Below are 72,089 nucleotides of genomic sequence, written 5' to 3'. Positions count from 1 at the left end.
CGCCATATGTTTGCTTAAATTTAATACCATTGTATTACTTTTACTATCATTTTGTTTGACAAAACATTTTGCAGGAACTTCGCATGTACATTTGGTAAAAGGTCAAATATTAGAACATGTTAATAAGGCGCGTAAGAATACGTTCTTACGGTTAGATCGTGGTCACGCGAAGTACTGCTGTTTATTCGACCCTGCTTTATTATGTCAATGTTTGCAACAGATGCAGGATAATTTATTTTTTTCGTTTCATAAGATGTGCGCATGCTTGTGTACTCCTCGTGCCTAAACGACACGAACTACACGCCTCCCCGCTGTAAAGACCACCCAACCGGATATGGGTGTGACTGCGGGGCGGGCTTCCATTGGAACACGGAAGTGTGCATGTGTAAGTAGTTATAGTTTATGCAATAAGGCCACAACAAATTGATGGTTTGTTCTACGGATTTTTGCTTCCCAAAAATGGAGCGAGCGAGCGAAATAAAGATAAATTGATTTGTATTCTATTTTTTGTTAAATCACAGGCGAGCGAAAAGCGAAGAATAAAAATACATATATTGTCTATGTAAATTGATATATTTTGCAATATAAATGCATGATATCTGCGAAAAATCAGTACAAAATCATTTAGTAGTAATAATTGAGTTTAAACCCATATCAAATGTTTGTAAACCTAAATAACAAATCTCCAAGAGCTGTTCTGCTTACTCACACCAGGTAGTGATTACTTACATGTACATTTAACAGGGTACACTGTAGTTTTCATTATCAAAGTTATATAGGAAGCTCAGTTTCTGTCAATGATGGTTTAATAACATGAAACAATAAATAATACAATAAATATCAAGAAAAGCAATGATTTTTCTTCGCGTCATAATTTACAGCCTGTGCCTTTTTTATACAGCATTACACTGCTGTATGATAAAATCAATAAAGATATTGAGTTTATGAAAAAAAGTTACTTATTGCTAGTGGGAGACAGCTTTGTTTCCATTTTGCAATTTTGACACAGACTGTAAGAGGCTGTAATTTTGGGCATAAAAACTGATATGAAATATCTCGAATGTGTATTACCGGTAGTTCTAAATATCATAAGTTATGGTATTATACAATACTCGATGTATTGCTTTTGTTAGTCTAGCAGTGTTAAAATTAAAAATTAAAAGTTTAAGTTTTGTAAAGTAAAGAAATCATAACTTCCCAATGAAAGAAAAATAAGAAATGCCAAATGGGTATTACAAGTTTTGTATTTTCATAAAGAAGTCAATCAAATCCCACTTAAGTTGTTAATGTCCAGCAGGCCCGTACCCAGGCCATGGGCCCAGGGGCCCGGGCCCCCCCCAGCTGGCTGTCGAACTATGATTTTTTTTAATGATCGGCCCACTGCAATTTTTTCTCTCGTGCAAGGGCCCACACTACACTTTTCCATCAAAACAAAAGAGCAGCTATGTTTTATTGTCCCTGATAAACAATGGGATTAGCGCTCGCCAATCGAGATAAGCCCCTAGACAATGTTTTCTTATCGCCTTGTACACACATTTCCGATCAGTCCCCCATTGTGATCATGAATGCTTCATCTATCGATGGTTGATGTAACATGTATTTTGATTAGTGCAGCAAATGGAAGCAACTGCTACAGGAGGTTGTAGAATATGGTCTGATAATTGCTGACGCAGGTTTTTTCCTTCTTTGAGAAGGCCCTTTCCCTTAGACGTATTTTTTATCTCTATAAAAGTTAACTCTTTTTTTGGAAACCTTTTATTTGGGAATTTTTAGGTCCCAATATATACTTTATACATTGAGATAGGGCCCTGAATTTGAACCGGAACAAAACACTGACAAAGGTATTTAAACTTAGTATTTATCATTTTTGCAAGGAAATCACTGAAAAAGACTACGATGAGATAGTTAACATGTCTGTTGAAAAGAAAAACAGATTCATAAATTTGCCGAGCAACAGATAAGAATTTGGCAGAATTCAGTATTTAAAATAATTCAATGCGGGGAAACACGTGGTCAGATTTGATAAAAAAAAATGGCCGCCGATGCCTCGGTTCGATGGAGAAATTGAGTCTTTAAAAGTTTTCCGTCATGAAATCGCGAAATATTCCATGAGTTCCCTCCACACTCAGACCAACCAGCGGAAAACGGTTCCGGCTGGCCCTATGATAGGCGTTATCCGATTAAAAACAAGTAAGTAATAAGCTAGATGTACCTGTTTGAAGACTCAATTTCCCATTGAATCGAGGCATCGGCGGCCATTTTTTATCAAATCTGACCACGTGATTCCCCGCATTGATAATTGAGTACCGAGAATTGAGTAATGTCAACCTATTAATGGCTCATTGGTAAAAAAAAGAAAATTGAAACAACAAATCGATCTCATTATATAAGTTAACCTGATCCAGTGTAGAAAAATATTGTATAATTAAATTATCTGTTGCATTGAATTCGTTTGGAAACAGTAAAATATGTAAAATTGATTATTTAAGACTTTCATTATTTCCCTTAAAAATTAGGCGTTTCGCGCATTTTTTTTTCTTAAAAAAAGGCAAGGTCTTTCCCAAAAAATCAGAGAAAAAAACCTGTGACGTTATTGATTTTTGAAAAAAAATGGTGGAAGCAATACGAGAGTTGATGTGGATAATCGTCAGTTTAAACCTGTAAGTTTCGGAAATCTAAAGCTTTTAATATTGTTGTGAATTCACACCAATGTTTAAAGCTTAAGACTTCCGAAATGTGCTGATTTACTTGTTATATTCCATTAATTCATATCACAAAACACCATTTTTATAAGCATTAAAATTCACCTTACAAAGTGCCAAATTAAAAAAAGTATATATATAGGGAGGCCGGGGAGACCCTCCCAAACCCTTCCCGGTTGGGCCCCCCCAGTCAAAAAATCCTGGGTACGGCCCTGGTCCAGAATGAGAAAGTTTCTTCACTTTCTTACTTATGTTAAATTCATGTTTTGGGGCATAATGTACACCTTAGTTTGAACTATTAGATAGGTGGCTCGTACAATTTATATTATACTCGACATTTTTTCGTCCAATTCAACGGCGACACTCATTTGCAAGTTAATTGTTTATATTTTAACTCATAATCGATACAAACAAGTTTATTGCAGATTTTTACCAATCGTACGCATACCGGCGACATTTCACATCCTGATGTAGATGTTGTTGAAGTATAAAATTAAAAAAAAATCATCTGTGAGGCAATGAATTATTGCCAAAGGGAAAAATAAACATTCCCATTTGTGTCTTTGGCCGACATGACAAGACAGACGAAAGCTTCCATTTTTGTTACCATAAACCAATCTAATAACGCAAAGCGTTATAACAGTCTATGTTGTAAAATACGTAGGCTAAATTAAACTAAATCATGTAATAAATAGGTGCGCAGCAAATTTGTTGCTGCGGACGCAACATAAAAATAAAAATATTTTTATTTCGTTTTAAGACTTTTAGGTGCGGCAAATCCGTCGAACATTTAATCAATTTGTTGTGGCCTAAAGTTCAGACTTTATTTGGATATTCAAATGTTGTGATATTGGACGGACTAATGGTAGTAATGATGTAATTTAACATGCCGATTGCTCGAAATTACGTTTATGTCTCTTATCCAAAGCACTTTTAATTTGAAACATTTTTTCTTCGAATGCAGTATTGCTTTGGAATTTATACAGGTTAAATGCTTAATTCCTATATTTAAACAAGCTTTATGATATAATTGTACTTATGATTTTTTCATAATTTCTTTACAATAAAGCTCTTCATCGTATCAGAGGACTTGTTAGCCAAAACTTATGCGTGGCAATAACGCCTTCAAAGTTTCATGTCAGAGTATCGATGGCGTGTTGTTAAGCAAATTTTACGTTATATATTTCCTCAATTGTTCTTCTAGTATTTGTATTAGCTACTTTACGAGCTACTATAGCGATGATAATCAATTTAAAAAGGTAAATGGTGCTTCACGTGTTAAATACATGCCTATCTATCTCATCGAGAATCGAAAAGACTCTAATGGGAACTCAATTAATCCCACTAATCCACAGGTAAACAAACAACATTTTACTGTTTTTTCATTTGAGTCTCACGAATATCCACCTTTTAGCAACATATATCTAGCAACACTTTATTTTTTGTCATCTTTTTCACTCTAATTTGAATGAACTCACGGATTTAGGTCATTTTTGGACCTGTTGTACAGTAGCGCAAAAAAACAATTTTCAATATGCCTGATCGGCACGCGAGTTTGTTTTTTTTTATATCGCTAACGTAAAGATATCCATACAATTTACAAAATTATATGCTCAATAATTAAAGCTATTTTGACATTAACAGCCTACTACTTATTGCAGTACATGTTTTAATTGACGACCCTACCCATCAGACACATGAAAGTTTCTAACCAATTCATCGAATACCAAAAACAAATACAAAGAACATACATTTAAAAGTTCAATTTCTGCCGCACAAATAGGAGGAAAACTGTTATAACAGAATCTGGTACTTTTAGCCCTAAAAGTAATGTCTTCCCACTATAATTACCAATACATATGGTAGTAACATCGGCTAACTTTTTTCGCTAATTTTTCTTACAATGCCCCACTTTTATACGACCATATAATAATATCCAGGTATCTTCTCAAACTGTTAAACATAACTTTTTTGTTTATTGTAATTATTTTAAAGTTAATTCTTCGTGTATAATCAAATTTAGCAATAATGATTTTAAAATTAAAAGAAATTATAGTAAATTTAAAAAAATGATAGAAAGTCTACTAGGAATATCAAAAAGTTTAGGGTCTGCTGACAGAATTGGGGTCGGTCAGGTTGGCGGGAAAAAGAACCTGTTTTCGCCAAACAAACAAACATTTGGACAAAACGCACGGTACAAGATACAACATATTCCACGCAGTATCAGAAAATATAGCCCATATATATAAAATCGTTATTTCATATTTCCAAATATTTGTCGATTTCCTATGGCGTTATAAACGTTGTTATAAGTGATAAGGCGGAATATTATCGTTCAATACAAAGCATTCGTATGCTTTTATGTTTAATTTCCCCAACTAGATATGATACAAAAACCTACAGAATACTTTGCCCTATAAAAACTGTTAAAATTACTAAACTCGTCATGCCAGTTTCTTACATAAAAATCATTTTGCTTGATTAGGTTCTAATGCTATGAAGCGACCTTGATCTTAATGCGTGTTAAGCGGCTATCTTTAAGCGTTAAAAACTTCGATAAGTTGTATCACTTTCTTTTCCCGCTCTCAGCGACAGCAGTGGATTCGAGGCTAGAGTTCTCCCAACAGAGGCCGTTACGCTACACACTCCTCACCGGGAAGGCGTTCCCAAAGTTGCAAAAGTTCACCATAGCCTTCTGGATCAAGGTGTGTTAAAGAGACATAAATTTGAATGAAATCATACAATTAAGTTTAAAAACTAGCCATACGTTGTGTGACGTACTTGTTGTAGTAAAAAAGCATTCAAACACCCAGTTGTAAATAGTGTTGTTTTCGCGTGTTGCATTTACAGATCCAAAGTACAAGTTCTTCCAAGAAAACAGGTTACTGCTTTTGTGCTCAAATGATTTGAATTAGGTCAGCACACGTCTTTTCCTGATAAAAAGAAAACAGTGAATGAAAATTGTATTATGGCTTAAATCGCTCAACCATATTATATTACCTTGTGTTTAAGGTTCCCCGCCGTATAACCAACGGTACTATCCTCTCGTATAAGCATGATGGGACACGCGACCTTCTGCACATGCGCAGTGGACCTACGTTAGGCGCGCGCATCCGTGACCAGGATATCTCAACTAACGCATATATTCCCGAAAACCAATGGGTGCACATCGCTTGGACTTGGTCCTCCGAAAGTGAGTGAAAGCCAAATATCGACCATAAGCGGACAAATCTCTCTGTAAAAGGAACCTGTTCACAGATTTTTGCATTTTGTAAAAAATGTCCTCAAATATGTTAACTTAAAAATCTATAATATTTTGGATATTATTAACTTATTTCCTTGCAATTCTTTTTGAATGAAACATATTTCCGTTCCCAGGATTTGAACCCGGGTACTCTGGAGGCAAAAGCCTTCGAGCTACCTCTGCGCCACGGCGCTGTCCAACATGACGATACATAACCGCAATAATTATGCTCGACGTATAATCCAAATTATGGAGGAAAAGCATTACAAACGCTTTATGATTTTAAATATCGAATGATATTTTTATTCAATATTCTTAACAATGTAAGCGTTATTTTGCGTGTATGAACATAATGCATACATGTTATTTAGCCCCTGTAAAAGTTAGACATACTTACGCGTTATAATTTTACTTTAAGTCTAAACATTCATTAGAGGAAATTAACAAAAGAAGTGCATGTGTTAGTGCAATGTAAGTTTTATTGATATTGTAATGTACATGTTTGCAGTGTTTTAAATACTTTCGGATATATTACGAAAGCTAATTGCGGATTTTGTGTTACGGTACAAGGTGGCGAGTCGGTGTTATACATGGGCGGTAAACGCAGACAGGTTTTCCCCGGTGGCCCCGCTAGCGAGATTCCCCTGGGTGGTGAATTTGTTCTCGGACAGGCATCGAGAGACGACAGTGACGAATTCGACGAGAGCACGGCGTTCATCGGAGATTTGACTCACCTTCATATCTGGTAAACCAGGCTTTAAACAAAATTCAACATATTTCGCACTGTACTGGTGCAGTTGTTTGTGACTAATTCCGATTAGCATGCATTTACATGCCTTGCTCTTTGTATTATATGGATGTACAATTGTGTCTTGTTCTGAGAAAACTGGGCTTAATGAATGTGCGTAAAGTGTCGTCCCAGATTAGCCTGTGTAGTCCGCACAGGCTAATCAGGGACGACACTTTCCGCCTAAAGTTTATTTTCGGTAAGGGTGGACTTCCTGGAAACTAAATATACCATAAAAGCGGAAAGTGTCGTCCCTGATTAGCCTGTGCGGACTGCACAAGCTAATCAGGGACGACGCTTTACGCACATGAAGTAAGCCCAGTTTTCTGAGAACAAGACACAATTAATTTTGATCGATTCATACATTCTAAAACTCGTCGAAGACAATCTAAATTGATTATTAAAACACACAGAGGAGTTGTGGACCGTTACATTTCATACACAGCCGAAGCAGTTAGATTTCTCGACCTACACTTACTTTAATTGCTTCGTTGTTTCTTCTGAAATTTTTTTCAGGAGCTTCGTCATGACCGACAAAGAGGTGGATTACGTCAAAACGTCTTGTGACGTGATGTACTGTGGTGATGCCGTGCAGTGGACGGAGTTCCGGCGAGGAACCAGGGGCGCAATGCGCATGCGCTGGCCTTCCGGTGCAATACGTAAGTTTACAGAAATGTTGATCTATTAACATTTTATTAAATAACGTTATCGATAAAGTCAATTTTACGCGTGACGACATACTGTCCACTTCATCACATATTCTATGTCCCGTGTTCGTCACGTACCATGTGTATTCGGCAGTTGGTGTACCAAAAACGTATACATATTCTTATGTGTTATCACTCAATGCCGACCCTATTATTGATATTTCAATGTACCATGTGTGCGTCATTCAGGGAGCACGTGCTACAGCGAGGATGAACTCGGGTACACGTGCAACAAGTATTGCAGCAACACAATTGGAGCCCAATGTAACGAGCAGATTGTTGAGAACATCCGGTGGACGCGCACCCCTGCCCTTAATACCATTTCCGTCCCCTGCCCCGCCGACAGGCTTAAGAAGGGAACAGACACGAACACTTCATGTGAGTTTTGAAACATTGATCCATCTTGGGTGGCTTATTGAATTTCCAATTATATTATCTATAAGTCATGTTTTTGTGTAATTCACTTACCCAAAACCATTGTCTATATTGTTAAAACAATAACATTGCTGAATCGTAGTTAACTAACTGAAATATGCCGATTAATTTTTCTCCAAACAGATCTGATTCTTCTACAGCAACAGCTGTTTTCTTGTTTAAACGGAAAAAGTTATAACGGCGCATTCGCTGAATATATCCTTAATACATTTTACTATTTAATATTATTTTAAACCATTCTTTACTTTTAACAATAACAGTTATATAGCGCGGTGTTGATTGTTTCATATATAGCGCGGTGTTGATTGTTTCATATAATCATTTTTCTTCTTAAGTATTCGGTACAAGGCCGTGTAACTTAACAGCCGAGAACGAGGGAGAGTGGGATACCGCCTTCATTGACAACTGCATCTCCGAGTCGCTGAGGAGCCTTAAATACAAGGTACACTATGTGACAACTTCTACAACATGGAGTGTATGTTAATTATCATAAATATGAAAGCCTTTAACGGTTACGTTTCTGTGACGGTATTCACTAACATATTTTAAGAGTTTAGAATACAGAATAGATTTGAAGTCATAAAAAATATGTTTTGCGTTTGCTTGTTGATGTTACATACGTGACCAATGGCACCGATATATTATCATAATTCAAGAATTGTCGTGTAGTTTGAGTTGTTTAACTACATGCATATTGAACTATATAACACTGTTAGATTATTACACTTTAATGAGAACTCTTTATTTTAAACTTCAGTTAAAGCATAAGTTTGTCTATACAAACCCTGATCTAAAATAATAATAGCTTTTGACAAATTTATCCTCAGATTCCCTGATGTTATATTCAGGTGGCTATGTCATTAAGCAATCTTTGATTTTTTTTATGTCGTTTAAATAAGCTGAAAGCGGCTCCGGTGCTTGTATACGTCTTTTGTGATGCCATAACGTCCAGAGGTTGCATTCTATGTGGACTCAGGGTGTGTTTTAGCACCCTTGAAAATTTTTACTGTCAAACTCATCGATTTCTTTTATTAATAGAGCTTCTAGTTATTTCTAAATATTAAACAATAGTGTGCTGGGGCGGCTTGAAACGTTTGCCGAGCGCCAAGTGAAAAAAACGATCCAAGATGGCGTATGTTATTGCCTAGCCGAACAACAACCTTACCCTAACCTAACATCATCCGAACACAAACCGAACATCAAACGAACATAAGCTTATATCCATCCTAACAGCAACCGAAAATTCACATAATAAACCCTGTTAAACTCAGCCCTTTTCCTTTTATATATATATATAACGTTAGCCATACAATCCATACAATTAGAAAAACACAATGTTCAACAGTTCAAGCGCCACCTGCTGGCCGCCTACATAGAGGTACCTACTCTGCTCGCCCTCGGCCGCGAGCTGGTGTTGCACACGAGTAACCACTCCTACGGCAATCCGGTAGATGTCGCCACTGTGATTGACATGCTCGAGATGTTTGTGCACACGCATGCGCAGGTGATCGTCCTTCAGGTGGAACGCTGGTATGAAGGACACGTGACATACGCGAAGGCGCTGCAGCGGTTCCCGACTCTGAACGAGACGCGGGAGTTCATAGAAGTACGCACGTTTGATTCTATGAAATGCAATGGAGCATACAAGTACACTGATATTTAAAAACAACAACAGCGATATTGATATATATCGACAAACACATTATTTTTCTGCTGTTACAAGTTTTATTGATAATTATTTTATGTTGTTTTTGTTCACTTTGTATTACTTAGCTTGTTGATTTTTTAAGAATAAGCATGAATCAATGCAGTTTGTATGTGTAGGAGTTTCGAAGTTACGGAATCATCACGTGTAAAACATCTAGTTATTTAGAGTAAAAACGACTGATGATGATTTAAATCAAAGTACTGGCAGTACTGGTGTGACGATGCTTTTATAGAGGATGGATATAAAACATCAATTTAAGTTTATCTATATCACCACAATTGTGTATGTTGATACGAACATTTGGGTACGATAAAAAATTTGGGTATGAAAATTTTGGGTACGAAAAAAAATTTGGTTCGAAAAAAAAATGCGTACGAAACATTTTTGGTACGAAAAAAAGTGTAGGGGTACGGGGAAGTAGTACCCGTTTGTAACTTGACCCATTGAGCGAAACTGGGAGGCGGGTCACATTATTGTTCATTAAGTATGGTAATACCTTCATGATGATTCTCGAAAGTAGGTATGAGCACATAGCCGGACCATGTGAGCTCAATCGTATGAGCACTTGACTATCCGAGTTTGCCCACGAACATATGGATAAGTTAACTAATAGCGAAATGACCTTATACATGTATATGCTGAAATCTAACAATCGAACGAAATATCAAGCATGGTATGTACACTTAGGTGGTTGTGTAATTTCTGTTAGAATATCGTATTCAATATGTAAATTTTAAATGATTGTGCCCGCACTTGAGTTTGTTGCCTTGTTTCAGTCTATACGCGCCTAGGCTTCACCCAGTGTGTGTATTTGTGTTTTTCCGAGGTAATGAGTTACCTCCGCGCTGAGGCTGCATAATGTTGGGACCCGGAGTGTGTCCAGCACTCCTACCTAATAAGATTAGATTGACGACAGTTGGGACGAATTTTGAATGATAGCTGCAATTTCCAGCTATTTGTTTTGTACTGAAATACTTTTTAATATTTTATACGGTCAAATGCTGCGGGGGGGGGGGGGGATGAGATTATCCGAAAAAAAACACCTGTCCGGAATGGTGACCACAAAACATACAACATATAACATTGCGCCGGGAGCGGTAATCGAACCGGTGTCGTAAAGGTAAGCGAACGTCCTTACCACTGCGCTAGCGGGACGGACAATTACGCAAAGAAATGTTGTTTTATCTATATATATCATAGCAGTGCAGCGTTTACAGTTTGCAGGTTCGAAATCGTTCGCATTCTTTAGTTTTGTGATCACGATAAAAGTTAATTTTACATGTTTTTATTCGCAATTTATTTACTAAATCGAGAACAAATATCAAACAAAGTAGAGAAAATATATAGTTGTTTCATTGGTCCATAAAAATAAAATGGATGTAAAATAACTTATTTGAAATTAACGTTCTGATACACTTATTGAATCTGTTTCCCCAGGATATGCTGTTCTATTAATATTTACCTTTATCAACACGAACGACAACTCTGCTAGGAGAATGTTATCAATGAAATCAACGAGCAATCTCCTACGCAGTGGCGAATGCCAAGGGAAGTAACTGAAAAATCGAGTTATCTCAATCGGACTTGCTCGGTCTTTTACATAGGTCGCCATTGTGAAGATTTTTTTTACTGGTTATCAAACCTTGGACGCTGCTGTTCCAGCATCGTTAAAAAGCATGTTGAAGTAAATGCCACCGTTGTTGCTGCTACTTCTTAATAACTTACGATGATTCAGGTGAGGATTTTGATAATGATTTTGATGATGAGTTCGATAATGACTCTAATGCTAATGATACCGTATTTAAATGTCGAATTCAGATCGTCGCCGACATCGTCAACAACGTGCTGCACGAGCGACACGAGGCGGGATGGAACGCCACCCAGCCGCCAGGCACGGAGGGAGACAGCCTGCTGCAGGTGCTGGAGACGTTCACGCACGTGGCCGCGCAGAGCCTGGAAAACCACGTGACCGACGGTCACATCGGTGGGCGGATCGGCTTCGAGGAGGCGTACCTCAGCACGGCGAGAGCAAAAATTGGTTAGCCTTAGTTCAATGGCATGATCTTTTTTTTAGAATATTATGTTTCTATGTTTTAAATTTATAGTCTGCCGTTGGTATCCAGAACATTGTATTACAAGGGAGATAATTACACCGATCCTATATACATGGGCAATGAGGGATTATTAGCAGTGTTTCCCACGGTAAGTAATTGCCCCTCTTAACCGTTTATAGACTTACGATTTGTACACACGTAATTAAAAATCAAAATCATGCAAAACATATGCAGGGAAAACATGATGTACATGTATCTAAGATAGTTCCACATTAAACTAAACTATTAACCTTCCGCACAAAAATACCGTGGAAATGGCTGGATAGATGGGTTAGCCTTGTTAAACAAATATTAACGTTTACTTGCCAGAGTTCAGCGTTCAGGCGCAGTGGGTACAGATCTTCCGGGGTGCCCGGTTCCCGTCCCGGCAGGATGCAGTCGGCGGCATGCAGATCCGTCACGGGAGTATCGAACTTCCGGCCGCCGTCCTTTCCTCCACTAACGACACAGATTTACCGCGTAAGGGTCTTTATTATTGTAGTATTGTAATTATATTCGGCGAAGTCGCAACTTTTGTCTTCGTATCGCGAATAATAAGATTGCATCTTATCTTATGAAAATACATAGTGGATCGAAAGGGAAGGACAACCTTATTCGTTTTCGCCTTTGCATTTATTAACCCATGTATGCCTAGTGGACTCTCCCATCCTTCTAAATTGGATCAATTTATTTCCAAAATTAGGGATATCTAGTATATTTATTTCAATATTTAGAATATTTCTTACAGAAATTCCTTTCAGCAAACAGCGCAGACCCTGATGAGACGCCGCATTATGCGGCGTCTTATCTGTGTCTACGGTGTCTGCCAAGACCTTTTTTTCTAGACGCTAGGCATATATGGGTTAAGTTTCGCTGTTTCGAGTTTAGAATATAATTTAATACGTCGGTGTCCATGTTCAATAGATTACTAGTCAATAGACGTTGTTATGCATTATGTTGATTTTATGTCTCCATAGACTGAGAGGGATTTCATGATTCTACTTGTTTTGAACTACTTTATTCACTACTCACTAGATCTCGCAAAACAATTCACAGATGAATATCCTTTAACTTAGATGACTGAAAATTAGGAACTAGGTCGGCTACTGTTTTTTCAACATAGAATATGTGGTCAATATTTGTTTGTTTGTTTTTTCTCATATTTTATTACAATGTGGAACTTGATCAAACTCTTGCAGTTTAAGGACCTTTATAAGTAGATTATTGTTTAGAAAGCAATTTGCTGTGGCGATTTTTGGCAGAATCGTTGCCATCTGTCTTTTTTTTCCCTATACACTATATTGTCAACTGAAAGTTGTGTGTCAACTCCCCGTTAACTACTGGGTGGGTTATATTCAAACGTTTGAATTACAGTATTGTTAACGTGATCGTACAAAAGGAATTTCTGCTGCGACGATTATTTGCAGAATGATTGCCCTGTTGTTGTTGTTTTTTTTAACTTTATAAAATATAGACCCAAATGTTGTGCATTCGACCCCTATCGACTACTTACTAGCTCTTGGTTAAACTTCGATAGTTACATGTCCTTTGAGTATAAATAATCGTAAACAATTAGTATGGGCTTCTACAAGTTTTCGCAGGATTTACACATCTTTTTCTGGTTTCCAACAATAGAATATATACTCCCAAAGTGTTGTTTTTATAATCTTACTGGCTGTATGATACTCTTAAACTTTCTAAGTTGAATGACCTATTTCTGTATACAATGGTAAATAATTGTTTTGAATGAAACTGCATTACGGCCTTTTTTCCATTCTATTATAAATGATGTGTGTTGTTAACTCCTCTTTAACTACAGGGTTATACTTGTTCAAACTTTAAAGTTCATATTTAAATTAACTCAATGAGTTAATAATCCTAAATAAACGAGTTTTTGACTGCGGCCAGTTTCGGCTGAATCATGGTTTGCCGTAATTATATCTGGTAAGGAGTAAACGCCACATATTTTGTGTTTAAACTGCTCTTTAACTTCTTGGTGAATCTGTCTTTAACTATAATAATTGAATGCCCTCAAAGTGGATATCGTCGTAGAGAAAAGAAATTTTACTGCGACCGACCAGAATGGGCTTTTATCCTGCCTCAGTTGCAAACATTGACCAAATAAAGCAGGGTCGGATAAACTAGTTGATATCCGGCAGTACATTACGTGACCGTGATCTAACCGTAAGTATGTATTCATACGCGCCGATTAACATGTTCTAATATTTGACCTTTGAAATTTAATGGGACGCATCATGAAAGTTATCGTAATATTATATATCATCATTTTTATCTTCTTAAAAATATATTACCGAACCAGACTTCCGTATTTATCATGTTCATTTACTTGATTAGTGTATTCTCTATTAATATGGCTCTTTGTTTATGTCATATTTAGCATAATCGTAGAGAAAAGAAATTTGACTGCGACCGACCAGCACAGGCTAATCAGGGACGACACTTTCCGCCCAAACTCTAATTTTGCTAAGAAGACACTTTCCTTAAACAGAAAATATCATAAAAGCAGAAAGTCTCATCCCAGATTAGCCTGTGCGGACTGTACAGGCTGATCTGGGACGACACTTTACGTACTTGCATTTAACCCCCTTTTCACAGAGCACGGCCCAATTATATGACCTCAATGTCTATATGACGTAATTTTCATGAACGTTTTCTAAAGGTCATAAAATATCATGACATGCGCACAAATTTAGCTGACGAGTAGACTCCGAAAACGTGTGTATTACATGATATCATAGTTATTGAATGATGCCAACGATTGCATGGATAACAGAACGTTTGTTGTTGTATTTGTTCAAAATACAGTTTAAGTCAGATGCACATTATAAATGTGCATGCATGTACATATAGTTTTATCAATTATAATTGTTTAAATATTCAGTGTGTATCTTATCTGTTTGAATAATTGTACATTATACAAAACCCATGTTTGTTGTATTGTAAGGCAACAGCAGTTTTGAATATGAGTTTAGTTTTTGTATTAGAACACAAACACACACAATCACATATAAACATAATAGTACACACACAAAGAACTTTGAAGTACATTTAATCTGGCTGGTTTTTCGTTCACTTGTCAAAAAAAGCTGTACTGAGATTACCATTGAACAAAGTCTATTGTCTACATACATGTGTGTATATCTATTTTCAGCCTTCATAAAAGTCTCAGGTCTTCGAGTTCATGGGATGACCCACATGTTGCCAAATCATGACCTTAGAGCGTAAGTTAAAAAAGAATGTACAGCGAAACCTGTCTAAATCGAACGGCATCCATGCCAAGTTAATTTATAATATGAACGTTGAAAGTTATACATTTTGTGATGCAAATTTGTTTACTGCATTCTTTGAACTTTCGGTTTATTTTACCTTATTATTTGTATTTAATGAGAAAAAACCATAGACACCATACGATTAAGACATTGAATCGGTATTCATAGTCTTCGATTTGGATTGGTTTCCCTTCATAGATATCATACAATTAATAACTAGACATTCGCATAGTACTTCTAAACGCACTTTTGCATCGAAAACCAGTCAACTATCTTTCTTCAAATGCATTTTTTTATTGATACTCAAAAGACGAATATTTTTCAGGGAAATTTATTTGTGGATATGTGTTTTGCAGCACGGGAAAGAAAGCCAAAGAGAACAATCTTAACACGCCGATAATCGCTTTGTTCGTCTATGCGGGTGGCGTTGATATGGGGACAAACATTACGCCACCCATTACGTTCACGGTGCCCTATTTAGACGTAAGTTATAAAGCAATTATTTTGGTCGTCTTTGAGTTATTAAGAAATCACTTAATTGACGTTGCCTTACTTAACCCATTTATGCCTAGTGGAGTCTCCCATCCTTCTAAATTGGATCAATTTATTTCTAAAATTAGAAATGTCTAGTATATTTATATCTATATTTAGAATATTTCTTAACGAAATTCCTTTAAGCAAACATGCGGCGTCTCATCTAGGTCTACGCTGTTTGCCAAGGCCTTTTTTCTAGACGTTAGGCATAAATGGGTTAAACGTGACTTAAACGCAAATACTTAGTCTTCTTTGCCCTATTTAGACGTGAGTTATAAAGCAATTACATTTTCTTTATAGCCCTAATTAGACGTTAGTTGTAATTCAACTGTTTTGTTTCCGTAGCCCAACCTATACGTAAGTTGTAAATCTATTAACGTATTCCCTTACTTAAAGTCTCTATAACGCTCAAAATTAACGAAAATTTCGTAAAGTATTTTGTAAAATATAGTTAACACCTAAACAATCAGTGTTACTTATACCAATAGCCACAATTTCAACGCTAGATGTGGTATGATTACATAGATTTTTGTAGATACAAAATGCTCGTTTTTATTTATTTGTGACCACAATAAATTCCTTGCTAATTTCCTCGAATGTATCTATTGATACGACACACGAACACTAAAATGGTATCATGTTAAAACCATAATAAAAACGAGCATTTTGTATCCACAAACATCTATTTTACCAGACCCCATCTGGCGTTGAAATTTCGACAATGGCCATAAGGAACAATGATTTTTCATTGTTAAGCTTTTTTTTACGAAATATTGTACGAAATGATCGTTGATTTTGAGTAGTAATGTTACTTTAAGCTAAACACACGCACCAAACTTTGATCTTCGATTTTAATCCGATGTTAGAATAAGTGTTCACGTCGACATTCTTTATCTTGAGTTAAAACTTAATAACGTTATTCACGTTGCCATACTAAGACGTGGGTTATAAAGCAACAATGTATGTTGCCTCTCCGAACAAAAATAGAATGACTGAATTGCATGAAGTTACAGTATTTGTCACCATGCTCTATTTAGACATTAATAGCAAAGCAGCAATTTTGTTAATATGTTCTTATGCAATATTCTTTCTACCGCATGTGTATTGATTAAAGTTGGTAAACATCATGTACCTATTAAAATTTGTCTTTCTTGCAAACAAGCATTGCAAGACCAAGCATAGTGTAACTATTTTAAGTATATCCATTATTTCAGACATTTAATATTTCGAACCCAGAATGCGTGCGACTGGAGCATGGTACAATACTCTCTGGAAGGTAACTTTATTTAGCATAGCACTTTATAGTTCAGCGTAGCACTACATCGTGCATCGTACCACAACACAAAATATTGATAGCATAGCACTTAACAGTGTAGCGTAGCAGTAGAAAGTGAGGTGTATCACTACATAGTTTAACATAACAACATATAGACTATAACTACATAGTGAAGCATAGAACTATATAGTACTGTGTCGCACATCATAATGTAACAAAATTTAAAAAAGTAGCAATGCACTTCATAGTGCTGCATATCATTACAAGATGTAGCATAGCAATGTAGCATAGCACTAAATCTTAAGCAAAGCGCTATCACGTGAAGCTTAGCGTTGCACAACACGGCAATGGACACTGAAGCGTTGAACAACATATCGTAACGTAGCACAAACATAACATTTCAGAGCGTAGCACTGGTAAGTGTGGCGCAGCTAAACGTTAAACATATCCTTGAATAATAACAAAACAACTCATAGTTCACATTAAGGTAACATAACGCAAAATATTTACTTGGAATAATGTAAGAACACATTACCTAGCATGTCATACCAGTTAAGTGTAGGAAAGCGTTGCGTTGTAAAGCCGGACATAGAAGTTAAATAACCACTCAGGAATTTTCAACTAACGTTACATAATTTCATCCTCAAAACATCTGGGAAACCTCATGATGAATAATTGCAAATCTGATAATTGTTACTTAAAGGGGTTGTCCAACGTTTTGGTAAATTGACAAAATTAAAAAAAGTTGTTTCAGATTCGCAAATTTTCGTTTTTGTTATGATATTTTTGAGGAACAAGTAATGACCATTTATCATGCTCTTAAATATCCATTATACGCATCTTTTGACGATTTGAAAACTTGACGTGCGACGCGAAACGATTGAATAACTTGGAAAGTTCTGTTGTTGTAGTTATATTTTGGGAAACTAAGAGGATTGCTTATATAGGTAAAAAATACATCCGCTCTGAGCACGGATGGTCGAGTGGTCTAGGCGGGAGACTTTTTACTCCAGGACTCCAGATGTCAGTGGTTCGAGCCCTGTTGAGGGTAACTTTTTTTCCTTTTTTAAATTGTATTCTTTTGTTTTTTTTACTGGAGATTGTGTAGTTCAAATGTTTAAATTTATCAATATAAAGCATTTAATGACATGCTTCAATATATGCCAAAATCTGTTGGACGGCCCCTTTAATGCAATCAACATAATATCTTTAATTTATAAAATACATACAAGTTTTCGTGAAGAACGCAACTGTTGCTAAGTGACTGGGCATCTAATAATTAAATAATGGAAACAAAAATTGGAAATAGGCCGAAGATGCTGCTGGTTAAATAAGTACATTTTAAAATCGACCTGCGCTTTGTAAACCTGAGCTGGTATTTCATTATCGGCGGTGGTGCAGTTTACCTTTGTTAATCTATATTGATGCAATATACCTCTGATAATCCGTGCCGATGCAACATAGCTTTATAAATTAATGTCAATGCAGTATAATTTTAAAATTCAATGTAAATGCAACATTCGTTTGTAAATCGCTGTTAATACACCATACCTTTGTAAATTATTGCTTTTGCAGCATACCTTTGTAAATCAGTGTACATTGAACACATCTTTTTAATGCACTGTTGATGCAACATACGTGTGTAACTAAGTGTGGTTACGTGATCAGGATCAGCGAATGGAATTGGACACGTGGCGATTGTGAACTCAAAGAGGATCGCGGGAAGGAGGCCGTGTGCGCATGCTCAAAAACCGGCATATTCGCCGTTACAACGGACATGTACAACGATAACGTACGTAATGCATGAAACATAGTCATGAAAACAATGTACATGTAAAAAAATGCGCTCTTTGAGAGCGACAGTTTTGTTCATTCTGTAGAAGTGGTGTTGTTCAACGCTTTATTTCAACGGATTGAAAATACGTCTATCATACTCCAAGAATGCAATATTTATTTGCATAACACCGAAACAAAGTAACTTAATTTATTGAAATTGTTTAAATCCATACATTGCAGTTTGGAATAAATATTGAAAGATGTAAATATTTTTACCACTCAATATGTCTTTATTTATTAGGTTGTCATGATTAAATGATGTCATGATTTTGGTCCGCTTTTTCGTGTACATTTTTTTATTTATCGTTTAAAGAAAATATTTCAATTAAACAAAACACGCCAATCGTTGTCTAAAAAATAAAACATAACAAATGCTATTCTCACCAGTGGAACAAGGGCGAGGTTCGGCCGATACTTATGAACTTCGCTTCCTACATTGGCTGCTGTCTTTCAATTATCCTATGCCTAACCACGTGTCTCACACATATCTACTACAGGTACGTATAGGTCAATTTTATCATAATTCTCGTAAGCATGAGGAATATCGCCATCGTCTTCCTTTTTAAAATTGTCGTCATCATCATTGCTAACTTAACTGTCTAATCCTCCTGATAATCAGCACAAATGACCATCACGCTCGTCACAGACATTTATCATCATAATTTCCATAATAATAATAATAATAATAATGATAGTAATAATAATAATAATAATAATAATACTACTACTACTAATAATAATAATAAATACAATAGTAATTATAAATATAAAATATATAATAATAATAATAATAAAAAATTATAATAATTATAATAATAATAATAATAATAATAATAATAATAAAAAATTATAATAATAATAATTATAATAATAAAAGAACACAAAATACTATTATTATTATTATTATAAAATAATAATTGAAAATTAACTGTATCCGCATGCTGCCTTCAGGACCTCTTCCGGTACTGCGTCCCTTCACAAGAACCTTGGAGTGTCGGTGATGCTGGGCCAGTCTGTGTTCATGATCGGTATAGACCAGTATGACCACGTGGTATGTAACCCGCACACACCCATCGAAGTTGCACTAAAGTAACTCGTTTTTGCTACGAATGTATACATATGTCCACGTATTACGCACCCCACCAACGTGCACTTTTTTTTCACTCATCAGTTTGCTTTAAACAACATTTCTCTCAATATATGTGAACGAATTGCATCCACGTAACCCACTTTTATATACCCAACATGAATCTTTTGACATTGTACTTAATGCCGTTTTCACAAAATATGTATACGACAATTGATAGAAGTTACTAACACGAAACTTCTTACAGTGGCACATGTTTACACGTCGAATATAGCAACCCTGCTACCTTCGAATTACATCGCATACAAACATTACACTGAAACAAACATAAATTGTATTATTATTACATGTAAGATTACCTTTCCTGTACCCATAACACTTTTATATACGTATTTATTTATTTAAGACTGTATTGATTTGTACACGCAAATACGCACTATTTTACTGGGACATTCGTGTAGTAAAAGGAAAGTAGTTCGAAAATACTACACTTTATATAGGACAAAACACATTCCAGAAACATAAATAGGAGAGAAACCATTGTATAATCTGCTTATCCTTTTATTAAAGACAAGTTTGCCAGTGCGTTACGTAAACATATATAAAACAACATTGCAAATAAAACATAATTAAAGAGGGCATATTCATCGTTAAATAATCATAAAGCTTGCACAATCTTATAAAAATTAAATGCGTGAAAATGGCCAATACACTTCTCAATATTACTAATCAAATAATTCTAACTAGAATCACCGCTTGACTTACGCCAGGTGATGTGTCAGGTGTTTGCGGTGTGTCTACACTATTTCTTTCTGGCCGCGTTCGCCTGGCTGATGAACGAGGCTTTCAATCTGTACATCGTCATCACATACTCCTCCCACTCTCACGACGGCAACAGCGAGGCAGGCTCGATGCTCCGTTACTACATACTCGGCTGGGGTAAGTTTCAAACTTTGTTTAAAGAATGTTCAAAGCAAATATTATTTTGCTTTCTAACAAACGTTACTAATTCGCTGTGCGAGTTATATGCAATGGTAAAATATGTAAGAAATGTGAGGTGAAGATCATAGTGCATGAATAAATGTCATAATATACACCCCATGTTGATAATGTTGATTATATATTAAACTTTTTAACATAAATGCATGGAGAAAAGTGGAAGAAGTTTAATTCACAAACCTGTAACATATTATTTGGAATGGCAAACTTTTCGACAGAGTGACTCCAATATACCCTTCTTATAATGCGCTTGTTGTGGGATAATTTAATATAATCTGTTATAAAAGAATATACTCGGGACTTTGGTGAGTTGTTCTAAACAACTGTTGCAGTGTTACCTGCTGTCCTAGTGGGATCGTTTGTGGGATCTCTTGGGAAGACCTACTATGCTCGGGATATGTGAGTATCATTGTCATATATCGACGTGTACCGAAGTAAGTTTGAAATGTTAGTATTTAACTTGGTACTCGCATGAAATAGTGTCAATATGAAATGCATAAGTATTTGCAAATATTTTACAGTACTATACATTGTTTTTTAATAAGGCTTGACATTATCAGATATTCGTCTAATAAAAGAATAACACAGCTGTACAGAGGCCTTAAACATAACCTGCAATATGGTAACGTTTACCTAAAACCAAAGCCGATATTTTGTATAAAAAAAGAGAGTAGATAAACCAATATTAATATATTATATTATATTATGTATTAAATGTTCAGGTGCTGGATTTCGTGGGACAATCTGTGGTTGTTCGTTGGACCAGCACTAGGAATCATTGCGGTAATTTCATCTTTCGAATACAATCCACTGAATATTGACTGCATCTCTCTACAACTCGTTCAACATTTAAATGCCTCATTTACTATTTCTTGGTAACCACACATCTTTGCCCGATCTTTGGTATTGCACATCTGAATTTCTAGTGAATCGCTTTGTATTAATGTACCATCCCTTCACAGAAATGTTGTGTGATTATCTAGAGTATTGTACTCCCCCAACCTCAACTTGCTATTGTAGCAGAATTGAAACATTGTGGCGAGTTAGCCGAAATGAAATATAACACAGAGACACCTTGATTGCATCACTAATACGATGCCTTTTTGTTTGAAGTGTGACCAATTACCAGACAATATGACATCATTTGATACATTAACGTGACGTCATTACGCCAAAATGTCCTCAATTTTTATAGCTTTACGCATTTTTGGCGTCGCCCTGGAGGGCGGCGACTAGTATGAAATGCATTTTTTTTCGCTTATGGGAGGAGAAGTTATTTTACGGATCAATGTATATATTTTTGTTTTAAGAATATCTTGCATAGTGGTGATTTTTTGTGTAAATTAGTGTAAATAAGTACTGCACTTGTGCCTATTACAGTTATTACATCATTTTGCCAATAATGCAAAGCTAATTGTTTTAATTAATAACTTATCCACAACTGATCACAGGGAAAAGATCACAGGGACTGGGCAAATACGCAAAACTTTCTGGTTTTGTATAAAAAACAAATGATGTTTTGTATAAAAAGAAAACATAATCAAAATACATTTATTTTGTGGTTTTTCTAATTTGCTTATTTAGTGGAGCATCAATGTAGTACGATATTTGAGGACCTATCGCGCAAGCAGGTTTATTGGAAGGCGTAGTGGTACGAAAACGTACAATGTATTAGTTTATTAATAGACATATAATAACGATCGCTATACACAACTTCACCAAATAGCAGTACATGAGTGAATGTCAGCCGGAATAGCTCAGTTGGGAGAGCGTTAGACTGAAGTTGTTTACGCAACAGTAATCTAAAGGCACCCCGGTTCAATACCGGGTTCCGGCACGAACGGAACAGTTCGGCGGCTGACAATTTTTTCAGTCAGTTTAGTAAATATAATAAAGCTTTATTTTATGTAGACATTTTAAAATCTATTTTTCTACAATTGGACATTTTTATTAAAATTAATGGATACAACGTGGTGACAACGTTAATTAAAATTTCTTACATAACTAAAATATCTTATAAAAAATACACGTGTTTTTATATTAACAAATAAAAGCAAACAACACATCTATTATCCATGTATTTTTATGGTTGACTATCATAGGCCTATCCCTACCACATATAGAGCGCAAAGCGCGACCCGTATTATTGATTGTAACAATGAGTTGCGATAAAGGAAGCAGCTGCTTATCAAGGAGGAGCTGTGTCCCAGCAACCCGTTTCCCTAGAGTCAAGCACTCCTCGGAGTTTTTTTTTAAGAACCACATATAGAGCGCGAAGCGCGAAACGTATTACTATCCAGGTGGTATGGGCCCTTTAGCATTATCCGACCATTACCTCCATAGTAATCTTCCTTAGAAGTTGAGAAATTTTGAAATCCTTGTTCGAAGTCCAAAATTTTCATCCGATTGTTCCCAAACTTTCACAGGTTTTTTTATCAATGCGGACCCAACCCAAACTCTATGTGAGCAATATCGGACCATAAGTCCAGAATTATGTCTCGTTGAATTTAAAAATAAAAGTGAAAAACTGCTTGGTTAGGTGATTATGTCAACATTTTTCATCAGATTCTTTCCAAACTTATAGTGTCTTCATATCAATGAGCATTTTTACCTCATTAAAAATGAGAAACATCGGGACAATAAGTCCAGAATTTTTTTCTATTAAATTTGACAAAATAAACAATTTCCACTTGTTTAAAAGATTTCACAACTTTCGTCTGAATCTTTCCAAACTTGTTAAGTGTTTTTATATCAGTATTACTCGAACCCTATTGAAAATGATGATAATCGGAGCAATAAATCTATTATGATCTTTTACTGAATTTCAAAGTATTGTGAAATGCAGCTTCTTTATACAATTTACAGATTTCATTCATTTTTTTTTTCAAATTTTTACAGTGTTTTCATATCAATGAGTACTCAACCCCTATCGTAAATGAGCAACGTAAGAATAAGTTCAGAATAATCTCCCCTTGAAGTTGAGAAAAATATGAAATTACGCTTACAAGAAAAAGCGGATTTTTTAAAACCTACACAGTTCTGTTCCATTAATGAAAACTGCACACGGATACCAGTAAAAAAAGGAAACCAATGTAAATAAAATGAACTATGAAATATTTGGGGGTTACAACACAAAATCATAGATAATGGTTTTTTGGGGGTTATAACACAACATCATAAATAATGGTTATTTGGGGATTATAACACAAAATTATAGATAATGGTTATACCAGCATTTTTTTCTATTTTGTTTAAAATTATCGGCTAATATATTAATATTTACAGTAGAAAAAAATCGTTCCATGTTACTTCATTGAGTGCCTTTTACACTGAAATTCCCGACGCCCTTTGATGCTTTGCATCAATACTTATCTTGTAATATTTGATATAACCAGTAAATGATCCAGGCGAATTTAAACAAGCTTGCTTCTTACGTACGGCCAGTATGGGACTCGAACTCAGACCTCCGGTTAACTAGTCCTTAAGTATTCCAATTAACATATAAATGTATGCAATAAAAATGTAAGGGTGAGCACTTTCGTATTTGTAGCATACAAACCGATAGAAAAAGTCATATTTACATTTCATGTTGGAAATACCAAAAACAGTTCTTAACAATACCCATAATGTTTTTTGTTCAATAACACATGAACGAATGACCCGGTGTGTACACAGTTATAAAACATCGGGAAAAAAATCACGCGACACACACTGTCGCACATGAGTGAATGAGGTCATAGCCTTTGAAGTGTATCCATGTTTGAAACGATTTTAGTGCGCCATGCTTCATTCACAAAACGTTTAAGTGTCAATAAAAATGTCACTTACACGGCTGCATTGAAAACCACACATAATGCAATATTTCAGTCAGAAAGGAATACAGACGGCAGGTAATGATGTGATACATTGTGAATTAATAACCATAGACGAGTTCCCAACGAAGAAGCAATTGCTTGTTTGAGAGCTTAGAATTCTTCTTTCAAACAGTATTTAGGTTATGTTGTGACGGTCAGGTAACCTTTTCAGACTTCATTTGCTAGATAAACCGCTGAAAGCAATTGACTTTGGCAAAAACAAATTTCATTAAGTGAAAATCTGCGGTAATACCTCATTAGCATCTATGTCATAACTAACGCTGCGTTATGTATTAATGACATCATTAGGACGCATCATGATTCTATTAGTGATATAAATAGCTTTGAACTGATTCGACTAATCTATGTTATTGCGATCACACTAGAGAACAGATAATTCTCAGATTAAATGTGAGTGCATTGCATATTAATGTAACATCAGTAAAGTCATTATGTCCTGTTCAAGAGTGTTAATTTTATGACATTCATTGAATGTTTTGCTGTTTCGCCAATTTCTTTTTCCCATTTTTGTCAAATTTAGTATTTAATAAAAGGTTGTTTGATTTGATGTCGTGTAAGCATTTCATTAATCTCAAAACGAAAATTATTTATTTCCAAATACTAAAAGTATGTCCTGGCATTCAACAATATATTAATGATTTTAACATTAAAGAGTAAAATCTCGTTATTTAAGATTTTTTATCAGAAACATATGCTTCTTATATATGCTTCACATGATACACATCATGTTATAGAATAGCAAAACAAGTATATATGTTTATGATTTAATATTTAAATATAAGTACTTAATATTTAAATATGTTTGAATATATGGAAATGTATTGTAGTAAATACAAATGTTCCGTGTTGTCTGTTTTGCGATCATATTTAAAGGGGCCTTTTCACAGATTTTGGCATGTATTGAAGTTTGCCTTTAAATGCTTTATATTGATAAATGTAAACATTGGATCTAAAAAGCTCCAGTAAAAAACCAAGAAAACAATTAAAAAAGAAAACGGATCCCTTAACAGGGCTCGAACCACTAACCCCTGGAGTTCTGGAATAAAAGTCTACCCACTTATACCACTCGGCCATCTGTACTCACGCAATGTAGGATGTATTTTATACTTTATATAAGCAATCCTCGTAGTTTCAAAACCAATAAAACGACAACAACAGAACTCTTCAAATTATTCAATCGTTTCGCGTTGCAACGCTTTATAATTTTTAGGTTTTTAAATCGTCAAAAGATGCAAATATTGGCTATTTTAGAACATGGTAAATGTTCAGTATTACCGTTTCCTCACAAATATCATAACTAAAACGAAAATTTGCGAATCTGAAACAACTTTTTTTATTTTGTCAATTTACCAAAACTTGAAAAGGCCCCTTTAAGATGTACAACAGAAAAAACACGTAAAATTAATGTATGTACATAGTTTTTCAATATTAACAAAGTGATATTCCCGGTGCGTCAGCATGGGAGCTGTGTATATGTTTTGTATTATTCAAACGAAATAAGTGTGTGTATTTCGAAGTTTATGAGGTCCTTCCCGGCCGGAGACCGCATTACGTGAAGAGTCTAAACGAAGTACAATACTGTCCGAAATAAAAATGAATCCGATTCCTTTGCAGGTAACGATTATGGTTATGATTTTCACAGCCAAAGAACACAACGAAAACTCCTATACAAAGTCCGAGAAAAGCAACAAAACCATCACGTAAGTCAAAGTTCATTTTAATTTTCAGGTGAATCTGATTTATTTTTATTTAAAAAAAACAGCATTAATTGTTACAGTTGTACACAGTTGACAGTCGCAACGTTGAATTAAGTGTTGATTAATCTGCAGGAATATGATCATTGGCATATACATATAGGTTCTGGCATGAGTTGTCATATCATACCATTTGTTATTAAACGAGATCAGGAATTTTGTACGTAAGCGAGCCTTTGGCGAGTTTACTAACGAATTTCCTGGACGAGTTTAATAAAATATGGTATGATATGACAACGAGTGTCAGATCTTTTTTATCACATGCTTTTAAATGAGCAAATTAAATAAATATTAACGCAAACATAATGATAAATCCCGAACGTTGTTTACATTTCGTGACATCATTAGACGTTGCAACGTCCTTTCAGCAAAATAACAAAATGCGATTGGTCAGTCGAACGAAAACTAAGCCAATGAAAACGCTTAAAAAGAATATTACACGTGTGTATGATAAAAATTTTCGTAATGGTTATATTACATGGGAAACAGGGTATAGCATGTAATACATGTAAACAGTACACACATGTGTCATGTTTGAAAGCGTATTTTCTCCGCCAGTTCATTCTGACGATGCCATTGATACAATATTTAATAACAATAATACAGTGCATTGCATTAGCATGGTTTGCAGTTCTTGAGTTCCAATTAAAGGCGTCCTAATACATGATATAATATGTGCGTCAATTAATCCTGAAACTATAAAAACGTTGCACAATAAAGACATTACATGTGAGCGAGAGCGTTACAATTATACCATTTTCAGCCTGCTCATGAAAGGTCTATGGACACAGATCATTCTCATCACGGTAGCATGGGCGTTTGCATTCGGCTCCCTCAAAATGCACGACCGTATCCTCAAGTACATTTTCGGTCTCTTCAACGGACTCCAGGTAAATACCTGGTCATATGCTTGTATTTTATGCATGATCTGTAGTAAAAAAAGTCTGCAATATTGTCACTCTTCGCTAAAATATATGATATATTTCATTCCGTCTTACTTTTTAAAGATTATATGTTTAAGGGTCATTTCACGTAAAGAATGGTTTAGTCTATGTAACAGGTCAAAATAAAAATATGATCTCTCTTGGATTGACTTAAAGTAAGAAACGTGTCAGGTTCATCTTTATTTGACTAAAGGGAAATACAAGTTCAATTATTCAGTTTTTTAATACATCCGAATTTAATGTATCCATTAGTATTTACCAACACTGTGGTTAGTTACAACATTGTAAGATAACTAAATTATCGAATCATGTTGACACTTGTAGTGTATATGCTTGTATTAAAACATGAAGAACTTATGTATAATAGATACAATATCTGCCTCTGTAGCTTATCTTACTTATAGCGGTATTTAAGGAAATTTACAGATATATAATTATATGAGAATTTTTTCTTGCCAAACTAATTGTACGCATGTGCGTAAAGTTCGCACAGGCTAATTAGGTACGACACTTTCCGCGTAGACAATATTTTGCTAAGAAGATACTTTCTTTAAACGACAAATACTATTTATTTGGAAAGTTTACCACAATGTAATTAGGGACAACACTTTCCACCCAGACAAGATTTTGATAAGAAGATACGTTTTTAAAGACAAATACCATTAATTTGGAAAGTTTCGTCCCCGATTAGTCTGTGTGGACTGCAAAAGCTATTGCGGGGCGACAATTTCCGCACTATATTAAGTCCATATTTCCCAAAGCGAGGCTCATATATTTGAAAACAGGGCGCGTTTTTCCTGGTGTTCTACCTACTGCTGAACGAGGAGATACGCAACATCTTCAAGGTGAAGAAGAAGCGGAAGACGCTGAGCGCCCATGGCTACGACGACGCCGACGACCGTTCTCTGGACTCGCACGCGTCCACCCAGCTTGTGGAGAAGGTAGTTGAAGTACATATTTTTGTCCTAAATAGAGCCTTGTTCTCGAAAAACTGGGCTTAATGCATATGCGTAAAAGTCGCCCCAGATTGGCCTGTGCAATTTGCAAGTGCTTGTCAGGGAGAACACTTTCCGCTTTTTTGGATTGTGTTTGTTTGAAGAAAGTCGCTTCTAACCGAAAACTCAGTTAGGCGGAAAGCACTGTCTCTGATTAGCCTGTTTGGACTGCACCGGCTTATTTGGGACGACACATTACGTACACGCATTAAGCCCAGTTTTCACAGACCGCGGCTCAATTATGTGCAGTTGTTTATCAATCAGTAAGGCAATTTTTCCACAAAGCTCATACACCGGTGAAATGTAGAACAATATTATGCAAGTTTTATACTTACAACACAAAGTGGATATCAGTTATAATTGCGATACTCTGAGGGCTAAATCTGACTCGTGGCCGCCCGCGCATAAACTCCACTTAATATTCATGTGTTTAACTTTTTTCTAACGGCGCACGGGGTCAATACGTATTTTCGCCATCAACAAAAAAAGTCAATACTATCTATATATTTTTACACCAGAATCCATATTTGCTTCGCTTATTGGGGAAAACTTATTTGAATAATTCAAGTGCATACAATTCTATAACTTTTGTATGCCATATGTGTTATCATATGAAGTAACGGTACCACTATCCACAATGTATTGTATGTTTAAAGGATCGCCTAGAGACGCTGGCACTTGATCCTCGTCCACGACGACGGCGCGATAAGGCGGCGAGGAACAAACGCCGACAAAAACATCCCCATGACGACGACGAAGAAAGAATCGCTTCTGATTGCGAAATGATTACGTCCGTTTAAATTAATTATGTGTTCTTGCATTGTACGCACTTTCTGATGGTAACGGTGTCATTAACGTGTTTTCAACGCAACGTTGATTTTTGCGAGCATTACCGTGATTTTTACGTGAAGTTACAGATGGTCGTGAATGCCTTTCTGTGTTTGTAAATGGAATAAGCGGTGGGAGTTGTGTGTATGTGTCTGTGTCTAATATAAAAACGTCAATATCCAAATTATTCTTGTAAAGTTGACGTTCATGTTATTGGTGTTTAATGCGTTTACCTATGTTCTTATTTGAATAAATCAGCGTCCTTAGATCCGTATATATTAACCGTAGTTGGATGCTCATGGTTAAATCTTATCACAATCATTTTATTATACAATAATATAGGTATAATAGACCCTTTCAGTTATTGGCGGTTTTTAATTATCTCCCTTGTGTGACGTCATGCGATCATTATCGAGTGTATCGATTGTAAACGAGAACAGAAATCTTGTTAGAAAATGTTGTTTTCAACCATGTTAATGGACTGAACATATGCACGAAAAGATTTGAACCCCGCGCCGATCGTGACGACGATATTACGTACATATCTTCCTACAATAACCGAAGCATTCGTCTTTTTATTAGGATCGGAGTTAGTGTTCCTGTGTCTCAAGAATAGCTAGCGTATTTACAAAATATTTTACAAAAACGTGCATATTCTTTCTTTATGGAAGGGGGTTTGTTCCGCTATGGAAGGGGGTTAATGCCGCTATGGAAGGGGGTTAATTCCGCATATGCAAAACTAGCGAGGGGGTTTATTCCGCGTATGCAAAATATGAAAGGGGGTTTGTCCCGCTATGCCGTTTTTTGGGAAGGGGGTTTCTTCCGTACACCGCTTAATATGTCAAGGGGGGATGACATGGGGGTATCATAAATTGTGTTTAATTACCAGACTCTAGGCTGCAACATGTGGTTTATGCAGGGACCCAAGTATAGGTCCCTGTGTTTATGACACCTTGTTTTCTTTGTAATTGTCTGGGCAGTATCCGATCATAACGAGATAATCCGGTTAGGATGAACAAAGGTGCAATAAAACACCGGGATAAAAATGCTGCAACAAAGAGTGTCAACATTGGTGTGAACAATTAAATCAAACAATTACATTATTCAAGAGAATTTATTTTATGTGTAACAAGGTTAGTTTTTTCAGACAAATACAGTTTCAAATCAGGTACAATATGTTGCGTACATTAAGTCGATCTATTTGTTGTTTGTTTTCACCATTACTTGTTTTTGTTCGTTAAATTTAATTTATTCTGAAATAAGTTCAATTGATGAAAAAAAATTAACAAAAAATGGTCGCGAAGAAGTGCCAATTATGGAGATTTTTTTCATAACCACATACCGAGCTCTTACATTGTGTTCTACTCCCGAGTTCGTTGTTAGTAAAAACAAATAATAACAACAATATAATCGTTTCAAAAATACATTTCCTTGCATGCAACTGTTTTATTCCGACATAACTAGTAACATTTTATTTGATATGTTGCATGATTATCATTACAAACAATGATTTTGTCAGCCTTCCCTTTATGCGCTTACATGAATTCCACCTCTTTTTGCCAACCAGTGGGCGGAGTCTAAACTTTGCATGTGGGGTGAATTGACACTTCAATTACCATTTTCAATCGTAAAGGTCATGTTCCCAAGTGGTAAAAAAGCGCTCAAATTATATGCCAATGATCAATACCATTAAAATATAAACGTTCGGCGCTTTTTTCAATATTTGGCATTTAAATAAAATATTTACGTTTTAAGTTTAGTGGTAACAGTGCGGGATTTGTCTTACGACACCCAGGGTTATTGAACGGAATGTTTAATGTTTTTTTTCACGCTTCAATGTACTAAAATGAAATATGCGAAAAGCGATAGCTTTAATAGGCGTCAATATAATAAAAAAAATGAAATATTTGTGCAATTTACGCATATACGGTAAAGTGCAAGAGAGGTTGATATTATGAGCGACACTGTACAATTTCATCTCTGGCGGACTTTGTATCATCTCATTACGTCACATCAGGCTAAGGGACACAACTCTTACACTAGTAAATGCGAATAACTGAAAGGGTCTATTACACGCCAGAAGTACTACCATGAGATGACAACATCCGCTGTCCCTGGCATTCTGAAACTCTACAAACACTATTAAGGCAGAATTACTTATAACATTCCTAAGGCCATGTAAATTACCAATTCCCATGACTATATTAACCTAATAGGATTGCAATACAAAAAACAACAGTACGTTATACAAGATAAAGTTAGTACAACAACAACAACTACAACAACAACTACTACTACTACTATTACTGCTACTACTACTACTACTTACTACTACTACTGCTACAACTACTACAAAATAAACAAGAAACGTCTTTAATCGGCCTTTTAAATATTTAAAATTGCGCTTATTGTTGTACATCATGCTTAACCCATTTATGCCTAGCGTCTAGAAAAAAAGGTCTTGGCAAACAGCGTATACCCTGATGAGACGCCGCATGATGCGGCTTCTCATCAGGGTCTGCGCTGTTTGCTTAAAGGAATTTCTGTTATGAATATTATAAATATAGAAATAAATATACTAAACATCCCTAATGTTGGAAATAAATTGATCCAATTTAGAAGGATGGGAGAGTGCACTAGGCATAAATGGGTTAAGTTAATGCGTGGTATCCGGAGAAGCGCCCCCCCCCCCGGAGAACTGCCCCCCGGAGAACTGCCCCCTGATATTAAAGGTGGCGGAGAGGTGCCCCCCATCAAATCGGTAGGGGCGGCGAACTTCCCCCCTGTCAGAATTTAGTAGGCGGATATCTGCCCCCCCCCCCCCCATCAAATATGTAGGGGCGGAGAACTGCCCCCCCCGGTGTCATATTAGTTATTAGTTACGTAGTGAAAACAATACTTACGGGTAATTTTACGTTATCGCCGTACACATTTTATCCGGTAACAATTTAATTTCAGTACAAGTATATTACCATATATCGAACTGAATAACACAAATTGTCTACAGGCATGTGATAATACTGTTTAAGGCCCTTGGTACGCATCTGCACCACTCACTATACATGAATGCCATGTAAAAGTCGTGTTTTAATAAGAGCGCGAAACATAGTCGAGATCCACACAGGAAACGCGTGCGTGTTAATACTGGCCATGTGTCGCAACTAAATATAGACGTGCAACTCAGTACTTGTGGAGGAAAAGTTACATCGGAATTAATTTACATTATAAATATAGCAAAGCAAAGGCAATAATTTAGCTGACTTGAAGAACAAAGTGAAGTGAAGTCGAATTTATAATCAATTTATTTATGTTGTTTAGTTAATTCATGTGACATACAAAATAACATACAAAAAAATACACACATTACACGCATACATACATTCACAGTTACAATCATACATACATACATTCAGACATACATTAAAAAATATATACATGCTTACATAAACGTTCAAAACATACATTCATACATACATACATTCATACATTTATACATTCACAGTTACAATCATACATACATTCAAACATATATGCATTCTTACATAAACAAGACACTCAAACACTACTTCAATCGCACAAGTCCGCCGACAACGTTGAAAAACTGATGCAATGCATATTACGGCAACAGTTTGCATTTTGAGCAGATCATGTCGACATGCCAAACAAACAAAATCGGTAACAGTTCCGTAATTAGCAGCTAATTAGGCCGGCAGAGAACTTGTTACCGTTAACGATAAGCACTGCGATCTTTTAACCTTTTAATTGGTAGACCGGACCGTCCTTAATTGTTAAGAACTTGTTAGCTTTGAATAAAGCTAATTGTTTGTTTTAATTACGGGGAAAATATCAAATAATTCAGCCGCGAAAACTTTTTATTAGCAAAAAGTGATTTGTTTTTCTTTGTTCACATAGACGAAAATCACGTGATTATCAAGATGGCGTCGTCCATGCCGAGGCAGGTATTTTTTTGCCGTTTTATAACTTTTATTACTTGTACAACTTTATATTACTTTTGAAATTTCACTCAATTTCCAGACATAATAGCAAGAAAGTTACTGGCGTTACTGTCAGTATAATTCTCGCGCTTTATATATCGCCGCGAAATTTCTTTAATTAGGGGGCACTTCTCCGGGTCATCAATTCTGACAGGGGGGCATTTCTCCGCCCCTTATTAATCAGCAGGGGGGCAGTTCTCCGCCCTATAAAAAACAGTGAGGGGGCAGTTCTCCGCCCAGTGAAAAATCTTTGGGGGGGGGGGGGGCAGTTCTCCGGGGGGGCACTTCTCCTAGAGCCGTTAATGCGTATGTGTATATCATAAGTCTATTTTCCTGTATGTTCAGCCACTAAAGAGGTACCTTGGCTATTTATTCTCCGTGAACACATTAAACGTAAAATGACATGTCAATAAAAAATGAACCCAAAAAAACCCCACATATATGTCATATGTGGGGCTGAATCTGTAAGAATGCTTGAAACTATAGAAAATATTAACACATACTTCAATGAATATATAATGCGATTCAATTGCTGAACAATCCGGTGTGAAAACATTTAAACTACAGTTATTAAAAATGCATGAATATAAGATTAAGGAGAATAATCAAATTAACTAAGTGCTAAGGCGACCGGGATAATCGAGTTCTTTGCAGATTATTAAAGCACACATTGGTACTGCCTTTTAAATATTGTTTGTCTCAGTATACAATAGTGAATTTTTAGGCACCAACTAAAAACATATTACGGCAACAGTTTGCATTTTGAGCAGATCATGTCGACATGCCAAACAAACAAAATCGGTAACAGTTCCTTAATTAGCAGCTAACTAGGCCGGCAGAGAACTTGTTACCGTTAACGATAAGCACTGCGATCTTTTAATCTTTTAATTGGTAGACCGGACCGTCCTTAATTGTTAAGAACTTGTTAGCTTTGAATAAAGCTAATTGTTTGTTTTAATTACGGGGAAAATATCAAATAATTCAGCCGCGAAAACTTTTTATTAGCAAAAAGTGATTTGTTTTTCTTTGTTCACATAGACGAAAATCACGTGATTATCAAGATGGCGTCGTCCATGCCGAGGCAGGTATTTTTTTGCCGTTTTATAACTTTTATTACTTGTACAACTTTATATTACTTTTGAAATTTCACTCAATTTCCAGACATAATAGCAAGAAAGTTACTGGCGTTACTGTTAGTATAATTCTCGCTTTATATATCGCCGCGAAATTTCTTTAATTAGGGGGCACTTCTCCGGGTCATCAATTCTGACAGGGGGGCAGTTCTCCGCCCCTTATTAATCAGCAGGGGGGCAGTTCTCCGCCCTATAAAAAAACAGTGAGGGGGCAGTTCTCCGCCCAGTGAAAAATCTTTGGGGGGGGGGGCAGTTCTCCGGGGGGGGGGGGGGGCACTTCTCCTAGAGCCGTTAATGCGTATGTGTATATCATAAGTCTATTTTCCTGTATGTTCAGCCACTAAAGAGGTACCTTGGCTATTTATTCTCCGTGAACACATTAAACGTAAAATGACATGTCAATAAAAAATGAACCCAAAAAAACCCACATATATGTCATATGTGGGGCTGAATCTGTAAGAATGCTTGAAACTATAGAAAATATTAACACATACTTCAATGAATATATAATGCGATTCTATTGCTGAACAATCCGGTGTGAAAACATTTAAACTACAGTTATTAAAAATGCATGAATATAAGATTAAGTAGAATAATCAAATTAACTAAGTGCTAAGGCGACCGGGATAATCGAGTTCTTTGCAGATAATTAAAGCACACATTGGTACTGCCTTTTAAATATTGTTTGTCTCAGTATACAATAGTGAATTTTTAGGCACCAACTAGAAAGCACGTTCCTTGTAACCAGTACAATTTAAAGCAATTAGGGTGTGTTCCTTTTGTTTTGTCAAACTTATTTAAGTCAAGTTAAGTATTACTGTTTTCAACGTTTAAAATAATCCATGGGTAATTCTCTTTCGCTTATAAATAATGTTTTTAAAAACATAAAGAACATAAATTTCTATTGATATGCGAAATTATAATATTATACTGTCTTAGTGTTTGAACATTCGTACAAAGTTTGATTTGTATTCAACCATATAAATTACACGTTATGACAACAGCAACATAAGCGGCGAAAAGTATGCAGTATTCTCGTACAAACCACGCTATGGTGAGCAATATTCATATTAAATGTACACAGTTTTGAACCATAAATAATAAAAGTGAAGAGTCATTTACCCCAAAGTTACATTAATGTTTAATATTCTGTAAAATTCCATTGTCGTTTATACGACCGCTATACTGTTCAGACACTCGTTGTTCAAAATGTGCATTAAGACAAACAATATTTGTAAAACAAACATCATATCGCGACAGAGCTCAAACTCAGAAAAGATGAGGGATTGCACAATGCAAGGAACAACTCGATTCGTAATGATTTTTCATGAATGTTCTAACACATATTAAAGAAATTAACCCATTTATGCCTAGTGGATTATCCCATCCTTGTAAATTGGATCAATTTATTTTCAAGATTAGTAGTATATAGTATGTCTAGTATATTTATATCTATATTTAGAATAGTTCTTACAGAAATTCCTTTAAACAAACAGCGCAGACCCAGATGAGACGCCGCATGATGCGGCGTCTCATCTGGGTCTACGCTGTTTGCCAAGGCCTTTTTTCTAGACGCTAGGAAAAAATGGGTTAAAGAAATTAAAACTACCATGCCATACGTTTTAAATTCAACATGTACACATTAACAAAACTATATATTTTACAAAATGAATCAGAGAGTGTTAACAAATAATCATAATCAGTGTGTGCAATACAAGAAGCCGTAATTAGTGTTCCAACGTTCTATTGAAAAGATATACCGCTAATCTGACCGTTTTATGCTCTCGACAACGGACTACATGCTAATCACCCATGGGTAATTTAACCTAATAAACATCGGCAAACCTATTGAAGTTTAGTAACATATTTCTGAACTTTCCTATAATTGCAATATTACATACCTGACATGCGAAGTAACATCCACACACCAATCATAGTAGCGATTCAATAAGGGATCAGTTTACAAATATGTGGTCATCCAGTGCAATACAAACTTTATCCAAATTAATTTTACTATATTAGTATGTTCGTTTATCCGAAACTTATTTTTTTTCCGATTAAAAGATGCATACATAGTTCTTAATAAATATTATCTATCCGAATTCGAATTGGAAGCAAACTAATTTAAGAAGTTATGCCGTACCAAAATGTTGTGAAATGACTTGCCGCATAAGGAAAGAGATTATAGTGCAGTAGTTTAACAAACGCATGCTTTACGTTTCTAAATCAAGTTACTCTTTCGCTCGAATAATCTTCGCTGCGGCATCTTGTGATTGATGTGAATGCAAGTTCTGTCATATAGTTCTGTCAGGAGAAAAACGAGGCGACGTCACCCTTTTGACACCGAGCTTCTTCAGGTCTTTCCGAACGCTTCGACTCCAGGCTTCCAGATTTCTTTAGTTCGGCCTCTTTCAATATTATTGCCGAACAACGTGGTATACATCTCAACATGAACTTGAAACGTTCTACAAATAGGGCATATACCGTGTTAAATAGATTGGTACGTTATCCAATCTTAAAGTATTTTGACGGGGCACCAATTTTTGGTAAGTGACCCGTCGAAATATGTATATATTGAATGAATTACTTGTCATGGCTTTGTGTAGTGTATTTCGCCTTTCATTCTATGGTACGCTGTGATGCTTGGAAATATTCATTGTTTTATCTTTTTTCCCATGAAATATGTAACTCGATCTTACCATTTCTACAAAACATTGGCCAGGTCTGGTTCTACGACTAATTGTCTTAATAAATTCACATATAGAACGTACACTTATCTACTTGTTAAACGTGAACGGTAATTGCATCCTTTTCGCATCAGTGGATTACAAATGTGTCGCGTTCTTAGAAAATTGGGCATAATGCATGTGCGTTAAGTGTCGTCCCAGATTTGCCTGTGCAGTCCGCACAGGCTAATCAGGGACGACACTTTCCGCTTTTATGACATTTTTCGTTTAAATAAAGTATCTTCTTAGCAAAAATCCAATTTAGGCGGAAAGTGTCGTCCCTGATTAGCCTGTGTGGACTGCACAGGCTAATCTGGGATGACTTTTTCCGCACATGCCCAGTTTTCTCAGAACACGACTCAAATGATCAAAAGCAATATTCGATGCACTTCTGTACTATTTAAGAAATAGAAAACTTCACTGAGGGCCCTTTGGCAGAATAGTGATCAGCCAGGCAGCCCCAAATAGTAAATGGACCTCGGCCTTCGGCTTCGGTCCATATACTATTTGGGGCTTCCTGGCTGGTCACTATTCTACCATTGGGCCTGAAGTAAGGTTTTCTATTTCTTATATTATACCGAACATTTTTGTGTAGATAAATGTCAATAGAAATAAAAATAAATAACACAATAATTATATTTTTAGTTACTAATAATAGTATGTACCGTATTATTGTTGTGCGCTAGTTGTCTCCCTGCGAAAGTTGGACACGGAAAAATTCGCTTCTTTATACAAAATTCATTTTTATTGTAAAGCATTTTCGCATATTGAAGTACATTTTATATAGAGATAACTGCTTATATCACAGACAACATGTTGCAATACATTGATCTCAAATATAGCATTTTAATTTTTGTAGTTTTTAAGACGTGATTAATAATAACAAGAAATATCTTAAAAAAAGAAGATATACGGCGTTGATTGTGGTTGGAATTTGTGAAAGGTAAAGAGTTCAATGAATGAGATCAAGGATAGCGAATGTCTTTTTCTGTGCAGTTCTACGCTGCATCACACGCAGTAAGGGATGCTACGCGGAGTTTTCGCGGCTTATTTTACATTATTACATATTGCTGGTCATAAACCTATAGATACAAAACAGAAAACCAAAAGAAGAATGGAAGTGAAATTAAAACATATGAGTCAACCGGCCACACGCGAAGTATCCGTACATATTTTAAATATTTATACGCGCGTCCTTCGAACAAACCTGTTTTAGTGGTTTGTCGGGCATTGCTATTTGATTCGATACTCGACTCGAACAGTATCGAGAATCATCGCGCTCATGCTTAATACATTACTCACTATGGTGGAATAATTCTTGTTAAATTGATTAAAAATAATATTTATCATGGTATTGTTGAAAACACATTACGAATCTATTATTGACATACCATAATTATATCGCTGAATATCTTCATTGAACATCTTTCTGGTCTAAAGAAAATTCAAGTTCACCTAGTTTACGCGGTAGTGTCTTTATTATAAAACGATTATTTTACTGGCCACGAACTCAGGTCAGCACATAAGGAAGTCGTGAAGACGCAGCGATGACCTGTTAATAAACTCTGACATTCACACACACTGGCCGCTAATTGACCCCGATACCTCGCGGGTTTAAATGCATACATTAAAGTGAGGCCACGCTTCCACTGCTCTTTATACTTTTACATGTTAACATGTTGACAGGAATATGGAAGTCAGTACTAAATATGAGAACATGGCCTTTAAGTGAAAACGCTATCGCGCTAGCAATCCTCTGAAAATAAAAGGTGCACACACAAACCGTATTGATGTCGAGATTGAGTGTAAAACCGTTCCCGTTCTATCTATTAAGCGTTTTCATTAGAGATAAAATTGTTTTATGCTGAACACGCAGTAAAACAGTGTTACAAAGACGCGGACATGTTTCCAATGTTCTATAGGTATGCCCAAATCAGCCTATGGGATAAATGAAGTGTATTCATTCTGACCTAGCCGCGGGAAATTTTATTTGAATTTTATTGGACAGTTACAAAGGTCAGTTAAGGTGAAAAGTTGGCGTAAACAGCTATGCCGAAAAAACACACACTCGTGACCTGCCAAAGGTATCGTTACTATTAATAATATGCACGGTATTATTGTGCGCGAGTTGTCTCCCTGCGAAAATTGGGCACATAAAAATTCGCTTCTTTATACAAAATTCATTTTTATTGTAAACAATTTCATATATTGAGAAACATTTTACAAAAAAAATATTTCCTTGTATTACAGACAACATGTTGTAAAACATTGATCTCAAATATAGCATTTAATTATTTTTTTTAAAGATGTGATTTATAATAAAATACACACACTCGTGACCTGCCAAACGAACCATGCGTTTACCCTGCGTATATAAAGAACAAATGTTTGCGTTTTAAAACTTGCACAAATGTTACAAGTAACTTACATTCTAGCGGGCACTATTAGATGCGCGCGCATCTTTACCGGTCACTATTCAAAATAACGGACCTGTGTAGTTTATATACGCAAAGAAGAAACAAATTTATGTGAGGTATAATATACAGATTTAGTACCTTCATAATAACCACCAATTGCTTTAATGATAGAAATACCAGATCCTAATTGAACCACGCAATCAAAATGTGAACGCGCTGTGTGACTGATTCGCACGCAAGTTGGTGATAATGCTTTAACCACTTAATTATTACATATTTGCAAATTATTTTGTATCTTCATACGACGTATAATAAATACACGGCGTCTACATCGTTATCGACATGTTTAAATCAATTTGATAATTAATAAATACAAGTATGATTAAATGCTCGCTATGATTTATTTTCAGTATCCCATGGGGCATTCGTTTTAATGGTTTTCATGGTTATTAGAACATAATTTTAAACAAGAGAATTTATGTGAAAGTCTGCAATAAAATCCAATAACGAGGATGTGATCATCTATAGAAGCGGTCATCATTTGGCAAACGTGCGCCATATGGGGACTAACAATCAATTAAATTGTTCATTGATGTATTATGATGCAAGCTACACATATGTGTTACGGGTATTGCTATGAGCTGTACATAGCCTTGACAATGTAACTACACAGCACGAAGAATGTTATTGAATTGACGTCAATTTGTCGCTGTGAAATACTAATATCGACTTCAAATGAAATCAAAAACTCGATTTTGATGAAAGATTGTCAAAAAAGTTAGTTGTTGCACGTGGATTTGTTAATTTAAAATCGATTTATAGTATCACATTAATACAATCCACAAGCTCTGAACAGTTAATGGATCATATTATTGACTGAGTCAATTTGTTTAATTGATAAGTTTGAATGTGTTTCAAATTTAAATTTGAGGACTTGTACAACAATAATTATCATTGAATACCAGAAATATGTAAATGACAGTATCGAATCAAACTGTTCCAATAACGGTGATCAATCTGCATGCATTTTAAAGAACAATTACATCGCAACACGTGAGAAAAAGGTTTCAGGTGCGAAATAAATATAAATTATGGTTATACGTGCATATAATTTTGGAAGCAACGTGTCATGACGTCGATTCGATTCATGGAACAATTTGAATTCGTTCGAGGACATAATCCTAATACATCCGTTGAAAACTTTAAAGAAACACGTAGCACTGAAAATGGTTATGACGTTTTTGTTATGATGTTTGTGATATTCGTCAGCTGTGTCCTTATTCACTGGGGGCTGACGAGGTCAAAGCGTAGTCCGTTTCGCTACGACGTCGGGTATATGTTTTACTACGAAAACATTGTGTAAATACACTACTTAATCAGGCGAGTTTCATCTTTTCTGGTGTTTATGGATTAGAGAACGGATCATCCAGTAATGTTAGGCACTTATTTTCAATAACAAACTAATAACAAATGCGCGTAGTTGCAACCTTTAAGTTTATTTTGAGCTAAAATCGAAATATTTTGATTTGAAGCAATGCATAAGGTGGTTATTCTGTTAAAATTACCAATTACGGTAACTTAAATTAAATAAAACTACATGTTACTTTGATTCAGTGTACATTACACATTTTAAAGTACAAAACAGGTTACGAACATGTGTTTTAATTATTCAAATGCTTTGTTTCAAAGGTAATTACAAGTCGCTTTATGTATAGGTTTCGCACAGAGTATGTATTGGTTGCGCAACGAAGTACAAATATAATGTATAGTTGCTCAACGAAGTCTCTGTATCCATTTCAGGACATATCACATGCAGTTTGCAGTTACTGCAGACTGCCATTGCCCAGTGCAAAAGATGCCGTGCTTCACTGTGCGCATGAACATCAAAACGAAAAGGTTGATCCCGGTGAAAGCCGGCAGAGCCCCGGTATACCGTCACTACGCCGGCACTCACCGGGGCTATACGGGCATCAGACCCCGACAGAGCTGCGGCAACGCCCCGGTTTAACCGGGGACAACCGGGGCTCCACCGGGAAAGTATTCAAATGTTCAATACCTCTGGAATGAACCAGGAGTGACCGAGAAGGACCGGCAATGACCGGCTTGGCACGGGAAACAACCGGGACTTCACCGGGAACAACCGGGACGGCACCGTCAGAGATCCGGTTTACTTATGCAACGTAGCTATAAAGGGACTCTGCCGGCATTCACCGGGGCTTTACCGGGGCGTTGCCGAAGCTCTGCCGGGCTGTGTATGGGCCCCGGTGGAGCTCAGGTGCCGTCTCGGTTGTTCCCGGTACAGTCCCGGTTGTTCCCGGTGCCACGCCGGTCGTTACCGGTCCTACCCGGTGACTTCCGCTTCATCCCGGAGGTATTAATATTGTAATACTTTCCCGGTGGAGCCCCGGTTGTCCCCGGTCGTCCACGGGTCATCCCGGTGGAGCACCGGTTAATCCCGGTAGGGCCCCGGTTCATCCCGGTAGATGCCTGATCACGCACTGGGGCTCCGCCGGCATCATATTGAGACTGGGCCTTAACCGCATTGTAACACGAGGTAAATTTACCGGCCGTCATGTACGCAGTAAACAATAACCTGTGACAGAAACCCACTGCCACACCTTTACAACGATATATTGATTATGCAATTTCGGATTTATGCCATTGGGGTCCTACTTTCCACACCTTACGGCTGTTACAGGTGTGGATTTTACAGGTAAAATCATGTATACGAACATGAAATTCATCTCAAAATTAGTTGACGATAACGGATTTTCAAGAAAATCGCTTTGATATATACAATGTAAAAATCAAAATCCGTATGAGATAAATAATGATCAAAGTTGGGACATGGGATTTACTTTGACATAAGCAGAGTTTCGAGATAAGCGACTTGGGGATAACGAGAATCGAATGTTTTTTGATAAAAAGTACCGTATGCTGAAAACCTATCGTCGGTCTCTATCAAAATGAACGTATAAGGGATTGTCACAAGGTGAAGATGCGTCTTTTTTATTGAGACCGACGACATTAGGTTCTCGACTCTCAACTGTCATCTTATATATGGATTTTCGATTTTAATCGTTTCCTTTGGCCTAGGCGTGAATTTAATTATATCATAAAGTGCATTACCATGTCGACTGTGCGCTTCGGATCATGTTGTGCCGTTGTTAGTACCTCTTCCTCAAAGAAAACATCCAGCCACTCCATGACTCCGTATTAAAAAAAAACTTTTCTTTATTTTGCCTTTGAGAGATAACCAATACGTCTTCTGTGAGAAACGCATACACGCTAAAGCGTTGTCGTAGCGAGGCATATACGTATACTGTCAGAGACATGATCATGCCTAATAATAATATTTAGACTTTATTTCTGATAACTGGGTCACCCTACACATTTCTAAACACACCAGTGGCTTAACGATACATAGACCAATATGGAAATTGTAAAATTGTGTCACTTAAACACAGTTGTAAACCTTAATTGCATTTTTTTAAAGTGAAACATTACGTCGGTTTTATAAATCAGCGGTATATTTCATGTTTAACCGCATAAACCAGACACATCTTGGATTATAATTTGATGTAACAGCCCTATGAAATGTCATTGTGCTTAAATTCAGAGTTTTGTTATTAGAAAAGCATAATCTTACATGTTTAAACACAATTTTCGACTAATCCGTTCTCGATGTCATGTGTATTTAAACAATGTTTTCGTAGTAAAACATATACCCGACGTCGTAGCGAAACGGACTACGCTTTGACCTCGTCAGCCCCCAGTGTTATTGGCGTGGCGATTTACAAGAAGTGCGTGTGCTACTGTCGTTCATGAAAAAAAACGTTATGTTTTGCTTACTTTAAACCTCTTTAACCTGACGTGACATTGTTTATAGGACCTAGCACTTAGCAAGATACATACACGTGCAGTGTTAGGTATTCTTAAAACGGGTGTACCACCACAATAAAACGCCATGTTGGACGCCGTTATACATGGTTCATAAACTTTTGAAACACATTTTTATAGGTAGGACATAGTTGCGATGAAAACAAAATCAACAATATGTTACAGTAGACATGGATTAAAAAGAAGCCACCAGTTCAACCTTTGTATTGGTACGAGTTTTTGAAAACCTTCGTCCTAAAAAGCTGCTAATGGTATTATGGAATTAAACTAAGTTTAAGTATGGATAAGTGAGAGAACGTTGTTGCAAAATGTTATGCAGATTTCATACATAATTTGACGAAGATAATTTCCATGTCAATAGTGGAAATAAGAAACATCATTTTCTCGTATTGATGTTTTCCTATATGCAAAATGAAGTTGACACGTCTTGCATCAACTTTGTTTACAAATTTTATATGTTAATATGCTGAATGATTTTTACTTATATAATAAAATGTTATTTCATAAACCTTTTAAGCAGAAGGTTTTTGTATGTACGGATTCTATCTCCCTGAGTAATACAACTAGTATACCAGTTATCTGATATTTTAGATGTGGTTTTTAATCAATATTTATGAAACGTTCATTTAAAGTTGTCGTTTGACGATACATGTACATTTTTGCTCGCTGCCTGTGTTATTGCTAGCATATAATATAGGTTGTCTGTGTTTAAAGGCAAGACATTCTTTGACTTCTAGTTTGAATTCAAGTGGGCTCTACAAAAAATAGTTACTTACATCGCACTTAATTATTGATCAAGATGTGATGGCGTATTTTTAAGCTGTTGTGTCACACATAAGGAGGATAGATTTTAAATAAACGTTATAGCATAACATCAATAGCGCAATAAAAATAGCGGGAAATAAATTGTTATCTTTGATACGAGTCTAGTCAAATTTATATCTAAACCATCTAACATGTGTGTCAAAATAGTAACCTGAGCGAAATAAAATACTAAGTGATTTATAAGTCATGTATTAAAAATGAACAGATTAAGTAACTTAAAACTGTATTACACGAACTTTCCAAGAATCATTATAATTACGTGTCTGACCGAGTGTTAAGCAAACGTATGTGTTTTTCCATGTAGCTGCGTCCAATACCAGTAACAACACCAGTTTATCCTTTCATTATTTAATTGTGTGTGTTGTTTTGGTTCATTTTTTTTTAAACTTTTTGACCTGATGTGTTTTTGTGTGTTTTTTAATATTAATTATTGAATATTTTATATATATTGTATTAAAACTATAAATATATGTATATATTAAAACTGAAAGTATGCACATATAAATTGTAGCTAACTTAAATGCAATATGTTTAATGTAAATAACTTTCCGTATTATTTGTTTTATATATTCGTTTTTTTTAAAGAAATTAAATCCAGCAAGCATCCAAATTGTATGTCAATGAGTAACCTTATGTGTCTATTTTCAATATTACAAAAACTATGGCCCCTAGTACATACCTTCTTATGCATAGACAGCCATTGCTTTGTTATCACAATTTTTTTGTTTATCTTTTTAGAAACGCGGAAATAGAGTTTTAAGCGCCTCTAGTCGACATACATCAAGCGAACCTCACTGAAAGAGAACACAAAATATAAAATGCGATTAATATAGAGTAATATCTAAGTATTAGCAGAATAGTTATACATTCAATTTTGCATGCATCATGATGTGATGAAACGGACAAACCTATATATTTTCTAAGTTACCTGTTGTTTTTTTAATCAATTATCAAAAACTTTAAGGCAGAACATTTATTGATTCTATAATAATAGACATACACTATTTTATGTTTGATACTGCAAATGTTTATTCCAATGGTTTGTAATAATTGCCAAGGACTTCATTGCAAAATACCATGCACACATATTTTTTAAATTACGACCAACAGGTGACCTTCAATTAATTGGATAAGATTTCTCTTGTATTACTAAGGAATCTAATTCTTTAAACCGTTAAATCATGAAATGTATTGCCATAATTTCAACATTAAAATCGACGATATGTCATGATACAAACAAATTGTTACATATTGTTAAGTTGTTGTAAATATATACGTACCTTTCTCATCGAAATTGTTTTCTTTCATGATTTATTTAATACAATCATTAATCCGTGTGCTGTTTTTTGTTAATATATATATATAGTTATATAAGTGAAATGTAATAATCCAGATTGTGAATATTATATAATAAAAGTAAAAACACGTGTCTGGGATTTTAAATATATATTGATTTAGCCAACGCGTTTCGCATAGCTCATCAGTCATAATTGATATGACGTTATCTCCATGACATTTTGACGTTGTAATATATAGAGAATACTAGGTTAGCGTTGAATACAGAGAAGTTTATGTTGCGAGGCTTAGAACGCCGGAAGCGCGAGCCTTGGCGAGCGCTTTCGGTGTTCGAGCCGAGCAACATAAGCTTCTCTGTATTCAACGCTAATCCTAGTATTCTATTTATCCTATTTGATTTTTTAAACGTGACATTTAACATAAATCGATCTAATAACCTTAACAATAATTTTAATTCAGTCATAAAAGCGCTTAAAATCTAACAAATGTAACCATGCGTAGTGATATACATGTATTTGTTCTGGTACGCAAAATAGTCTTTAAAAATTCACAAACAAACTGTGAAACAAGTAAAAATATCACCATATGCCTACATTCAATTTTACGCAGTATGCGAATTTTAACACTTTACGACCGCGAAAAGAAGATTTTACTTTACTATAATTCATTTTATTTTCGAAAGAAAATGATCAAAATCCAATATGGCGGCGAATGCTCCTGACAAAATGCTGTCGATGTCAACATACATGTACACCATCGACGACCTAGTTCTGGCTACCATAACTTTAAATGTCGCTTTTTATGATTTTTGACTGGCGCGACTTTGTACAGGTCTGTCAATACTAAATAAACTGTACGCTGAAGTTTCTTTAGCTATCGAAGACCTTGACAATTTTGACGAGTAAACAGACAATTGCAGCGACTGACACTTTATTTGACAAAATATACAGGGCAATACGTTTTCCGACTTCGGACGACGAATTTAAGGACGCGCAGAACGTGTTTTTATATAATGTTATGGGTATGCCGTGTGTGATCCGATGCATCAATGGCGCCCATGTTAAAATCATTTCCCCGAGAACAGGGAACGACAAAAGTACAATTTCAAAAATCAAAACACGTAAGAACTAGTATCTTACCTTTAATTATCCTTTAAAATCCATCTAATAATCCATTTAACTCAATAATTGACGATTTTGCATCTAGGGTCTTTAATAATTATTTTAGAATAGTTAAATAAAGACCCTTATGCCATTCTAAGTTAACACTTTATTCAAATGGGTTTATGAACGCGATAAACTTTCTTCTTCGTCACACGCTACGTAATGTACTCTACATTACTGTTATGCAAATGAACCGGAGCAGTTTATCTAATAATAGCCGTTGGTAAACTCGGTTGCATTTGCAGATTTCTGCATACAAACATAATTATGTTTAAACTTGCACAATGTTTTATTTATCTATGGTAAATGCCCTTATTGTACGAGAAAATAATTTAATATATAAATACACAAAGAATGGAAAACATTCCAGTACACAACAGATAAATGAGTAGAAAATACCCGTGTACAAAATGGGACGTTCCCAATTCCAGTGTGGTGCTATTTTTACCATCTTATACTTTACACAGCTCTATGCCTAACGTGAATTAAATAGGAAAGCAAACATAGCAGATTATTCATGAACTGTGCAATATGTGTATGGCTTGTTGTACATTCTTAATATTTAAGGTAAATGTCAAAAGTATATGCTTTGGTTATAAACAATGCACATTACACGAAATAAGGAAAATGTGATCAATTGACAATTCAGATATGTCGACATACAGTACATGTAGAAAACATGTGAAATAAGTCGCGTTTATAATAAATCGTCAAAAAAATGGGGAAAATGACGCAATAAGTATGTCATTTTATGACGCCATCAATCAGCTGATTCATTATACGGATGGCGAAAAATGATGTCATATGACTAGATTTAAAGGTTGAAGGTCGTATAATTTTGAAGCTTACTAGTAAGCCTTAAGTTTTGTCGACTTTGTTTCTTATGAAAAATCATTTAGTGGTAAAGTAAATATAAATAAAAAAATAACAAAACAAAAATCGTGTAATTTTATATTTTATTTCAACAGTTCTTTTGTTGAATATGACATATATATATTTTTTGCAACATATGCACATTTTCTTCTAATGGGTGACCTTAAAATTCGATCAATGAACCAAACAATATCGACCTAATTTTAGCGCATATCGCATGACGTCATTTAAAAAGTAGTCCGTGCACGCGACAGGTATATTCCACAGTGTTGAATACAAGCAAGTATATTCCACAACGTGTTATACCGTCAATGTCGCGCTGAAAATGGGATAAATTGTATTATGCCCTGATGAGCTATGCGAAACGCGTTGGCTAAATCAATATATATTTAAAATCCCAGACAAGTGTTTTTAATTATATATATATATATATATATATATATATATATATATATATATATATATATATATATATATATATGTTTTAAACGTTCGCTTTAACTATTCGTTTTCGTTATTAAAGCCACGTGAAACATCACAAATTGAAAATACGCAATAAAACAGTATGATAAAAACATGCTGATTCATATGCGACTGCATTGCATAGTCAGCTTGAAAATTAAGGTCTTCGTATATAATTAAAAAAATTCATGCGTTGCTTTGTAACAGTCGCGAGTGGCACTTTTTTATCACTTATCGTTGAAATATTTGTATTGATGAACCTATCGGAAATCTATAAATTTGAAGTATTTTTTCATTTATATTTAAACCGATAATTGAGTTTCAAGGTGTACTTTTTCCCAGAAAATATGCATCTACCGCAGAGATGATGAAAACGATATGGTAAAACCCTTATATTCTTGTTATCATTTTCCTTACCATGTTCGGAATATATTATATTGAGAAAATTTTAGCTATAATAGTTATTAATGTAATACCTCGATAATTCGATGCAACATTTTTGTCTTCTTTTTTGAAAATAGGAACGACAGCACCATTACACCATGAATCAGAATAAGTACCTTTCGCGTATATTTAATTGAACATTTTAACTATATACGGAGAAATAAACTCATTACAGTCAATACAAATGTCTGCAACATTTTTAGACATATCAGCGCTTTTATGGCGTTTGAGCTTTGATTTTGTTTTTTTTTGGTATTTCTATAACTGTAAATGGGCGATCTAATTCCTCAAGAGTGTTTCAGTTCTGGATGCGTTTTCATCAGCATTGAATAAGCTGTCATGCGGTGTGTTAGATAAATGTTTGAAATGATCTATTTAATCATCTAAAGTTACGTCATGAGTACCAGTCTTTTTATTAATTTTGTATTTGTTAATGTATTTCCAAAATTTCTTTGGGTTCGATTTACTTAAGGTTGACAATGTTTTACTTTCTTTACTATTCAATAAGTTTTGTTTTAGGTCGCCGTGGTGTAATGGATATGGTGTCCGCCTAGCGACCGGGAGGTCACGGGTTCGATCCCCACCGTGGGAGCGTTCTTTAGATCTCCCTAAAGACACCAAGTACTGGTTCTAGGCCCAGGAAACGGACTCGAGAGCATTTATATAAGCCTAAGGCTTTCGATGCAATCGAGCTAAAATAAATAGGTTTAAACTATAATAAGTTTTGTTTTACAATATGACGATCTGGCTTGTAAAAATGACGTTCTGTTCGCTATTGATGGATCGTTTTTTGTATATACGTTTACAGTCGTATTTAACGTTTTTTTGTGCATTTTACAGGTTTGGTCAAAACATAAAGATTTTCGTATATTTCTTGGTTTTGTGTTATCTAAAGTAAGCGTACGTTCGTGTATCTGAAAGGAGACATCATATATAATTTCGCATAACTGATAAATACATGTATCAAAATTTTCATTTTCCAGTATTATATTATTAGTAATGTTTTCAAAAATATTAGTTTTACTATTAAGCAGGATAATGAGATCTGCGGATTTACCATCCTCCCAAGATAACTTATTGTTTACCACATTAGTAGCATTAGATTCTTGATATCTACATAAAATAATTAAATCAATAGGGCAGTGGTCTGACAATTCAGTAAGGTCATTCACTTTAAAACTAGAGATATATGGCAAAAGATTAAAATTAACTATAACATAATCTACAACACTGGCTCTCGAAGAATTCCTAGCACAGTTAAAACATGTAAAATGACCCGGCTCTAGTCTACCATTAACAATCAATAAGCTATTTTCTTTACAAAGTGACAACAACTTATTGCCAAATTGATTGACATGACTATCAAACGACGAGCGAGCAGGGATTATTTCAAGCGGAACGTAATACACAGGCATGTGAACATACCGGTCAAGATTTATATTATCAATTATATCCGGTCGCTCGCCTTCTCTAGAATTTAGGTCACCAACTAACATACTATCACCTTGTTGGGTGTACCTTTTCACGTTTTGGTAAATTGACAAAATTAAAGAAAAATTCAGATTCGCAAATTTTCGTTCTAGTTATGATATTTGTGAGGAAACAGTAATACTGAACATCAACCATGCTCTAAAATATCCATTGTATGCATCTTTTAACGATTTAATAACCTAAAAAATTAAAAAGCATTGCAACGCGAAACGATAGAATAATTTGGAGGGTTCTGTGGTTGTCGTTATATTTTGTGACACTACGAGGGATTCTAATAAAAAGTATAAAATACATCACTAATTGTTTAAGCAAGGATGGCCGAGTGGTCTAAGTGTTAGACTTTTACTCCAGGGATCAGTAGTTCGCGCCCAGTTGAGAGTTTCTTTTTTCTGTCTTTAATTTTTATTATTGTTTTTTACTGGAGCATTTTAGGTCCAATGTTAACATTAATAAACATAAAGCATTTAATGGCAAACTTCAATATATGCCAAAATCTGTGAAAAGGTCCCTTAAACAGAACATTCAACTGTAAATATAAAAAACCGTCGCGTCATAATTCAAAACAATCTAAATTTCGGCTTGCATTTAAGGTGTCGAGTTGTCGTCAATGTATACAACATATTCAAAAAACCTACTTTAAAAAGAAATTCTATGAATGTAACTAATGTTCGTATAAGAAGTGAATGGGTGTTTATTTAACAAGGACATTCAATGTGTGAATAATACCAAATCATAATAAATAGTGCAATATGGTTCTCTGGTTGAGTACATTTAAAAATCATCACGCAGCTTATCGACGCTGCTCTGGATCAAATGCTACATTCTTATCAACCATGGGATATAAAACGTTCTTAATATCGCACGTCTGGGGAGAGTCACGTTTATAGAAACATTCATATTATTGGGCACGTACGTAATAGACAATCGCATAACATCCCTACTTCCAAGTAGCGAGACTATCAAATTTTCATCGCGTGATCATCCAGTGGCATTATTTATAAATCTATCTTAATTATTATGTATCACGACAAATGGCGTGTCCACGAATAACGAACGGCTTTGTACGGGTCCTTGGTGATTTCCAGAACCAATGATGCACAAATTAGTCTTATTTATCGCGAATGTTGACCTCGGAAGCTTAACATTCAATTAGATTCATGCAACATGTTGTGTGTCAGTGCGGACACATTTTAAAGTATAATTATTGTCTTCTATTTAGGTGATATTATTATTATTATTATTATTATTATTATTTTCATTTTTATTATTGACTTACTGTCTGCCTGCCTGCCTGCCTGCCTGCCTGCCTGCGTGCCTGTCAGACTGCCTGACTGCCTGACTGCCTGACTGCCTGACTGCCTGCCTGCCTGTCTGACTGACTGACTGACTGACTGACTGACTGACTCACACACTCACTCACTCACTCACTCACTCACTCACTCACTCACTCACTCACTCACTCACTCACTCACTCACTCACTCACTCACTCACTCACTCACTCACTCACTCACTCACTCACCCACGTACTCACTCACCCACTCACTCACTCATTTACTCACTCATTTACTCACTCACTCACTTACTCACTCACTCAATCACTCACTCACGAAGTCACTCACTGAATAACTCGCTGACTCACGTACTGACTCACTGACTGATTCACTACTGAATGACTCACTGACTGACTCACTTTATCTACATACGAAGTACAATTATATTTCCAAACAGTATTTCCTTCACTATCAACATATTCCAGTCAAATGTTTTAGTAATCAACAATACATTCCATCTCATACATTAATTAACTTGGCGATTGCCATGTCACTTTCATCTTTATTATAATGAGAGCTTTATGTTTAATCAATATAATTGATGAACATATTTGAAATGTATTCAATACGGAGTAGACTGTCAGGTTAGTTGTTATGCCAGAAATGCATATCACAAGCACAACACTGCACACTAATTTAATTGCATCTTGTATGTATACGATGAATCGATACGATAATTTATTTCTTATTTTATTTTTGAACTTATATTGAGACATTAGTACAACTATAACTAGCACTGAATATCACAATTTTATTAATTATCTATACATATAAATAATAAATACGGAACAAACGAATTTAACGTTTTAAACCAAGATCAAGCAACCCTTGAGAAAGGGGAATTAAATACGAAACAGGGTTACTTTATGCGTTTTTAACATACCTTAATATTGTTTGGAAGCTGCGTGAGACGCCGTCATTGCTATTCAATAAATGTTTCGAATTCACACGTTGACACAATCCAAAAATGTCCATAAGAGAACCACGAGAATCATGCGAACGTAAATGACCTAATTTACGATGTTCATGTTATGTTTATGATTTAGGTTCATTAGTTTGTTGAATTACAATCAGTGCGTGTGCAGATGTCGTTCTGGGAAACACAACTTGTTTAGTACAAAAAACGGCACGAACTGTTGAAATGAAAAAATACCAAATATATTCTGATATTTTTTATGACTCAGCCAATAGCCAGTAGCATGTCAATTGTCAAACTACAGATACAGTATTATACTTTCGTAGTAATGTTTATAAATAAAATGCGTGTAAGACAGCGCGATAAAAATACAAAATCCGCAAAATCTTACAAAACCAAGGATTGCAGTGCAATTAAACACGTCTTAACATATTAATGTACGTGCTGTTAACGCTGTTTGCGGTCGAAGACTTGTATTTTATATTAAGTAAGGTATATGCATTCAAATACATAATTGCTATATACCCACACCCACATACATATAATATATATCATTGTTTCGTATTGTCCCTATCATTTGTTGACAATATAGTGTAGAAATAAAATAACACAATTAGCATATATATTCGAACAACAAGTTTATCAAGTTTATTAAACAAAACATTCAGAAGGCCAAAAGCCCGAGTGGATATAGTAAGCATTCAGTGTTTACAAAGTATACCTTTTATAATAAAACAAAGTTATAATACATTTCATTGCAACAATAAATACTAGGTTCTTATATTAACAACTATCGATAGTACATATGTAATTAGATTACAAGTGGAACTTATTTATTGCAATCTTATGAAATATATTATAATGTACATATGTTAGGTCTACATTTCGAATTAATACTGCAAAATGAAACGTCAATATTATACATTTTGAAGTGTGTTTCGAGACGATGTATGACTATTTATGAATGCTAATTTTGTAATTGCCTACGTATACAAATGTGCTTAAACATATGCGGTGTGCTTCTTCGACCTTTTACATTTACACTTGAATTGAGACGAAATGATTACTTAATTTCAGTTTTTTGTAATGCGGAATATGACTCTCCGATATCAAAACAAATACAATTTTTAAAAGAAAATTAGTTTAATAAGATATGTTTCTTAACCGTTTCGCATTTGTGACAACTATTTGTTTACTGATATGTTTATGAAACAATAAAACAAATACGTTGTGATAACAGTAAAATAAGCTGCGACATGTTAGAAATCTTAATAATACACATTAATTGATTATAATATTATGACGCGATATGCTCATTACACTTAACATATATACTTAATATGTTAAATATAAATCAATTATCACGGTTGAGAGGTTGTTGACAATCTCTCTTTCTTGTTATTTATTATGCTTGGACGATGTTAAGATTCATCAATTAATATCACTGGTAATATTTAATTTGTTTTGTGGTTTATACTTTTTATTTAATGTTAAAATCCTAACGTTGTTCAGAGTGATCATTAATTAAGCTAAACACTGTTATTACAAAAACTATCACTCGGAGAACATATGAGCAATTTTAATAATACAATATAATAACAACATTTAAAAACCGTGATTGGGTATGTGAGTACGAACTTACACATACAAAATTAATAACACAAAATAATGGCTGCAGGTTTTTACAAGACCATGGTTCTATTGTGCATTCGCCCTGGAGAATCGTTAACTCATATCTATATACACCCCTGAAGAAGACGTATAGTCGAAAGCGCTAGGGTATAAGATACTCATTTTGTACACTGTTTGAACAATTTCTTTCTCATATATATATACATATTTCTTATTGTTCTTGTATCCTCATAGGATCCAGTGTTTTTGAAAGTACAGTCAAACCTGAATTCAGCGGTCAGTCAAGAGAAATGACCAAAGTGACCGTTGTCCACAGGTGACCGTTGAATTCGGATCACAATTTTAAGATGGTTGGTCAGTTGGTAGTATTGCTACGTCGTTACCTCACCCAGTCGTTTGCATACACTGTACAACAAATGCTCATTGCCGTTAACTAAGCATAATAACAGAATTTACTTACATTGAATAATACAGAATAATGTCTTATAGATTGATTTAATTTCATATTGTTAAACTAAAGCAATGACTTTATAAACGCTAGTATATTTGTTTACCCATGAATCTCGTTCAGTCAGTAAATAAAGCTTGTCACGTGCCATTGACGTCACGTCCGTACAAGTCTAAAAAGCGGATTTGCTGTCATGAACCGATAGTACGGTCTAACTGTATCGTTCTCATTGAAAGAAAAAGACGCAAACATTTTGTTAAAATTCATTCGTTCGCAAACATCACACAAACAGCATTTTCATTAAACAACCTCATTCAAAATACAAACATTCATTCATTCTTTATAACAAAAAATTATAGCACATCATGCACAAAAAACAAGATAACTTATCACGCAAAAAAACTTTAAAACACACACAACCATTATCACTCGCAACAATCAAAACAATTCACTTCACGCTAAAAAAAAATCGCTAATCTTCTTTTGAATAATAAAACACTTGACCCGGTGTGCAAAGAATTCGTCTTGAAATTTCATGATAGAGTCAAGCATTACCTGGTTATTCTTTGACAAAGCAACGTTCTTTAAAGGGATCTTTTCACGGTTAGGTAAATTGACAAAATTGAAAAAAGTTGTTTCAGATTCGCAAATTTTCGGTTTAGTTATGATACTTGTGAGGAAACAGTATTACTGAACATTTGCCATGGTCTAATATAGCCATTATATGCATCTTTTGACGATTTAAAAACCTAAAAATTATAAAGCGTTGCAACGCGAAACGATTGAATAATTTGGAGAGTTCTGTTGTTGTCGTTTAAATTTTTGAAACTACGAAGATTGCTTATATAACGTATAAAATACGCATCTTGTGTATGCTTGGCAGGATAGCTCAGTTGGCTAATGCGTTTTTACTTCAGGATTCCGGGGGTCACTGGTTCGAGCCCTGCTGCGGGCTACTTTTTTTTTCCTTTTTTAAATTTTATTTTTGATTTTTTACTGGAGCTTTTAAAATCTAATGTTTACATTTATCAATATTAAGCATTAAATGAAAAACTTCAAAACATGCCAAAATCTGTGAAAAGGCACCTTTAAGTGATCGATGTACTGGCACGTTTCGCTGACGGAGAAGACGGTGCTGGATGGTGGAAGTGCAGAGTACTTATTAGCTGTCATTTAATAAGCGATAATTACTTTAAATGTGTCACAAACGCTGACATATTTTCTTTTGAGGATACCCCGACAATTATCCGCGGAAAACAAAATTTCTCAACACCATACTATTTGTTTACTTGCAGCGGGCCGCTTTTATTATATCAAAGGCAATTACCGCTTTAACCGCAAAATAGACGGACAATGATGTGCTGTGTTTTAAATTTTCGCGACTCGAGGCGATTGACGCGTGACCGTTGATTTCAGTTCAAACATGAATTTCGGAGTGGAATATAGTGGCCGTTATGGACAGGTGGGCGTTAATTTCAAGTGTAATATAGAGTGTTTTTCGTCGGGGGGATTCCAGACTGACTGTTGTCTGCAGTTGGCCGTTAATTTCAGGTGGCCGTTAGGTCAGTTTCGACTGTATATTCGTTATATAATATATATATATATATATATATATATATATATATATATATATATATATATATATATATATATATATATATATATACATATAAGAAACCGCACAAAATGTTGCAATGGTATAATGTTATAGACATAGTAAACTTAACTACGTTTCTTACCGACGAGTGTTCTCGAATATGGACTGCATGTCAATCACCGATGGGTTATTGTAACTCATGTACAAAACACAAATATTCAATAGTTAAAGCCAAGACACGTTTATAGCAACAAAAAATATTGTGTTATAAGATATCATACTGCCATCTAATAAAATGAATTAATAACGGAACAATTGAGCAATACAATGCTTCATTTCTAATGAACTCTTATTATTTCATATCAGCCAGGACGAATTGCATGCCCAAATAATGACTCGATTGTTATTATCTATTGAGCAGTTCTGCCAAGTTAGCTACATTATTCAAATAATCGGCGGCGAGCCACAAATAGTGAGGCCGACTAAAGGCGCATGGAAGGAGCACCATGGTTTTGTAGTTTAACGAACACATGCCTGAAGTGTCTAAGCCAATTTCAGACGTGCTGACCCTATGGTACTTGAGATGATTGCAAAGGATCTCTACCCGGTTCTGCCAGCACCAACACGAGGCGCCGTCGATTGTCATACCGCCGTTCTTTAGTTCCTTCATGATTGTTCGCATACATGTCTCTAAGAGATAAACTGTTGCATGTACATCCGCTATAACTGCGTGCGTAATGTATAGTCTACCTGCATTTTTACATAAATATCCAGCGTGATTCTTGTTTTCAATTTCCCTTTATTTCTAAATTATGAATCAATTGAACGTTGTAATTGGTACATAGCTCTCATAAATAAAACACGCATATTTAAGGGTCTGAATTCTACCGATGGTCAATAATTATTATCTTTTTTCTGAAATGTTATTATTTTATAGCTTTTTATTCGGCCTAAACTTGACCTATACAATGTCATATACTCAGTATGTTACATACGATAAATATGGAATGGCAAACTTTCTACTAATACGTGTGCGTAAATAATCAATGTTACGGTTTCTAATAAATGTAATTATTTCGACATTTGAAGAATAATTATTTAATCAAACGGCGTCCCCTTCGTAATCACATTTATAAGCAATATTTAATTTATTAGTTTATAAAATAATTCAGCAATTATTCTAATTAACTGTAATGTTCTTCAGAGCATACTGTCAAATCAAAAGAAATTGTGGAAATCTGCAATGCATAAAATATCGAGGAAGTGATACGAAACAAATGTTTAAATGCGCACATTTTTTGGACACAACCTGTTGTGCTGCCGGTGCTATTTTAGCCTGCCTAAGACAACACAATGCCCCTGGAGCGTATATTACGTCATTAACTGATGTTTGTGTTATTTACACTTAGCACTTTTTGGCATAAATATTTTCAAAAAGCATGTTTCTCAATTTCTTTCTTGAAACAAAACATGTTTAGTCAAAAAGTGGAAAGACCTGTTGGCATAAAACGGGCAAAAGCTATGCCTTATTATGTTCTTTTTTCAGCAAATAGCAGAAGACATAAAAATATGGTTGATAAATCTAAACAATAATATGTCCCCATAATATAACGCTGCAATAATCACTTACAGATACAACATCTTATAACTAATATATCCTATGCTTAACATCTGAGCCATTCATTATATTAATGCACTGATACTAAGAAACTTTCTGTTTAATTGTTTTATGGATATAAATGCATTTTCCATATTTTAAAATGTTCACCATCGCCAACTTGATTGTTGTATCTGCTTTTATAAAAGAGAAATTGCAATATATGTGAAATATTTCGCTAATATATATTCTTCAAATGTTTAAATAATAACTATGCGTAAAACAAAACAATGAATAAGTGTCAACATACAGGTGTGCTGATTCATATGCAATCCTTTTGCATCTTGATTATTGTCTCCACAATGACATCGGCTTACTCTTTAGCTCGCATACTTCAAAAATAAAAATTCAAGTCACAACCATTGTTTTAATATGTGCATTCATATAAAGTTCTTACAAAAAATAATATGGCATCCGATAACATATTAATCTTAAATGAGCTATCATTCATGTGGAAGACAGATAATGGGAGATAAAACTACTATACTTCAGATGATATACACCTTCCAATAGATGATGAAAGCGATATGAACGCACTCCTAATCAATTTTCCTGTCATATTTGTATGTGTTTGGTTTTATTTATAATCATTCAATACCATGAAACGTGTAGCTAGAACAATACAACTGGGAAAAAGGGTTGTATCTTCTAAATTCGATCCTTTTTCTTAGAGCAGTACACTAATAAGGAAAAAAAGGGCAATATGTTCATGAATTCGTTTATCACATCAAATATCGCTTATAATTTATTTATAAACAAAATCACTTGAACAATATTAATAATCCAAATTAATCGAGTAACAAATGAGAGTGATTGATGCAAAGTTTATATGTAATGTTCTTGTTTCTGTTGATGTTTTTTGTGGCTGCTTGTTCTACGTATTGTTTTGTTGTGTTGGATATAATATGTCGAGTTTACGATCAATAAATAAGATTTAAAAAAATTAAATAAAGGTTTTTGCCAAAAGTAGAGTTTGTGGTATTAGCACGTAATTTTTTTAAATCAATTTGATTTCGTAGTATTGATAAAATATGATACATTTCAACAAAGCGTTTTTTCGATATTTTATTTTTCAAACCATTTCCATTGGTTGTTTTCAGCGAATTCTAAAGTACATATTTCCTACAACTGTTATCCTCTTCTTATATTACTTCTCTTCTCTTTTGATATCATCAATTCTTCAAACAATTATGCCAGTAAATTATATTTATTATAAGTTTTAGTTAATGGATATATATTTCTTTTTCATCACAAGTAATAGAACGTAAATATGTGCAAACACACTCTCACTGTTCAAAGTTTCAATAGATTAAAGTTAATAATTTTGAATCCATTCAACGGAAATTGATGGTATCATAGTGCATTTATAACGTCTCTCGTTTGTTTTTATACGCTTTTGAAAATCATTAATATTAAAACAATATTGTCTTTACTGCTGGAACTATGGCACATATGTAACAAATCGTATTATAACGATGGCTCATTTCTGCTGGTTGATTCCTTGGGGATTAATTATCAGGAATAAACGATGATGTGGTGAACATTCTCACAGGCGGGTAAGTAATTTGTTCTCTTATACATTTGGAAGATACGTTTAAAATTTCCAGCACAGGAATAAATCATGAACTCCGTTTCATTGATAAACCGTGCTTCCGTCGACAGAACGCTATGAAGGTATTGATGTGAGCAGATGTATTGCTGAATGTTTACAGTGAGTGATTATTGCTATTGCATTGTGGCGTATGTGGTTCCGTGATTTATCGCTTGATCTTAAATAAATCAATAATTGTAATTTATTGAAAGTTGTATTTAGTATTGTAAAATGTAGTCTGAAATTGAATTGGATTGTGTCTACAAAACTGGATTATTGAATAGAGGCTGAATAACAATGCAGTTCAGGCAATGCCATATTGTAATCAGTACTCCGAATTAAACCGCGTAAAATGTGTGTTTCAAGAAATAAACCAAATGGGATTTACATTAAGAAAACGATCATTTATCTTCACAAAAAGTGCTTAAATGTATTATGACTAAATTTGTCCTGTGTAAAACAGTTACCCATAGCATGACTTCGTTAAGGTACGTAATATCTGGTTTATATGCACGTTAAAAAACTTTGGATCGTTAAGGATTTATACGCACGTTAAAGGACATCGCATCGTTCAGACGACTCCCGTTTCAAAGCGAGCGATAGGACAATGTATGAGGTCATTTTCGTCATGCTTATTTTGACATTAGCGTTTACGCTCATAGGCGTAATTATATACAAAATGTGTGTGTGTTATTGTCGTGACTAATAACATGTTTGTATTTGGAAACCTATACTTTATCGTTTAAATAATAATTATACTAGACAAGAACAGCGAGAAACAAATTCAACACAAGTTCAAAACAATCAGTGGAATAATTTCAGACCGTCTTACGGCGTTTTAGTTCTACAAACTTCACGTATTTACACCGTAATCTGTTACTCAGCTGCCTACGTATAATGAACACTTCATGGACTTTTAGAAACAGTAAGTTCGTAATGGACTTTTGACTTACTGTTCGTAGTACCGCTTAAAGAGTGAACGTTGTTACATAGTTTTTATAATTAATATTCTTAGTTTAACAAATAATGAGGACTACAATAAAACTAAGTGAAACTCGTGTCGTGTCTCTTCTCTTTGCCGTTTTGTGTATATAACGCATTTTACAAAAAAATGGTCATATGTTTTACATGAAATTAATTAATTGTCAATATTTGATAATATAAATTACTCCGTGCATATTTATATAGTTTCAACTAAGCACTAAACTATAATAATACACACATATTTCCAAATAATTGTTTCAGACTTAAGACAACACAGAATGACGTCGCGATACGCAGATGGACTTAAAGCAATTAAACACAAACAAATCCATTTCAAATACAAATTCAGTTGTCATTTATGATCATTTATTACGTTTGTCTTGTAACATTAGTCTGCAGACAATGTAATCAAACAATCTATACAAACGCGAGTTTAATGATCTTGCTTTAGAATAAAAAAGTATATTGTTCGAATTATTATTATGTATAATCGTGTGTTGTATGTATCGTCTTGTATTGTACAGGAAATGGGTCACTGGCCTTACATGCAGATTAAAGGAAGTATATATATGATAAATTCTACAAAGTGTCTTTTCTATGCTATAACTAATACGTCACTCACTCACTCACTCACTCACTTATTCACTCACTCACTCACTCACTCACTCACTCACTCACTCACCCACTCACTCACTTACTCACTCACTCACTCACTCACTCACTCACTCACTCATGGGATAACTCCACTGAATGACTCACTGACGCAATGACTGATTCACTACTGGCTGACTAACTAACTGACTCACTAACGCACAGACTTACACGAAGTTGAATCGGACATATATCACCATAGCAATTTAGTGTCATTTAATCTACATACGAAGTACAATTAAATATCTAAACGGTATTTCCTTCACTAGCAACATGTTCCAATCTTATTTTTGTCATCAAAATATATTCCAACACATAGATTAATTAACTTGTTGATTGTCATGTCACTTTCATCTTTATTATAATAATAGCATACTGTTTAATAAATATAATTGATGAGAATATTTGCAATGTATTAAATACGGAGTAGACAAACAGGTTAGTTGATCTGCAAGATACAAATCACAAGTACACAACTGCAAATTAATTGAATTGCATCTTATATTAATACTATGAATCAATATGTTGATTATTTTTTTATTTTGTTTTTGAACTTATAATGACACATTAGGACAACAATTAGTAGCACTTAATATCACAATGATATTAATTACACTACTGTATACATATAAATAAAAATTCTGAACAAAACTTTAGCGTTAAAAACCAAGATAAAGCAACCCGTTTTTTTAATTTACCATGACAGTTTTTTTGGAAGAAGCATGTCACGCCGGCGGTGCTATTCAAGACACGTTTTGAATTTACACGTTGATACAATCCAAAACTGTCCCTAAGAACTCCACGGGAATCCTAAAACTATGCGAACGGACATGACACCATTTTTAAGACGTTTGTATTATGTTTATGATTTATCTTATTTATCTTTATTAGTTTGTCGAATTACATGGCGTGTGCAGATGTCGTTATGGAAAACAAAACTTGTTTATTAGAAAAACGGAACGACCTGTTGACATGAAAACTACCAAATATATGTTGCATACTTTTCTATGATTCAGCAAATAGCATATCAACCTACAAATACAGGATTTTAAATTCGTAACAATATCTATAAATAAAATGCGTGTAAGACAGCGCGATAAAAAAAATCCATAATATCTTACAAAACCAAGTATTATTGCAGTACAATTAAACACGTCTTAACCTATTAATGTACGTGCTGCTAATGCTGTTTTCGGTCTATGACTTGAATTTTATATTCAAATAGGTATATACCTTCAAATACATCCTTTATACATGCCCACACCCACATACATATAATATATATCATTGTTACTTATTGTCGCTATCATTTGTCAACAATATAGTGTAGAAATAAAATAACACTATTAGTATTTATATTTGAACAACAAGTTTATCAAGTTAATTAAACAAAACATCCAGAAGGCAAAAAGCCCGAGTGGGTATAGTAAGCATTCAGTATACAGTTTATAATTAAACAAAGGTATAATACATTTGATTGCAATACACACATGTATAAATAAATACTACGTTCTTATATTAACAACTATCGATAGTACATATGTAATTAGATTACAAGTGGAGCTTATTTATTGCAACCATATATGAAATATATTACAACTATAATGTTCGGTCTTTATTTCGAATAAATACTGCAAAATGAAACGTCAATATTATACATTTTCAAGTGTGTTTCGAGACGTTGTTTGCCTATTGATGAATGCTCATGTTGTAATTTTGTAATTGCTTACGTTTACAAATGTGCTTTATACATGCGGTGTGCTTCTTCGACCTTTTACATTTACACTTGAATTGAGACCAAATGATTTCTTCAGTTTTTTGCATTGCAGCATATGACTCGGCCATAGGCGCCGATTATTCTCCGATATCAAAACAAATACAATTTTAAAAAGAAAATTAGTTTAATAAGATATGTTTCTTAACCGTTTCGCATTTGTGACTAATATTTGTTTACTGATATGTTTATGAAACAATATAAATAATACGTTGTGACAACAGTAACATAAGCTGCGACATGTTAGGAATCTTAATAATGCACATTAATTGATTATAATATTATGACGCGATAGGCTCATTACACTAAAAATATATACTTAATATGTTAAATATAAATCACTTGTCACGGGTGACAGGTTGTTGAAAATCTCTCTTTCTTGCTATTTATTATGCTTGGACGAGGTTAAGATTCATCAATTAATATCACTGGTAACATTTAGTTTGTTTTGTTATGTATACTATTGATCTAATGTTAAGATCCTAACGTTGTTCAGAGTGTTCATCAATTAAGCTTAACACTGTTATTACTAACTATCACTCGGAGAACATATGAGCAATTTTAATAATACAATATTATAACAACATTTAAAAACCGTGATTGTGTATGTGTGTACGAACTTACACAAACACAATTGTTGTCACAAACTATTCCAATAAGTAATATATATATATTTATTAGTTTAAGACAAGACACGTTTATAGAAACAAAAAAAAATTGTGTAATAAGATATCATACTGCCATCTAAGAAAATAAATTAATAACCGAACAATTGAGCAATTCAATGCTTCATTTCGAATAAACTCTAATTATTTCATATAAGCCAGGACGAGTTTCATGCTCGAAACAAATAGTTAGTTTTGACCGGATCGCTTGTGATTCTAAACAAATAATAACTCGATTTTTATTATCTATTGAGCAGTTCGACTTAGTTAGCTACACCATTTCAATAATCGGCGGCGAGCCACAAATAGTCAGGCCGACTAAAGGCGCATGGAAGGAGCATCATGGTTTTGTAGTTTAACGAACACCTGCCTGAAGTGTCTAATCCAATTTCAGACGTGCTGACCCTATGGTACTTGAGACGATTGCAAGAGATCTCTACCTGGTTCTGTCAGCACCAACACGAGGCGCCGTCGATTGTCATACCGCCGTTCTTTAGTTCCTTCATGATGGTTCGCCTACATGTCTCTAAGGGATAAACTGTTTCATGTACATCCGCTATAACTGTGTGCGTTATATGTAGTCTACCTGCATTTTAACATAAATATCCGGCGTGGTTCTTGTTTTCAATTTAATTGTATTGCTAAATTATGAATCAATTGAACGTTGTAATGGGTACATAGCTATCATAAATAAAACACGCATATTGTAAGGGACTAAATTCTACAAATTGGCAATAATTATTATCTTTTTTCTGAAAGGAAAGTCATTGTTTTATAGCTTTTTATTCGGCCTAAACTTGACCTATACAGTGTCATACACTCAGTATGTTACATACCACAAATATGGAATGACAAACTTTCTACTAATACGTGTGCTTAAAGGGTGAATCCATTTTACGGTTGCTAATAAAGGTAATTATATCAACATTCGAAGAATAATTATTTAATAAAACGGCGTCCCCTTCGTAATCACATTTATAATCAATATTAACTTAATTAATTTATAATATTATTCAGCAATTATTCTAATTAACTGTAATGTTCTTCAGAGCATACCGTCAAATCAACAGAAATTGTGAGAAAATCTGCAATGCATAAAATATCGAGGAAGTGATACGAAACTAATGTTTTTAACTACGCACATTTTTTTGGACCCAACCTGTCGTGCTGCCGGTGCTATTTAAGCCTGCCTGAGAAAACACAATGCCCCTAAAGCGTATATGACGTCATTAACCGATGTTTGTGTTATTTACACTTTGCACTTTTTGGCATAAATATTTTCAAGAAGCGCGTTTCTCATTTTCTTTCTTGAAACAAAACATGTTAAGTCAGAAAGTGGAAAATACCGGTTGGCATAAAACGGGCAAAAGCTATGCCTTATTATGTTGTTTTTTATCAAAAAAATAGCGCAATACATAATAAATATGGTTGAGCATTCTAAAAAATAATATGTCCCCATAATATAACGCTGCGATAATCACTTTCAGATACAACATCTTATAACTAATATATCCTATGCTCAAAACCTGACCCATTCATTATTTTAAAATGTTGCCCATCGCCTACTTGATTGTTGTATCTGCTTTTATTAAAGAGATTATGCAATATATGTGAAATCTTCCGCTAATATTATTAAAATGTTTCAATTATAACTACGAGTAAAACAAAACAATGAATAAGTGTCAACATACAGGTGTGCTGATTCATATGCAATCCTTTCGCATCTTTTTTGAGTATTGTGTCCACAATGACATCGACTTACTATTTTGCTCGCATACTTCAAAGATGAGAATTCAAGTCAAAATTATTGTTTTAATATGTACATTCATATAATGCTCTTACAACAAATAATATTGCATCTGATAACATATTAATCTAATATGAGTTATCATTCATGTGGAAGACAGATAATGGGAAATAAAACTGACTTTGGAGGTTAACTATCTTAAAGATGATGATAGCGACATGAACGCATCTTTATCATTTTTCCTGTCATATCTGTATGTGTTTGGTTTTATTTATAATCTTCCAATACCGAGAAAGGTGTAACAATAAAAATACAACTGGGAAAAAAGGTTGTATCTGCTAAATTAGATCCTTTTTCTAAGATCAGTACAATAACAGGGAAAATAGTTCAATATGTACATGAATTCATTTATAACCTCAAACACTGCTTATTGTTAATAAAAAAAGCGCTTTAACAATATCATGAATTCAAATGAATCGAGTCAAACATGAGAGTGATTGATGCAAAGATTATGTTTTATTTTATCCCGAAATTTAACTTCAGATTTTTTACACTTTTTATGATCGCAATTTACTGTCATCAAGATCACCGGTCTGCCTTCTCTATATATCTTGTTGCTACGCAAAATGCCCATATCAAGTTTCAGACAAATTCTAGGCGATCCCGATTCCCACCAAGTGAAGCCCAGCTGCAAAACACTATGTTTACCAAGCGGTTGATTTGTACATGCTTGCTTACGAACTCACTCATTGTTCTTCTTATCCTGATGCTATCAGGCGATGTCCATCCAAATCCAGGCCCACTATCGACGTCTCGAACATCGTCGATCTCCTCCGTCACTTCCTTTGTCGATTCCGACATTGACCTTAAACACTATTTCTCATTTGTCCATTACAATGTTCAGAGCCTACTTCCCAAGCTGGATATCCTTTATACTGAATTGAACGATTTCGACATTCTTGCCTTCACTGAAACGTGGATTAATGATGATATTCCGAGTACAGAACTTCTGATGAACGCAAAGACCGTCAGGATACATATGGGGGTGTAGCGGTTTATATCAAAGAAAACCTTTTTCATAGGCGGCGAGATGACTTAGAAATAATTATTGTTGAATGTATTTGGATTGAAATTACTGTCTCGAACCGGCCTCTGCTGTTTGGAGCCTTATACAGACCCCCAAATACCACACCCTAACAACATTCCGCTATCACAGACTCAATACATCTAGCTTTCGATACTGGTATCCAAGACATTATTATAACTGGCGATTTTAACCTGAATGCCAATGCCACGATATCATCATCTTAGCTTAAGTCCATATGCGATCAGTTCTCACTACACAAGTAATTTCTGAAAACACGTACTTTACAGAATCTTCGGCAAGCTTAATTGATCTAATATTAACATCAAACCCAAACATCATTCTTTCTAGTGGTGTTGCTGACCCATTTCTAAGTCAAACAACAAGATATCATTGTCCTATTTATGCTCTATTAAAACTTCATAAAAATCGACAACGTACTTACTCAAGACACGTCTGGCTCTTTGACAAGGGCGATTTTTCTAAACTGCGTCATGATATTTCCAATTTTGATTGGGACTCATTACGAAACGAAAATATTGACATCTATGCTAAAAAAACATACGTGACAACATAATTAAATTATCCAGTCAATGTATACCTAACAGAAATGTCCTCATTCGTAATAATGACCCACCCTGGCTAGACAATAATATACGGCGTTATATTCGGAAAAGAAAGCGCTTATCGTAAAGCAAAAAATATTAATACACCATTTTTGTGGCAAAAATTTAGAACAATTAGAAACAAAACGACAGAATTTATAAAATGCTCGAAAGGAAATTATTTTAACAAACTTACCGAAACATTAAAATCAAGCAGCAAAAGTTCCAAAAATTGGTGGGCTACATTAAATTTTTTTATTAAATCCTCGGGAAACTCCGAAATACCACCAATCCAATATGGCAACAAAATAATTGATGATGCATTCGACAAAGCAAATATTTTAAACACTTTTTTTACATCCCAGTCAAATATTGACCACTGCCAAATACCAACATTACCGACAGTCACAAATAGAACCCAATCAAGCCTCAGTCAACTTATTCTTGAACCACATGAAGTAGAACTAGTTCTTAAGGGATCGCCTCTAGGAAAAGCTTCTGGTCCTGATGGACTAAATAATCGATTGCTCCTTGAATTGTCCTTAGAATTGTTTGGTCCTTTGTGTACGCTCTTCAACTATTTCCTTCGCACGGGATCCTTCCCGTCAATTTGGAAAGACGCAAATGTTTGCCCAATTTTTAAATCCGGCGACCCGAGTCTTGTTAATAACTACCGTCCAATATAATTACTAAATACAATTGGAAAAGCCTTCGAAAAAATAGTTTTCAAGCATACGTTCAATTACTTGCATGACTACAATATCCTAACGCCGTACCAATCGGGGTTTTTACCTGGCGATTCCACAACAAACCAATTAACGTATCTTTATAATATGTTTGCCAAAGCTGTTGATTCGGGGAAAGAGGTCAGAGTAGTCTTTTGCGACATATCAAAAGCTTTTGATAGAGTGTGGCATGACGGCCTAATTTTTAAATTAAACGAAATTGGAATATCTAACATTATGCTAACTTGGTTTAAATCGTATCTTTCCAACCGTAGACAACGAGTTGTCCTACTAGGTTCCTGTTCTCAGTGGAATGTCGTACCTGCCGGTGTCCCCCAGGGCTCTATACTAGGTCCCTTGTTATTCCTTATCTACATCAATGACATTGTTAATGACATTTGTGCAAACATTAGATTATTTACTGATGATACCTCACTCTCAATCATTGTCGAAAATCGAACTCTTGCCGCAAACACTCTGAACGATGATTTACAAAAAATATCCGCCTGGGCGTCTAAATGGCTTGTAAATTTCAATCCGAACAAAACAAAATCATAGCTTATATCCATAAGCACACATGACCATGATCACCCTACACTCATTATGAATAACACTCCAATTAAAGAAGTTTCTTCTCACAAACACTTAGGTATAAATTATATACAAGAAAAGTGTTGGAAACGAATTAACGTAATGAGAAAACTTAAATTCAAACTTGATAGACAATCCCTGGAAACTATATGCATCTCGTTTATTCGTCCAATTCTCGAATACGGTGACATCCTATTCGACAATTGCACACAGGCCGAAAAATATGAGCTCGAAAAAATTCAACACGAAGCAGCAAGAATTGCTACTGGCACAACAAAACTAGTATCAATTGAAATACTTCAATCAGAAATCGGTTGGGAATCTTTAGAATCTAGACGAAATAAACACAAACTCATTACGTTTTACAAAATGAAAAATTCGCATGTTCCTGATTACCTTGCTAACCTTGTCCCGCTTACAGTAGGTCAGTCTGTCCCGTACTCTTTAAGAAATAGAAGTGACATTCAAAACGTCAACATCCGAACATCATTCTATAAGAACACATTTCTACCCTCAACCATAGTCAGTTTCAATTCCTTGCCAAGTCATATTCAAAATGCACCATCTATTGCCGCATTAAAAAATATGTTGAATACTAACACTGAGTAGTCCAAAACATTTTTACCATGGGCCGCGAAATCTTCAAATTGTACATACACGTCTTCGCACCAATTGTAGTTCTCTTGCTGCCCATCTTTTTAGAAAAAACATTAATGACTCGCCTAACTGCAATTCTGGTGACGAAATTGAAGACTGCTACCACTTTTTCTTTCATTGTGCTAAGTTCATTGTAGAACGAGCTCAGCTTATAAATAGTGTATCGCAGATATATTCTCCATCACTATATGTTTTTCTATTTGGTGATCCTTCGCTTTCTGCCGATGAAAATTGTATCATATCTGACCATGTTCAGCGCTTCATAAAATCAACCAAGAGATTCTAGCCGCCATCCATTTTCTTGTCTCTGCCACCCTTCTTCTCCATAAATTTCTACATGACCGTTTACAACCTCGAAATCAATACTTTTTTTTACTGTTTATGTTTCCTTCCCCCCCCCTCAATTTCTATTTCTTTTCCCCTGTAAAATTGCTTGTGTTTCTTTCCATCAATGTTATTGGACTTGTATATACATTGCATTCTGTATTATGTTTTTTGGACTTGTAAGTTGCATTTTGAATCTTGTATTGTCAATTTACTACGACGTCATGACATAATGTCATGCGTAAATATATTATTTATCGGGGGAGGTCTCCAATAAGGTTCGCCTTTCAGCCCAATCCTATGTCAATGTCATGTTACTTGTGAATATGTTACTATGTCGTAATAAATAAGTTTAAACCAAAGATTATGTTAAATGTTCTTGTTTTTGTTGATTTTTTGTGGCTGCTTGTTTACGTTTTGATTTCTTGTGTTGGATATAATATGTCGAGTTTACTTTATAATTAACCAAAATAAATAAGATTAAATAAAGTTAGATAAAGTTTTTTGCCAAACGTCGCCATCTATTTTTCAAACCATTTCGGTTGGTTGTTTTTATCTAATGATAAAGTACATATTTCCTACCACTGTTATCCTCTTTTTATGTAACTTCTCTTTTCTTCTTATATCATCAATACTTCAAACAATTGTGCCAGTAAATTATATTCATTATAAGTTTTAGTTACAGCGGCTTTTCACGTCTTCGTAAATTGACAAAATGTAAACAAATTGTTTCCGATTCGCAACTTCTCGTTGTAGTTATGATATTTGTGAGGAAACAGAAATAACGAACATTAACAATGCTCTAAAATATCCACTTTATGCATCTTTTGACGATTTAAACACCTAAAAATTATAAAGCGTTTATTATAAAGCGTTGCAACGCGAAACGATTGCATAATTTGGAGAGTTCTATTGTTGTCTTTATATTGGGATACTACGAGGATTACTTATATATTAAGTATAAAACACATCACTCATTGTATGAGCACTGATGGCCGAGTGGTCTAAGTGATAGAATTTTACTCCAGTGGTCAGTGGTTCGAGCCCAGTTGAGGGTTACTTTTTTCTTTCTTTAATTTTATTCTTGTTTTTTTACTGGAGCTTTTTAGATCCAAAGTTTACATTAATCAATAAAAAGCATTTACTTACAAACTTCAATACATCCCATAATCTGTGAAAATGCCCCTTGAATTGATATATCTTCCATTTTCATCACAAGTAAAGGAACGTAAACATGTGCAAACACACATTCACTGTTCGAAGTTTCAATATATTTAAGTTTTTAGTTATGAATCTATTCAGACGGAAATCAGTATCGTAGTGCATTTATAAGGTATGTCTTATTTTTCATACGCTTTTGAAAAATCATTAACAATCAAACAAGATTGTCTTTACTGCTGCAACTATTGCACATATGTAACGAATCGTTTTTACAACGATGGCTCATTTATGCTTGTTGATTCCTTTGGGATTAATTATCAGGAAGAAACGATGATGTGGTGAACATTCTCGCAGGCGGGTAGGTAATTTGTTCTCTATTACATTTTAAAGCTAAGTTAAAAACTCCCTGCACAGGAATAAATCATGAACTCCGTTTCATTTATAAACCGTGCTGCCGTCAACAGAAAGCTATGAAGGTATTGATGTGAGCAGATGTATTGCTGAATGTTTACAGTGAGTGATTATTGCTATTGCATTGTGGTGTATGTGGTTCCATGATTTATCGCTTGATCTTAAACAAATCAATAATTATAATTTATTGCAAGTTGTATTCAGTATTGTAAAATGTAGTCTGAAATCGAATTGGATTTTGTCTACAAAACTGGATTATTGAATGGAGCTGAAGAACAATGCAGTTCAGGCAATGCCATATTGTCGTCAGTACTCCGAATTAAACCGCGTAAAATGTGCGTTTCAAGAAATAAAGCAAATGGGATTTACAAAAAGAAAATGATCATGTATCTTCACAAACAGTGCTGATATTTATTATGAGAAAAATTGGCCTCTGTAAAACATTTAACCATAGCTTGACTTTGTTAAGGTACGTAATATCTGGTTTATACGCACGTTAAAAGACTTTGGATCGTTGCGTGTTTATACGCGCGTTAAAGGACATCGGATCGTTTAGACGACTTCCGTTTCAAAGCGAGCGATGGAACAATGTATGAGGTCATATTCGTAATGCTTATTTTGACATTAGCGTTTACGCTCATAGGCGTTGTAATATATAAAATGTGTGCGTGTTATTGTCGTGACTAAATACTTGTTTGTACTTGGAAAAATAATCTGTATTGTTTAAATATTAATCATACTAGACTAGAACAGCGAGAAACAGATTCAACATAAGTTTTAAATAATCAAAGGAATAATTTCAGACTGTCTATAAGTTTTAATTGTACAAACTACTAGTATTAACACTGCCTCGGTAACTCATTAGCCTGCGTATAATGCTAAATTCATGGACATTTTACAAACAGTAAGTTTGTAATCGACTTTTGACTTACTGTTCGTAGTATCATTTAAAGAGTGAACGTTGTTCCAAAGTCCTTTTTATATCTAACATTCTTAGTTTGACACATTATGCGGACTACAATAAAGCTAAGTGAAACTCGTGTCGAGTCTCTTCTCTGTGCCATTGTGTGTGTATAACGTATTTGACATTAAATGGTAAACTCTTTTACATAAAATAAATTAATTTCCAATATTTGAAAATATAAATTACCCCATGCATGGTTATATAGTTTGAACTTTCCAATAAAACTATAACAATAAAGGCATATTTCCAAATATTCCTAATCAGACTTAAGTCCACCCAGAATGACGTCGCGAAACGCAGATAGACTAAAGCATTTAAACACAAACACATACATTTGAAACCCATTTTCAATTATTATTGATCATCAATATTTACGTGTGTCCAGATATATTAGTCTTCAGACAATCTTATCAAACAATCTATAAATATCTATACAAATTATCTTGCTTTGTTTTGTTTTTTTAAGTATATTGTGCAAAGTATTGTTCTGTAAAATCGTGTGTTGTATGTATCGTCTTGTATTGGGCAGGCAATAGGTCAATGGCCTTACATGCATACTAAAGGCAATGGATCTATGATAAACTCTCGAAAGTGTCTTTTTTCATATGCTTTAAACAATACATGAAGGATCCTTTCATGTTCCGTTAAATTTCTATAAATGTGCGTATAATATTAAATGAAAAATACTCATTTATTATATAACGGGTTTGTATAGTGATATATACGTTTGATCAATTTTATGAATAAAATGATG

General features: G+C 34.7%; 1 protein-coding gene and 1 long non-coding RNA gene across 5 annotated transcripts in view; one reads left to right on the top strand and one right to left on the bottom strand.

The window, feature by feature from the left end:
* LOC127868100 (adhesion G protein-coupled receptor L2-like) overlaps positions 1-29,360 on the top strand; it is a 34,713-nt gene extending 5,353 nt beyond the window's left edge. For all 4 annotated transcript variants that reach the window (XM_052409698.1, XM_052409695.1, XM_052409696.1 and 1 more), the window contains 23 exons: positions 254-385; positions 5,292-5,407; positions 5,715-5,895; positions 6,517-6,691; positions 7,250-7,392; positions 7,630-7,818; positions 8,211-8,317; positions 9,221-9,481; positions 11,402-11,621; positions 12,007-12,156; positions 14,849-14,918; positions 15,323-15,449; positions 16,715-16,776; positions 18,445-18,568; positions 19,000-19,109; positions 19,564-19,663; positions 20,470-20,638; positions 21,031-21,097; positions 21,421-21,481; positions 26,188-26,273; positions 27,091-27,217; positions 28,057-28,212; positions 28,923-29,360. In XM_052409698.1, the coding sequence (XP_052265658.1) occupies positions 254-385; positions 5,292-5,407; positions 5,715-5,895; positions 6,517-6,691; positions 7,250-7,392; positions 7,630-7,818; positions 8,211-8,317; positions 9,221-9,481; positions 11,402-11,621; positions 12,007-12,156; positions 14,849-14,918; positions 15,323-15,449; positions 16,715-16,776; positions 18,445-18,568; positions 19,000-19,109; positions 19,564-19,663; positions 20,470-20,638; positions 21,031-21,097; positions 21,421-21,481; positions 26,188-26,273; positions 27,091-27,217; positions 28,057-28,212; positions 28,923-29,066 (3,077 nt within the window). In that variant the 3' untranslated portion in view covers positions 29,067-29,360. The remainder of the gene's footprint in view (positions 1-253; positions 386-5,291; positions 5,408-5,714; positions 5,896-6,516; positions 6,692-7,249; positions 7,393-7,629; positions 7,819-8,210; positions 8,318-9,220; positions 9,482-11,401; positions 11,622-12,006; positions 12,157-14,848; positions 14,919-15,322; positions 15,450-16,714; positions 16,777-18,444; positions 18,569-18,999; positions 19,110-19,563; positions 19,664-20,469; positions 20,639-21,030; positions 21,098-21,420; positions 21,482-26,187; positions 26,274-27,090; positions 27,218-28,056; positions 28,213-28,922) is intronic.
* Positions 29,361-35,818: 6,458 nt separating this feature from the next.
* On the bottom strand, positions 35,819-45,554 carry LOC127870360 (uncharacterized). The gene is made up of 3 exons (XR_008044776.1): positions 45,371-45,554; positions 44,770-44,884; positions 35,819-36,687 (listed from the first exon to the last, which is right to left on the bottom strand). It is a non-coding gene; the product is annotated as an uncharacterized LOC127870360 (long non-coding RNA).
* Positions 45,555-72,089: the final 26,535 nt, after the last annotated feature.

The sequence above is a fragment of the Dreissena polymorpha genome, chromosome 2, assembly GCF_020536995.1.
Source record: "Dreissena polymorpha isolate Duluth1 chromosome 2, UMN_Dpol_1.0, whole genome shotgun sequence".
Taxonomy (NCBI): domain Eukaryota; kingdom Metazoa; phylum Mollusca; class Bivalvia; order Myida; family Dreissenidae; genus Dreissena; species Dreissena polymorpha.
This window is presented reverse-complemented; position numbering and strand designations above follow the sequence as displayed.